Consider the following 61,799-nt stretch of genomic DNA (forward strand, 5'->3'; position numbering starts at 1 on the left):
CTCTATGTATTTCTTTTTTAACCAAGGTCAGAAGATTAATATTTAAGCTACTGTTGTACAAAGATGAGTCTTAGAACAGCATACATGAGCAGATTCACATTGAAATGAATAAGTGATTTGTTACATGCCGGGATGGCGAGGAAACTTATCGAGAGGAAAAACGAATGGTATGTTTAATCATATGTTATTCTTCGACATAATATTGACTCTGACTATGCTTACTGTTAAGCCTAGGATATATATTCGTGAAAATACAAATATTTTCTAGGGAGAAACGAGGTGATTTCGAACTTTTTTCATCTCTGGATGCCGCTCTATAAATTACTTCAATTTAATACTGCTCAATTATTTTTATCGATTATTTCATCACTTTACTTTGTTGCATGGACTTTGAAGGACATCTTCATCGAGTATATTATCTTTAATCCATTAATGAAAAACAAAATTGACACTAATAAAAAAAAAAAAACATCGTAATGTAACACTACGTCCCAAAATAATTCAGCCGAAACTGCGATGTAGTATTAGAACACTTTAAAGACCTGGGCCCGGTTTTACGAAAGTTGGTTAACGTTAACACAGTAGTTAAGTTTAACGCAGTGTTACAAGTAACTCCTAACCAAGTGATTAGCAAACATAATGGTTAAATTCTGTTTTTGGAAAACAATTTTTTCACAGCCGTTAGTTAATACTATCTTAACTGAGTTAACCACTTGTTAATCATTTCATTACTCACAATGCACATCAACTCTTATGTAAACAATAAGAATACAGGAGTAAATAAAAATCTTATTTGTGGGCGATAACTGATGGACTGTTCATGTATTGGTTACTTTCACAATACATGGCAGTGACTGTGAGTCATGGCTTATACTTGTATAAATGTATTCATTAGTTTATTCAATTTGAATAATCATAGATATATTTGAGCATTATATAATGATATCTACTAGGTTCATTGCATAGTTTATTAAAGTCGGAGTTTATAGGGAACCGGACATGTTAACTTCACAATTCTCTGAAATACTTGACAAACCAATACAAAATAATTTATACAACCCTCCCTAAAATGAGTTGTCCTGTACGGGCCGAATCTAAAATCCTAAGTTGCGTGATGGGGATAGGGGGGGGGGGGGGGCATTCTTTAAGAGTACAATGTGCGGGTTCATTTCAAGCTTACATATCAACTACCAATCACCGGTGCTATGATATGAAAAGAACGGGAATGGGGGTGTTAGAATCGACATGTAGACATAACAGTAAAGGCATATTGTGAGAAATAGGGGGATGGGTGCTACATGTCTTGAATATCAATGTAGGAATAAAACATATTGTTTTGTATGCTGTTTGATTCATATTGAACAACATTTATTGGAGGGGTTTAATAACGATGTTAGCCTATAAACAAATTCTTAATTTCTAAAAATATGTAACTTTCTTTTGTATATACTCTATTCATGAAGAAAATGATAAATCAATTTACCTTATGACGATCTGTTCACATATACATGTATAGTATTTCATAACTATATTCCTTTGATGGATTTATTTATTTTAATATTCTTTTTGTTTTTAACATAACACTTTACCCGCCACTCCATTTACACTAAGATAAATTAATCTGGAATATTAACAATGAGACACTATTCTTCCTAAGTTTGTGTTAACAACTATTCTGTATTAGTTTGAATTGAATCCTGTTCATATTAGATAAAATACACGTATGTTCGTTTCATGCTTATCTTCATTTAAATCAGTTTTTTTAACGATACAGGGGATTTTCAAAAGGTCAAGGCTAGTTCAGATGATAGTGTTTTAAAGCTGGTGCTTCAATGAATACCATGGCCTAAGCCAGTGTATACAAGTATATTTGAAAGCCAAAACTAGTTAAAATTGCATCTTAAGTATGGATCCTCTTGCAGGATTTCATAGAAGTGAATGCAATACGAGTTCTATTGACAACCCCACGCCCCCTCTTATTGAAAGTGTATATAGATACGTTCAAGATATTGCCTATGAGAAAAAGTGTAACACCGTCATCCAACTGTACTAGGTTGTTTTTTTTTTATTCATTACCTGTTCCCCTTAGCTAAAGTTCATGCGATTTGACGAATATATCAATTTATGACAACACAAACAACACACCATCATAGTGTACCTTCAGTACACACCTCAGAATGATTTTTGGTCTGAGGTGGATAAAAATAAAGTCGGGAGCATGTCTAACCACTGTGTTAAGACTTAACACAGGTACTGCAGGTGCATTAAAGTTAACACAACGTTGACACCGTGTTAACGCAAACTCGCATTTTGAAAAACAGTTAATCACATTGTTAACTTTAATACATAATTTAACAACGAGTTAACAATGTGTTCAAGTTAACCACCTTTCGAAAACCCGGCCCTGAACTATTAAACCATTGACTCATATTATCAAGTTTAAATCGTTTGCCATTAACGACACTTTAGTAGTTTTGTGAAGGTTGTAAATAAAATAACAAAGCTGATTTAGTATTCATTTAACAATTAGGAAGTGTGTGTTGGCCAGACCAGTTCATAGTTTGATTGTCAAGAAAAGAATCATAAAATGGATCACATTAGCCCAGTAGCTAAAAACTTCGTTACTAGCTTGAAAATACGGATGTAAATTTAATTGATGTTTTAAAATTTAGAAATTCATTTCAAAATTAAGGATTATCTCTCTCATGCATATCTCTTATACTTAGACGAATTTCACTCCACTTTTGTTGGCACGCTGTTTTTGGCTATAATAGATCTAAAACTTCATTGTTATTCGGATTTCAAACATTTCAGTTGAGCATCACATTGTTAAATTTTGTCGAAATGCGCATCTGGTGCATCAAAATTGGTACCGTATAAGTTTTACATTAAAGAGGTTCGCACCTGACATTTGGAGTAATGTAAAAAAAAATAGGAAGTGTATTTTTAATTTCGACGTTGAATGAGAATTAGGAAAGTGAAAAGAAAAAAAACTGGGGTCGCAATGTTTGTTATTGAGCTACAGTGTTCTAAACGTGACCTTTTTGCACTTAAAACTTATTCAATTAAACTTCATTTGTCTGTTGGTGTCAACACAATATAAGCAATAGTAATCACTCATTACAAGGAATAGATACATTATCATGTCAATATAGATAAAAAAAGTTGTATACAAGTAAAGGAAATAAACAATGACCTTTTTGCACTTAATTTACGAAATAATTCCTGATATCAAATTTGAGAGTTTAAAAAGACATATTAGGACTAATGTCAATTTCTAACATTTCACATAATTTTCAAGGTCTTGTGTTAAAATTTAAAATGAAACTTTAAAAAGTGGGGGTTCGAGACCAGATTTTTTAATTATAGGCGAAACTATTGAAATTTTATACAAAATTTCTAGTAAATTAATTTAAACTTTTTAAAAAAAATCGGTGTTTTATTTGGGAAAATACATCAACCAAATTAATAAATGATAACATTTAATCTAGTTCCAAGTTTCAACTACCTGTATCATAAATTATAAAACTGAAATACACGTATAAGAGTATAAAAAATAGAAGATATATCAGATGAACCAGAAACTGTAATATCACGCAGATTTAGAACTGTTTAATTAATCAATCCTCCCATCACAACAAATAAACCCTGCAAAAATCCTTTCAAAATGTGAATTGACACAATTGTTTTCAACTGGATAAGGTTCAGTAATGGATGTGTAATATGTTTGCACCAATGGCATCGGTATTGAACCAGTAAATACTTAGTTGTACCATCCTGCGCAGTTGTGCTAATAAGATCAGGAGCCAACTTCCTTAAGTCATAAAATCTAAAAAAAAAAAAAAAATAAATAAATAAAAAGATAAAAAAAGGTTTTGAAACCCTTCAATGTGAAGAATTTTATCCTCATAAAGAATAAATATTTAATATAATTGCTTGCACGGACTGAAGTTTAATGTGAATTTCCAGACATGAACAACTGACGAAGCACTGACCAGTGATTCGGTGAAGGGTAAATGTGCTCGTCCGGTATTAATCCTGAATGTATTATTGAGTTACCTGTACTCATCTATTTCATGAAAAATTTATACAAGCATAGGTGGTGGTAAAATCGGACACGTAACTAATGAGGGTAATTCCAGACGATATGAAGAGTCTGTTGTTGTTTTTTTAACCGACTATTGCAGTTTATAAATATTTTGAAATAACATATAAACTGATTGCTCTGAACACGTATTGGATGGAAATGTGAATGTTTAACATTTACAAGATCTTGTTTTTTTTTTTTTTTATTATTTCATCATGTACATATAACAGCTGTAATACCCACGTCTACATTCTATTTTTTTTTTTGGATAAAAAAAAGGTATGTCTGAAAATTTCCCATGAATTATTTTTACAGGCTGTGCGTTAGAAAGATGTAACGCCCGAGACTGTATCCCTTCTGCTGTTCAAGAAAACACTACAACCCTGCCAATATTCATTATGAAAAAAAGGTACAATGTAGTTTTATGTTGTTTATTCAGCACATGTATTAGCTATTTATAATTGAAATGCACCCTGTGTAAATTACACATTAAATTGGCTCAGGAAGCATCATTTCATTAATTAGGCACCCCAAAGCATACAAGGACTAAAGCCAAAATTGCATGATTTGGCCGTGCTAGTCTTTGAAAATAATTTATATTTATAAAATAAATCTTAGGCCATACTTTCATTAGAAATTGTACTATTAATTTCCATATGGAGTTTTGTGTAGAAAACAGCACGAACGTAATTATATGTATTGAAACCGGATGCGGTATAGTAAACATACCTAAATTTATTGGATCCACAACATGGATACTTGGTCAAATACCAAAAAAATATACAAAGCACTAATATGATCAACGACACGAACAATCAAATTGTCAAATTTTCGAGACGATTTGTCCATTCTTCAGGACAAGTGATAAGAATTACATAATGTGGCCAATATCAACAGAGAATAATAGCAAAAACTATATATATATATATATATATATGTATATATATATACATCTTGCACTACAACTACACTAATCTACAAACGTATTTAGAACACAGACTACATGTTTTTTGGTCTTCAGGCTTGCCAATCAATGTTAAAAATGGAGCAAATTAGGGCATGCCTTATTCGTCCAAAGAGCTGATCTAAAATGTACGAAGTGATAAAAATAGACTTAATCAATCCCAAGTGGAACGAGTTAACCCTATTCCAATGACAAGTAGTAAAGCTAATTCGTACCCAGAGATATTCTATTTTAAATATGCATTAAGAATAAATAATTTATAAAAGATAATAATAAGAACAGAAAAAAAAGAAAATAAACTATGTAAATGCATAAACACTATAAAAATGTAATTAGAAATGAACAAAATTTGAGAGAAGAATGTAAACAAAGTGGACCAACTCTAAACAAAAACAAAGAATAAGCAGCCTAAGAAATTGAATCAACATCAGACATTCCCGTACTGATCATGTCTAGGGTAGACGTGCAAAAACATAAAATCATGGAAACTAATGTATGGGTTTTACATGTAAGCAATCGGTTATGAAGGTCAAAGTAATTGAAAGGTTGGGGGGGGGGGGTGATTGTAAACATTATTGCAAAATATGTTCAAAAATGGTCATAGCACCACTGTTAGGGACATGATCAGAAGAGTAGGTCTAGATGAAGCTTAAAATCTAGTAAGGTCTTAGCCCGTATTTATTCTGGTGAAGTCAGTAGGTTTGTTTATACCATGTAGTTCAAATGACTTCAAGCTGCACATCCATACATTTTCCTTCTGCTTTCTTTCGCGCGTGTGACTTAAGGTCATGTGTAAGAATTATTTAGAAAAATGAAGCTTCATATCCTATTGCTTTGGGTGGAGTTCATTTATTAATATTACAAAACTAAAGACACTTTTCAAGTACCACAACATATATACTCCTGTACTTTCACTTTGCATGCTTACTTAAGATGTCAAGGGTCATATGATGTCATTTGACCAGATTATACAAGACGCAAATAGATGATCATAAATCGACAAGGCGCACAGCCAGCTGTATATAAACCAATAAAGATAAGATATGATGGAAATGTATAAGTTTCACAGAATCGAGTATTCACTGTCCAAATTGCATCATCCGCTTGCAAATAAATTAAAAATGGTTCGCAAGATGAAAACCTATCCTTGTACTTTGTTTATTTGTGTTTTTTCTCGAGTTCAGTGTATTGTTAAAAAATATTTCAAGATTTGGACAGTGCTTTCTAGATAAAGCCTTGTTAAAAGCTTTCAAATAATCTCATGACACAATACATTTATTTCCCTCTTACCGCCGTCCAGTTTTATTTTCGATATGCATGTAGACACGCTATCTAATTAATATTTAAACGCAGCACTGATGTAGAATATTGCTTCAAAATTAGATACTGGAAAGGGAAGTAACACGGCGGGAAAATTACAATATATTATGTTAATGTATAAATTATACATGTACGCAGGACGAACAATGTATTTTAACTAAGGAACATTTTCTTTAGTTTTAATCTTTTAACTCTCTCTATATACATTCTTTATTCACCAATCAAGGTTCCTTGGGAAAGGGGTGAGGGCATGTACACCAATGAAAACTTCTGCACTACACATATCTATGATTATATATGAAATACTGATTGCAGACAGGATTTAAATCAACAACATTATGCATGCAATAAAATAACATATCAGTTTCTGAGACAGCGGATAAGTGTAGTGTGAATACATATACAATTTTAATCAAATCAGTATAATTACAGTTTAATAAGTACAATATGCAAGTATAAAACACATATACATACAGGATCCAGTTGTTCTGAATGTTCTATGCTAATGCAGAGAGATTAGAATATAAAGATTAAATAAATGAAAACAATTAATTGTATAAAGTGTTCAGTAAAGAAGGTGTGGATTGTTGACTTGATTACAGGGGACACCAGGGACAAGGGACTGTTGATCTTGTACTCCCAGTAACCAAGACGGTTATATTTTAAAACTATCTTCAGAAACATTTTAAACTCTAGTTTGTATTCCAGCAGTGTACGTTTGTAACGACATAATAATAACGGAGCGGAGAAAATATTTGTTTACAATCAGATTGTTTAAATTCCAATCTTAAACTTCATGAATGAATGACAGTATCATTACACCCCCTCCCCCTTTTTCCTATCGTCGTCAGGGACAATTAGAAGGGAGCTGGTTTTAATCAGACTACACATATAAATATACATGCACTATCTACCCTTGATCTAGGCTAAAACGAAATAATTTCTTCAATGTGAATGTGTTAAACAAGCAAGTGAGTAGTATATGTATTACATATCTTCAAAAAATATTTCTTCGCCTTGGTATGAATACAACAACACACCAGTATCTATATATATTTTTTTTTGAAAATTTGATCTGATGGAAAGAAATATGCATTTAATTTCACAGAGATCGGCGTGGTGTTGAATTATCTGCATTACCTCGAACACATCATGCGGGGTAGTAATTAGTACAGCAAGTTCTTATATTTCTGACCTTAATAACAGATCGAACTCAGTGTGTAATTTGTAACTTACGATTCGCGGTGCAAATCATTCGCTGATCCAGGAATATAGTATCGGGTGCCAATCCCTGCAATGGGGGAGGGGGTAAACAAGGCTACAAACAAGCAGTATCTACTGAATAGATGTAGAATATATATAAAAAATATGATAGCTGACCTGTTTTTATATTCATATGAAGCAGAATTTATTCAAAAACTTCTACGTGAGAAGAATAAATCTTTCGTTGTGGCCTTCAATTCGACTTTTAAATGTATCGATGACGTTTTGTCTATTAACAATGATAGCTTTCATTCATATGTCGATTTAATATATCCCTGTGAGCTCGAAATAAAGGACACCACAGAGTCGTCCACTTCTGCTTCATACTTAGATGTTTTATTGAAAATAGACAACTCAACTGTATGACAAACGGGATGATTTTAGCTTCTCCATCGTCAACTTCCAATATTTATGTACCAATATTCCATTATCACATGCATACGGTGTTTATATATCTCAACTGATTCGATATGCAAGAGCTTGTTCTGCGTATAGTCATTTTTTAAATCGAGGTAAGCTACTTACAAACAAGGTGACAGGGATCAACATTTACGTTTGTCCGCTTGTCTGGTACCAGTGGAAAAACATTCCGGACAAGTGAGTATTGATGGGTAATTGTCCAATTGGACAAGTGATGGGCACTTGTCCAATTGGACAAGTGCTTTTTTATGTATAGAAGTCTCCAAACAACTTTGTGAAAAGTTTATCGGTAGTTGAGAGTCGGAAGTACATGTATAATGCATGGAAAATGAACTTCTATCGCTATGTAAACTAGCTGAGTCAAACTCAATCGGAATTGGTGTTCACTTATTTCATACTACTTTCAATCACCCATTGCAGAGAGCGTTACGCTACGCTCCACAATGTAGTGCGCCCTCTGGTGAGAGAATGCATCCATGGATCTTACAAAGTTATTGATTCAAGATGGGAAGTCTAGATAAAAGTTTGTTTTATGCGTTTGTTGTTTTTATCAAGAGAATAAGATAAAAAAAAAAAAGCAATCAAGCAGGTATAAAAATAGACTATATATTAAGTAAATTAAATACAGTTTTCAAGTTGAGGATATTATAATCTTTTTTAGAATTTTTTTCGGACAAGTGAAGTTGAAGTTCGAACAAGTACATATCTTTGTTTCTTGTCCGAATGGACAAGTAGGAAAAAAAGTTAATGTTGAGCCTTGGTTGATGGTACAGGGATTTCGACAGTCTCGATTGAAGTCAGCATTTCGCAAATTCTATTGTCGTTGTAACGATCTAGTTCGTCAGTACAACTCGTATTTGGGTCAAATGCTGTCTGACGTGTTTCATACCGATTGTTAAGCCGTTCTTGGCACACCGATGTTGACTGCGGATAACTCCGTTTACCTGATCAGGATATAGGACTCACGGCGGGTGTGACCGGTCAACAGGGAATGCTTACTCCTCATAGGCACCTGATCCCACCTCTGGTGTGTCTAGGAGTCCGTGTTTGCCCAACTATATATTTTGTATTGCTTATAGGAGTTATGAGATTGATCGCTGTTCGTTATCTTCACCTTACATGTATGTTTGTATAAAACACTGTTGAAGGATGATTGTCTATATCTGGACCCACGCTGGTCTTGCAATGAAACACAGATTAGGGAAGGGGATAACTTAATTTGGTAGTTTTAAAAACGATGAAAATGTCATGGAGTTATTAATTTTCAAATTGAGTGGGTTTCGGTAGGAGTTTGGACCCATACAGTATCTGCTCTTTCGATGAAACATACATACTGAGAGGGAGGGGGATATGTGTATCTTGTTCTACAATGAATATTTGTATTATATGACTGTGTATATACAAAAAAAATCCGTGAGAATACGTAACGACTCGAGTTTGGTTTCTTTTAGAAATTGTTTAAGGTGACAACTTGAAAATCAAAATTGCTTTCAACAAAATTTGTATATAGAATACAATCATCATACAAGCTACCAGAAAACCAGAAATGACACATACTCCTCCGCTTCTTGGGGAGGGGGTATATTTTTCCATTTTTAAGAAATATTCTTAATTCATCATTGAAAATAAAGATAAGTGGCTGCAGTGTGTAAAATAACTAGTTAACCAAATGATTGTCAATCTTTTCACTTCATATGACACCCCCACCTCTTCATTCTCAAATACTTTTTATCACTTGACCATGACCATGTAGAGATATTAAAATTTGAAGTACTCAGTCAATGCAAAGTAATTCAAAGTGAATTTCAATTAAGTTTCAATAAAACTATTTGTCATTTTGTTTTTTGTTTAATTGAAAACAATCATAGAAAACAAAATTAGATGCTTTTTCAGCAGTAATTTTCTTCATATTAAAACTTAACAGTTTACTAAAGTTTATATGCACAAATGTAGATGACAATTCACATCACTGAATTCAATTAGTGGATATCCTTTTTTGACCACTTTGTACAGTGTAGCAACCACCTGATGGAGGTAAATATTATTCACTGGAGTCAATATGGCTGTCATTTGTGGGTACTAAATGGAAAAAAGAAGAAAGTTGCCAGTAAGAAATATTTAAAACACAATACTGTAGGTATAAGTGTTCAAGTTTATATGTGCATTATAACATAAAAGCATTCAACTTTCACACCATACATCAATATCAAAACATGCTTCATAGGAATGCTCTCTTATTTATCATTTTGAAGAAATTAATATTGACTAGATGTAAATAATGCCAATATTTGTATACCCAGTGTCTGATTGGATTACTTAAAGTTTGTAAAAAATACATTTGTGGTCACTGCTCTAGAGATGTGGAAAATTGGAAATATCATGCTCTTTGCAAAGTACACATTCTTGTTGGTATCATGCACATGTGTAAATAGCATTATCTCATATTATAAATGCATATGCCGCAAGCACTCAATATATTAAAGAAGGGTCTTAAATACACATAACAAATGTGGGTAATCAGTATGCATTCAGACTCATTTATTTTTCTTCCATTTTTTCAAACTGTAAATAATGTAAGCGAAAATATCGCAAGTTTATTTTTTTCTAGTATGTTACTTGATAAAATTAAATGTGACTGTAAATCTAGAGCATCACAATCAATGTAGTTACACTTGCATTTGTACAACATATTACCACAGGTACCTGAAACACTGATATTACCCTCTCCCCCCCCCCCCCCATTTCCCCCCTTTTTTGAAAATATTTCTTGCAGCGATCAATCTGAAATGTGTTGATTCCCTGCTTAACTCATTTCTCTTTCGATTTAAGTACTGTAATCGTTTCACACCTGTTGTAAGTTTTAGAGATTGGCCTTGTTCGGGTATAAAAAATGAGCACATATACTGTAATAAATTATAGGCTGCTAATGTTATACATGCAATACGAAATTAAATATACAGTTTGACTTCATATGTACATGCCAAATATATCTAAACGTTTTTTTTTTACAATTATGCATATGAACTGTTAGTATTTAGTTTGTCATCATTATACATATCTGATTATTGTGAAACCAGATTGTATAACAACATGCTTGGCGAATCAATAAATAAATTAAATCATACCGGTAGAAGCTTACAAAAAGGGTGAACGGCTTACATGATTGAAAAGAATGATGAGATAGACAGGGAATCTACTTAATTCAGAGATAGTATAGCAAGAAAAAAATGAAAAGAAAGAGTGGGGGGGGGGTGTAAGTACATTTAATATCCATACTTTAGGTGCCATTGGATTGCATTGCCTAGATACATGTACCTGCCTGTATTCATGTGAATCATGTTTATATGAACAAACAACAACTGATACTATTTGAGCATTAGTTATCTAACATATAGGTCTATTTTGCGTGTGTGCACCTAATGTGCTACCATCGGCTACGTGTGACGTGTGCAGTATGTAAATAAAGAACATCAAACTACGTACATACTACATATAAAGTATTGAGTCAATGTATAAAACGCAGTAAATGTTGTCTACTTTCATTATTGATAACCTTGGCTTCGTGTATCTATACATCATTATTTCTATTAAAAGAATTTACCTTGAATTTTCTGATTTCAAAGTTGTACAACTGACATCTTCTGAACGTCGTCTTTGCCATGTGCCAAGTAAGCGCATTTTAGACGCTGATTCCATCCATACGACAAACTTCACCGGGGTATTTCTCATCATAATGCCTTGTGATGTGTTGTCAAATCAGGGAAGTTTCATTTAATTTAAGCGTAGAATAAAGGCAATATTCCGATAATTTTCTATATGATATTATAAATAGAGTATGTGTATGCGTATTGAAATATGGATTGATCAAGGCGGCGCAACTGTCATGACGTATCAGTTCATTATGATAGCATTATCATACCGAGTTCATTCGTTACCTTAAGTGTCCTGTCAGGTCCATGCATCGGTGGTTATTGTAATGTGTTTCATGATGTGTATTCTCTAGACTTGACCCCAATAAAGGTATATCTAGCCATGCTAGCAAAGGTTGTTAATTCATCCTCTCTAAATTCATTTTAAAATATTTTCATTATCGTGTTCCAAATTGCCATAAGGTAGTAATTTTGAGTTTTTTTTAGCTCACCTAAGCCAAAGGCTCAGCTAAGGTTTTCTGATTCAAATCTCCATGTTGTCCATACTCGTTGGTGTCGTCCTGATAGCATTTTCACATTTCCAACTTCTCCAGAACTGCTCGTCCAATTTCAACCAAACGTGACATAACTCATCCTTGGGTAAATGAGTTATCAGTTTCCTCAAAGAGGACATGAATGTAAAAATAGGGTGGGCTGTTTAAAAATCTTCTTCTCAAGAACCATAGAGTCATGAAAAGTTTACATGAAAGCTCCCTGACATAATGCATATTCAAGTTTCTTAAGTCTCTTGCAAGGTTATAGTCAAGGTCAAAGACCAATGACTGAAACGTTAAAGAACTTCATGTTTCATAAACACATCATATGCTATGGCTTATCATGATTTGTTTGATGATTATTTTATGGAAGGTGTTGTGACAACTACTGTATTTCATATTCTAGAAAATTCAAATGAAACATACTTTTTTGAAAAATGTAAAACCTTTGAAAATTACCTTAATAAGTACTACAATATATTTGAATTTGTCTTTTATTCTGTTTATTACACTTTGGTACCCTGTACAGCTACATCCATTATCATGTTTTATGGTAATAGATAGTGAACACATTCTTTGTGAGTTGAGTCTATAGTAACTGGCATGGTTCTAATTTAAGATATAAAGGTATGGCTGATTAAATAAAGTCAATTTATTACTGATCTGTAAGTATTTATATCGTGACAGTACATAATTTTCTATTAAAAATCAATGTTAATATCATGTTTTTGCAAAATTGTTGAAGGACATCGGAGACGATTTCAACATTTTGTTCTTTGCACGAAAATGTGTTCTTTAATTACTGTAAATTAGTTATTCAGAAAAAAATATCATAATGTAACAAAATATACAGATCGCCAAATTATTAATGTGGCGTGACGTATGAAAATAGGATGATAACTTACCTCCTCTGTTTTATGATATAAAAAACAGCTTCACGCAAAAGTGTATTGCGTATACTAACAACTGCGGGTTTCAGCTTCCAAAAATGTTCATTGTGTTGGCATTCCACTGTAATGTAGCAAGTCTGTTATTTCAATGTAGTTTTGTCCAAAGAGTTTAGTGTTCAGAAAGACTTTGGTTTGTAATCTATATCGAGAACACATAATTCGAATTTTTGTGAGAATCATTTTACGCGATTACAGGGATTGGTAAGAAACACTTTCATTATACACTTTGCCTTGGCAAATACAATTGGTATAAAAAATAAAGTCTTCGATAACCTCCATTTCGAACTCTTATCACGGCAAATATGAGAAAATACTGCAAAATGTTGACTATATACATATTCATATTATAATATATCCTTGATTATTATTATACTTTGGTACCCTGTACAGCTACATCCATTATCATGTTTTATGGTATTTCGCTTATAAGTGGAATTTAACAATGAAATAGTCGTATGAAGCTCTTATGATCAGATTGTTTCTCTAAATATATAAGTAAATTAAAGATGAATATATTTATCTTCATCTGAAACAGTGAGTAAGATCAGTCGGCAGGGGATGCTCATACACCCTACGCACCTAATACCATCTATGATATATACAGGGGTTGGCGTTTGCACAACTCTCTGTTATGTATTGCTTATAAGAGTTATGAGTGAGACCATTAAAGTGTTAAAGTGATTATTGCCTTTATCATTTGAGAGATTTCTGTATTTTTGCTGATACAGTATAAAAACTAGTGGCCGGGAATCGAAAGGAATTTACAATCGATTATCCAATTGAATCAGAGGTATCTTTTCAATTCATAATCGAACATAATTGAGATTATACCGAAAATTCAGGCCATCCATCTTCATTTAAATAAATAAATCAAACACTGTTGTTACCTAGTGTATTTGTTTAATAGCGTAAAATAAGTAACAACAACGCAATTATTTATTTGCACCTTTAATTTCTAACATAGTCAATTGTTTCTCATCTGAACCATCAACGTTTCGACTTTTGTTTTGGTCCGCTTTATCAATTGTTTGACCTTGGTATTTGTCAAGAATTGTAATGCTGAAAGAAATGAAAATTAATGTATGTAAGACATTCATAATACATTTCATATACTTCGTTTAGAAATAGAAAGAACACATGTATATTCAATAAAATTACTTTGAATTAAAAGCAAAGAAGATTGATCACGGGCGGAGGCAGTTTTATCTGGGAAGGTCTACCACGTAAACAACCACTGAATTTTGCTGCGCTCGCGAAGCTCACTGGCTGTTGTTTAAATTGTAGACCTTTAAATATGAACTGCCAATCCCTGTAGTTCCCGTATTTGTTGTTTGCTAGGCGGTCCCTCATTTTTCTCAAGAGATCATTGTTTTCCCAGCTATCTATTTTGTATTGCTTGTAGGAGTTATGGGATTGATCACTGTTCCCTGTCTTCATCTCTCATAAAGCTTGTTAAGAGTATTCGTTCTGTGATCCACATCACGCCTAAATTATTTATAACAAAACCCATATACAAGTTTTTTTTAATGTTTTAATAACCAGCCAGTCCACCTTTGTTTTACAATACATTTACAATTCTGTTTGGCATTACGTGTATTCCCTCATACATAGCTGTGATCCTTGGACGAATTTGGCTCCAGTTTTACTTGGCACTTTAGTTTTCCTTTCCGCTCTTACAAATTTATTGTCATTTCGAATTTCCTATATTTCGGCTTGAGCATCACTGAATATACACTATTTCTATTCAAATTTGGTACAGTATAAGTTTTACATGAAATAAAGAAACCAAATGTCTCTGAGGTATCTAACTCTATGCACGTTGAAGGCGGCGGTGTAAACATATTTTGTATACAATCTGTAGAATTGTCTGATAATTCGCATTTATATTAAACTTTGGTAAATTATTTTCACACCAAGTATGTGTTAGGCGGGCAGTGTGGGGTGTTACTTCATCTTAAACAAACGTAGTGTGTCTTGGATATTGAATCACTTTTCGTTCGCCCATGCTACCACTGTTTATCTGTCGATTCAAAACAGGTTTTAATTCTTTTTTAAGAATTGTATTCACATAATAATCAGTGTCAATGTTTTTGCCGACAGGAACAACATGAAGTTTGGACAAACCCTTATCTCCCATCGCACCCCATATCATGACTTTAGCACTTGACTTCACACAGTGCACGTCTGGAACCTGATCTGGCTGGGACCCGCGTGAAACATAGTCCCGTCGGTTCGGAACCTTAGCAAATATTTTGTACATTCATCACTAAAAATGTAATCGTCAGCTGTCTAATGCTTGTGATCACGAGCAAATTTCAATCTCTGTAGCCTTTGTATTTTTGTCAGCAGTTGATTTGTCAATCTTTCCCCATTTTTTTTTTTTTTAACTTTTCGCAAATAATTATAAAATGTTACATGACATCCAAATATCGTTTCTAGTTTTGTCTCATACATTAACCGAATTGTTCATCAAATTATTCTTTATTTTTTTGGGTTTGATAATTCCTCTAAATAGCCGAATGTAACTGTGGCATATATTGGATAATTTTTGGTTTCCATGTGGTACATTTATTTTGAAGAGTGTGTTTGTAATCAATGTATAAACATTATTTTGTAGTACAACTTCTGTTGCCTCTAAAATAAAGTCTTTAGAAAAACGTTTGTTCTTGATGTTTATCTATTCAATATTGCACAGCTCGAAGCCCTAGCGGGCAAGTAATATTAACATATAAATTAACAACATAAAACCTTACTACTATGACGCTGTCGTTTACCTTATCATGCAAGTGTCATAAGAAATCTAGATTATCAAGGACAAAGCTGTTGACTTCATTGTACAGAGGTTTTATATATAATGTCCAAAAAGTAGAGTGGGTATTTCTTACAATTGGGCGGAACTTCAAATCCTTGGGGCTAAGACAATTGATGTATTCACAAGGTGTATAGCGAGCTTTATTTCATGGGATTTGTGGTCTTTGGGTAAGCAGATTAAACAGCTTTCTTTAGAATCAAAATTTGTGATAATATTCTCTTCTTTTTTCAGTTAGTGATGACAGATATATTTGTATATTTTTTTTTTCTATTTCTGTGAAATCTTTTTGTTTTGACTTTTATTTATTTCCAAGTGGAACTCATATCTGATATTTTGGAATGATATAAATCTGAGTAAATTATTTTTCGAAACTTATTTCTCTTGTATCGTTGACTTCAAGAATCGATAGATAACAGGTTTACTTCACACCGTATTATCTTAAAACTTGTATTTAAGAGATTAAACATATATAGATCCAACAATAATGGTCTTGCATAGTGAAATATCTGTATATTAAAGAACACAATCATATAGGTCTTGATTTTTTGGTTGATATGTAATTTGGTTTTCGTTTCATTTGTTTACGAATTTTGTTTTCACCTTATTTTTTTAGGTAAATTAGTTTCCATTTTACCTCATCGATTATATTGTGCTCACTAGTGCATCTACAATGCTGAGGGGAAAAAAACTCTAAAATTCATAAACAGACTCCAACAACTTGATTATTTGATAGTTTAATGTTTTGTTTCCTTCATATGATACACTGAAATATACAAAAATAAAATAGCAGTGAATATAAAATAATTCAATCAATTAAAGTGTAGCTTTGCTTCCTGAATAATCATGGTGAATCGTTACATTTATGTGTGGTTTTGTGTGTGTGTGTGTGTGTGTGTGTGTGTGTGTGTGTGTGTGTGTGTGCTTCTAACGGTGGATAGCAGTATCAACTACTGCTTACTTATCAGATAAATCAAATATCCATCATCTCTCGGACGTCACTTCTATGTAACAGAGGCATATATATATATATATATATATATATATATATATATATATATATATATATATATATTAAAACATTGATATTATTGTTATATTAATGATGATTTGCGTGACAAACACACATATTGTGATTTGTTAATGTGATGATGTGATGAGAAAGCTTTACAGTCGTTTCGATTCAAAGATGTAATGAATTCAACACGAACATTATTTTCCTCCTGATTTGTTTTTCTTTATTTAGATTTCTGCATGGGAATTGGATATCCAAGATAGAGATTGATCCATTTCTTGCATTGACCAGTTTACAATTCCTGTAAGTATATTTCTAATGATGGTTAAATTCAATAATAATTGATGCTGAGTTCCAAATGGAGGCATGTCACAATACTCGTGCATTTTGAGTGCCAACATGACTTACTCGCACTATTTCTATTCCATTCAATTTATGCTGAAAAGGGAAAAGCCTCCGAAGTCCCCACCACATTGTATAAGTTATGAGATTGATCACTGTTCGTTATGTTCACCTTGCATAAGGAAGACGCCGGGTGAAAGTACCTGACTTTTGACGCAGTGAGTGTATCCATACGTAAGAAAGGTTGATCACGTGACGAACTTAGTGTTATATGAAACTGAATATCAGTTTTATCAGTATTGTCATATAAGGAAATGCATTGGCAAATGTAAATATCACTAACCGCTACTATCACTTTTACTACCACTACTTATAGTAATATCACTACTACATGTACCAACACTTCAAACAGTCTCACTAGCACTGTTATAAACAATGCCTTCAATGCCATCATTTTTAACACCCCCACATCCATAACAACGACTATAACCATTACTTTTGATAATTCCATTTACCGCTATTACTACACTTCTACTGAGATTTATACTTATAAATTAACAAGTTTAGTCAATAAACCCCCAAAACGTTCGATACATGGTTACTGTTTGCACCTTTAATATTTTTTCATGTGTGAGGCGAAGTCCATAAAAATATACTAGAATCTTATTTGATAAGTAGATATTGTAAAATTGATTAAAAACCTACTTTTGTTTTGGAAACAAACTACCCTCAAATTGCAAAAATGAAAATAAATGACAACTTCTGTATCACGATATAAAGTTAATGCGTTGTATATCAATGTTTGATTTTGATCTTCCAGAAGAAATATGTTTCGGCAACTGTTGAATACATAAAATAAACCTGTTCATGTCTTCAGTCTGTGATATTTGTGTTGAATCGACTTGATATGGACATCTCCAGAATGAAGCTAGGCAACGTCATACCAATCGCACATTCTCGCGCCTTTTCGAATACGTTTTGACGGATCTAAGCCAATTTTATCTTTTTTATTATGCATAACCATTTCAGATAATACGATATGGAGTAAAGCCCTTGTTTATCGAATCTTAATTTTAGTCTTGCAGAAAAAATGCATTTAGATGATTTTGAAATAGATAAAATGTAGCTCTCCGTTTCTTCAATCCATGAATTTAGTTTTGGATCAACCTTATGGGATTTTTCAGAGCGACGAAGATGTCCCTTCCGAGACCAACGATATGACGCATCGATGAATTTTTAGATAAGATATTTATGACATATTTTCAATGTTCTTCATTCCCCCCCGTGATTATAGTTCTCACTGTTGCGACTTTTCCTAATAATTTATCAATGGTTACTAAAACACTTGGATGAATACAATTTTTGTTTTATGTTTTTGGTTGAATATGTTTTGAGATAAGATAGATCTTGAAAGAAAGTGATAAATCGAAACATTTCCATTCTGTCAGACATCAACTGATCCGAACTGTTTTAGGAACTCTGAGCCTTATCACTTAAACAGTTCGCCAAAATTAGTTTGTATGTCAAATAAATCAGGCCAGTGTTTGAAATGTATCTTTTCTTAGGTTTGCCATACGTGTAGTGCCCATTTCCAATTATTATGTTTGACGATCAACAAGCGATATGTATTGATTCCTTTGCCGTTAAATTGTCGAACAGGACAGAAACTACAATTGTAAACACGTTCAAACTATTGAGTTTCAAATATTGAAATTATAAACGGTCCCTCATGTTGTCTTTGATCAACTATTTGATATTACGGATTAAGCCCGTTTCACACATTCACGAATGAGACTCCGGATTATCCCAGATTCTTGATCCGTGATTTTCCGGTACAATCCGCCATCACCGTGTACAAACCGTGTAGACATTAAACGTCGTCTGGGACAGTCCGGCTTGATCAAGCCAAACCGTGAAAAAATAAACATGTTTAATTTTTACCCCGGATTGTCCCGGTAGAAAATCCCCCGTATTGATCAAGGCAGTACCGGGTATCACCGTGTATCAACCGATAGGTCTTTGTATCAACCGAAAAGTCCGTTTAGCCACCGAAATAACCGTGTAAAATCAGGTATCATCCGTGTACGAAACTTTTCTGCTGAAGAACACGGATATTTACGGTATGTACACGGATTGTACCCGACAACTGCACGGACAGACACGATAAACGCAGGGAAGAAATACCGTGATAATCCGTGTGTCTCCGTGAAACAACTGTGGATGGACCGGGATAACCAGTGATCTTCCTCGCGTTCCGTGATCCTGTTAGCACCGACTGGAATTTTTCCCGGGATATACGGGTAACTACCGTCCATATCTGTAGACAAGCCAGCGTTATCCGTGTCTGCTTCGTGATAAGGCCGTGTTGACTCCGGCATTATGTCGGATCCTCCTGGATGACTAGAATTTTACATTTGACGTTGATCGGCTCCTGATCCGTGAATGTGTGAAAGTGATTTAACGATTGCATTCCTAAAATCATAATCTAATTTTCAATACCGAGATGTACCGTGTATGTTACGTAAAGAACAACTAATGTGGCGTTTTTAATTACCGTATATGATATAAATCAATGACACTCTAGTATCGCAAAATGTAAATCATGTAAATAAAAAAAATATTCGCCCAATCCATGTGCGCAACAAATCAAACACGCAATGAAAAGTGTGTTATCCATGGGATATTTTTCAATTCTGATTTCCCGCACTTGCGCGGGGTTTCCTTTGTTACTATTACATATTTTCTTACTTTTTGTATATATGTTTTCTTGTAGTATGTATATCAAAAACTCTGACATTTATTAACAACACCAGTACAAATGCATTCGATATTGGTCATAGTGTATGCTTCAGGCATCAGAATTAAGTATGAAAGCTGTTCAACATTTGCATCCAATCAATTACCATGCAACAGAAAGGCTTGGTCAGCAGTGGAGAAATATAGTTCTATTTTGATAATCGCCAACAATATAAAGCTGTAAAGATAATATAGAATTGATATTTGTGTGTGTTCTGTCTTCGAGTAAGATGACCATTGAAGGGAATGATGCAACTTACAATCCATGAACTTGAACTCGGCAATGCTTTATATCAACGTGATTGACTTGTTATATATTTTTTATGATCTTGTATTTCATAATAACATTATTAGCTGATGTTCAAGTAGAATTACATTTATATCATGCATAAACTAAAATTGATATAAATGTGGTTGGACAATTGAAATTCTTATTCGTTGTCAGCAATGAAAATTAGGATTACCAGAAATTGTGATCAACATTACATTGATACATTGATAGCAATAATTATGAACTGAGCGTTTGCGAATGATAACATCTGCATTTATTATTTATTATTGCAGACATATAGAAAATAATCCGTTTCATTGTGATTGCGCTCTGGAAGCCTTCTCAGAATATTTGCAAAGACATCTTACATATGATTCGTCAATCTCTAAAACGCCACAGTGCACCACTCCAAGTAAGCTGACTGGAACAAAACTAATCAACGTCTCATTTCAAGACATGGGCTGCAAAAACTCAAGTAAATGTGTTAATATATGAATGATTTGAAGCATTGGTATATTAATGTTATGTATAATGTTACTTGATGAAAGATAATCCATGAAAATAAAGTATGTTCTACAAATACCAATGTCCTATCCAGAAATATTAGCCGCATATCACACCAGTCTTCCACATCATCATTCTGTATATGATGTATTTTAGATAAGCATTCATTGTAGTTTTCTGCACACCACATACATACGTCTAATCATGATATACATACAAACACATATTTTCTCACATTACGAAATGCAGCGCACAAGTCACAGGGAAGATAAAACAACGTCTGTGCAAGATATTTGAGGATCATGGTCTCCATATCACTATAGATGCCAACAAGAAGGTGGTCAACTATTTAGACGTAACGTTGAACTTACATACAAGTAAAAATTCCCCGTATTTGAAACCCGGCAACATTCCGCGTTACGTACACTCCGGCAGCAACCACCCGCCTTCCATACTTAAAGTTATACCATCAGGCATCAATCACCGATTGTCATCAATTTCATCGGACAAACAGGAATTCGTCAAAGCCGCCGGCATATACCAAAACGCACTTGATGAAAGCGGCTATAAATACAAGCTAACATACGACGAATCAGCCAAAACTAAACAGAACAGCAGAAGAAATCGTTCCCGTAACATCACATGGTTTAACTTCCATATGATAGTAACGTAAAAACAAACTTGGGTAAACAGTTTCTCAAAATTATAGATGAGTGTTTCCCGATAGGCCATGTTCTACGCCCGATTATCAACAGAAATACTATTAAAATGTCATACAGTTGTATGCCATCCATGCAAAATGTAATTGACTCGCATAACGCTTCAATCAAACAAGTGCGCCAGACCGGAGATACATGTAACAGGTGTAATTGCCGAAACAAAGATCAATGCCCGCTCAACGGTGAATGTCGCGCCCACGGAATTGTGTATTTAGCTAGAGTCAGAGCCGATAATGGACAAGAAGAGAGCTACGTGGGACTAGCAGACACCGAGTTCAAATTAAAATACGCCAACCACACTCATTCATTCCGTAATTCCACGAAACAGAATACCACCGAGCTCAGCAAATTCATATGGACATTGAAAGACAAAAATATTGACTACAAAATCAAGTGGGAAATTTTAGGAAAAACATCATCATACTCAAACATTTCAAAAAAGTGCAACCTTTGTATTCTAGAGAAATTCTTTATAATATGTCATCCCGAAAAATCTTCATTGAATAAGCGTTCAGAACTTGTCAGCACTTGCCGTCATTCCCATAAATTTATATTTACTCAATCCTGTGTGTAATCATGCTTAGCAACTATCCAGTATGTTTCTGTGTAACATATTCTCAGCCATGCGGATGTTTTTCGTTAGATGTCATTTTTCTCCCGACGAGTGAGGGGAAACCATCCCCTTACGAAACAACCTGTAGAGAAATAAATGTTATGTGATTGAACTCCATCTGATCATCAATTTATATATATATATATATATATATTTATATATATATATATATATATATATATATATATATATATATATATATATATATTTATAATAGTTACTTTTCGCAATGATCGGTAAAAGTATAGGTAAAAAATAAAAATGAAACACGAAGACGTTTAGTAAAGCTTTAGCGCTTTCATTTCAAATCTTCAAAAGCTTTACGTTTAGTAACATAGCGTCGTTACGTCACAACAGTCGCTATGTTACTAAATGTAAAGCTTCTGAAGATTTGAAGTGTTTCATTTTTATTTTTTGCCTATATATATATATATATATATATATATATATATATATATATTCATACATGCGTACATTCATCTATACATCCATCCATACAGACTTCTGGAGTTTCCGTGCACACGAATTGTGATTTTTCGTTAGATAAGTTGATTCTATATTCATATGAAGCAGAATTTGTAGAAAAATCTTCTACCTCTGAACGAAAATAATTGTTGTGGCCTTCTATACGATATTCAGATATATCGGCGACGTTTCATGAAAGGCGAAGCTAACGAACAATGGATAATCTCATCTCATATATATTAAGAATGTTATTTTTCATTCAGATGTCGATTCGTTATATCCCTGTGAAGTCTAAGTAAAAACAGTGCAGAGCCACCCAATTATACTTTATTATTAAATATCTTATTGGAAATAAAAAAAATAATAACAACAAACTGACAGCTTTATGATAAACGGCATGGTTTCAGCTTCTCCTTTATCAAATTTCGATTCCAATAAGACAATGTTCTATTATCATTTGTATATGGTGTTTTTTTCTGTCAACTGATTCATAACGCAAGATCTGATTCTACTTATGGTCAGTTTTTAAATCTAAGCAGGCCATGGCAACCAGGATGATGGCCAGGACGTTTTGCAAATTCTACAATTTAGTTTTCCAATACAACCTATAATTGGTTCAAATGCTGTCTGACGAAATTTATATCAATTGTTAGGCCGTTCTCTTGGCACAGTATAATTTTGATTCCGGTTAAGTCCGTTTATTTGATCAAGAGGTGCGGCTCACGGGAAGTGTAATCGGTCGACAGGGGGTGCTTACTGGTCCTGGGCACCCGATCCCACTTCTGGTATATCCAGGAGTGCGTGTTTGACCCACTGTAACTCAGTAACTCATATTGATGATAGGACTTATGAGATTGATCACTGTTCGTTATATTCACCTTTCATACATAGATACACACAAACATGTAAACCTATATATTCACATTATATAACAATACAACATATCTTTTTCAACACTCACGTTTGTGATTCTACCGTTAACAATTATGTTACGGACAGTTTTTTTTAAGGACGCAGCACATTGTTTTTTAAATTTCATTGTATTTTACTCGGCATATTCGACTTCTCCGAGTTTCCTCAAGCAGTAAAAAATACGCGAATCCCTATGTTAAATCGTATGCTTGAAATTGTATTTGTGATATTGGGTGTTTAAGGGATGATTCCTTAAGTAGCTGTACACCAAAAGTGCAGTTTCACGATTTTATATTCTACAGTAAACTATTTTATCCATACTAATGAATTGACTTGATTTCGTAATCAATGTACACATTGGTTCATTTAATACAAATTAGACAAGCTCATGTTTGATCTTTGTCTCAATGAGACATAGAAAAAAATGACATTATGACCAAAAACGATATTATCTAAATTATAATACCCGCGAGCAGAGTTAACATTAGACAGTAATGATGAAGATGTGACAACAAATTTCAAGTATTACGGTGCATCAACTCATAGCCATTATGTATCAGTAGCGCATACCCTATACCACTTATATGTTTCATATTTCAGTTACATATATTCTACACCAGTTGCATATATTCGACACCCGTTACATATATTTTGTGTAAGTTACATAACGTCTATATCAGATACATATCAGTTTGAGTAACATTAACTAAAATATGGTTGATAACTTGCAGATCATAACATCAGGGATGTAAAGACCTCAAACCAGATTGTTCCTATCTGTAAGTTGTATTTTTGTGATTTCAAATCAACGCAAATGAAAATTCGTTCCCACGAAATTAATTTCGTTTCCGCGAAATTAAATTCGTTCCCACGAAATAAATTTATTTCGTGAGAAAGAATTTCATATCATGGGAACGGTATTAATTTCTTGGTAACACTTTTTGAAAATAAATCCTTCCACCAGCCACCATAGAAATGTGAACTAATTTGCCCAAATTAATGATCCACATATTCAGTTAAGATATGTTTTGATAATTGCTTTTCAGATCTTATGTGTTCTCAAAATGATTCGTAAAAAAGTTAAACTTGTGATATACTGATCACTAGATATCCATTTAGTAGTTATCTCATCGGACTTAGTTTCTGTAAAAATACTTTTCATAGTTTGCCTTGTAAAACTTCTAAGGTTGTTTTTATTATTGAGTGTGTAGCTTAATCAAAATGAGGGAAAATAAGAATTCATTTAATAAAAGAATACCGGGTACATGTTTTAAATAAATAAGTGTGGTAACCAATTTGTTTACAAGCACTTTAATTCGACAGACCACTCCATCTTCTCCATGAAGGTAAGACATTTTGAAAATGAATTACCATAACACAAATGGTCCAATATTAAGTACCCATTTTCGTAGACAACGAGATCAATGGATCGGTACTCTAGGTCATGGATTTCAATATGGAACCAATGATAATGTTTATGATGTGGAAAATTTGACTAATCCACACGGAGATGACATGAATGTGACGGGACTCTTTCCTGGTTCTGAAAGATGGAAGCACAGCCATGAACAACATTCATATACAGGATCAAGTATAAATTATGTCAGAGTTAGGTCCATATCATATTCACTCAAAAATTCACTCTGTTGCACTTCATGTCTTACACACGTTAATTCCAAAAGACACAACTAGTCTATATTTGAATTGTTCAACACAACAAAATATACTGAATCCTAGGAATGTGGGCATTGCTAATCACAGGTTATTTAAGCCCCCATGATCATGGGTGATATCCCTTCCAAATCATACCGCAAGCTCAAATTCAGAAACAAAGGAATAGATCAACATAAGCAACATCCTCCTTACATCTCTGTATTCCAACTTATTTCAAGTTAAAGTCTACACCAGAGATTTAGTACAAATATAGTACTGCTGTTGCATACAACCATTTTTTTTTAATTATAGACAAACTTTACAGTGTCTAGATATAGATCATCGTGTTCTTCATATTCCAACGATAATCCAGCTGAACATAACATTACTGGTGATGTTGATATAATTGAAAATAAGGACCTCAAATAACTTATTCTGAAAGGTCGTAAATACGGAGAACTTCGGTCTTCCAATTGGCGACATAACGTCATTCATATCATGAAATATGGCGATTATTATGCCAAACGATGGGCTAAACATGAAGATTGTTTGATACATTGTCAGAATGGATTAAAAGGATAAGTGGGATATTAAAATACCACATTAAACATATGAAAACAAAGGCACGTAGATTATATTCTTCTGTGTTTTGTAAACCGGAAGTGATAACAGAATTAAATAGGCTACAGGAGGAATATGTTTCATTCCAGATAGCAAAGCTTGAAACAACAATGTCTTTGTCCGTAAGACTCATTATTACGACTGTATTTTAAACAAAATTGTCATTAGTTCCACTTTTGGCAATCGTACTTATACTCCAACTGCCCTTTCAAAAGACGACATTCTTAAAATTTATGTTTCAGTTTTTAATAATAAATTTGATATCCCAGTTAAAGGATTAGATGCATATTACTTACCGTAGCAATACTGGATTCTAAAACTTCATAAAAAACTAACACACAGTGATGCATACCTCGACCCAGTAAATGTTCTGACAAGTTCTATATTTGCTCCTCACGAACATATCAACAACTGTGAATGAGAAACTCCAAACGTACTGTGCGACTATATATGACAGAAGGGATGTAAATCAAATGTTGTTCGTAGAAAAGTATGGATACTCTTTTATAATCTTGAAATCGTGAAACTTTTTCTCAAATCAACAACATCAAAATGTAGGACTTTTTAACACTTCACACAAAAAGTTCACACCATAAATTAACGACTATAGTTTTTGACATCATGGACAGTTGTTTCTTCAACAACAGTGGAATAGGCAATATTTCTCTCTAGTGATCAGTCATCCAAAAAATACTTAGTTAAAAGTTTATTGTTATTTCGATTTTCCAAATTTTTCGGCTTAAGCATAACTGAAGATGAATTATTTGTCGAAATGCACATCTGGTGCATCAAAATTGGTACCGTATAAGCCATACATGATACAGTTCCTCTTGACAATATGTCCGTGGTCGTTGTGATCAGGCTTTCCAACAGGTTGTTTGAATTCCCATGGGGACGCATTGAGCTCTGTTGTTAGCTGGCATGTTTTATATTCCTACGAAGCAGCATTATTTTAAAAGCTTCTGCATAGACACAAAACAATATCTTACTATGACCTTCAATTCGACATTTAAATATATCGACGACGTGGTGTCTATTAACCATAATAATGTCATTGATATGTCGAGTCGACAATTCACATTTCACTCGAAATTAAAAGACACCACAAATTCGTCCACTTCTGCTTCATACTTAGATGTCTTATCGAAAGTAGATATTAACAGCAAACTATCAACTCAACTTTATGACAAACAGGATGATTTCAGCTTCTTCGTCATTAACGTCCTATGTTTTTTGTAGCAATATTCAATTATCAAATATGCATGATGTTTTTATTTCTCAACTGATACGCAAGAGTTTTTCTGACTATGGTCAGTTTTTTAAATCAAAACATACTACTGAAAAAAAGCAATTTGAGTGCGCTTGGGTTCCAACTGTCTCGTTTAAAGTGAGCACTTAGCAAATGTTTTGTTCGCTACAACGACACCGCCAATCCCAGGGTTAAATACTATCGGACGCATTTCAAACTGATTGTTTGGCCGTTCTTGGCACAATGATTTTGAATACGGAAAATCTCGTTTATCTGATCAATATAAATGACCCACAGCGGATGCTACCGGTCGACAGGGAATGTTCACTTCCCAAGGCACCCGATCCCACCTCTGGTGTTTCCAGGGGTCCGTGCTTGCCGGACTATTTAATTGTATTACCTATAGGAGTTATGAGATTGAGCATTGTTTTTATCTTCACATTCCGTACAATACACTAGATATGTTTGATAAATAACACGATGTCAATGTAGCTAAATATCGAGTAAAAGGACAAAACAGATCTGTACATTTCTTAATGAGAGCTCATTGTATTATCAATTACAGAATAATGAGTACAATCGAAATGTTTAAAAAGGCAATGTTTGGGATGACTAATCAGTAGATATGAATGTTTATGAGGTTGATAGACAGTAAACCGTCTTTAATTTCGCATGAACAATGTGATATGAAATGCTAAAAATTCGTACGTGTTGATGTTGTTTTCGTAAAAAGTACTGTATTTTCAATGAACTGAAAAGTGACTGAATGCTTACTTATTTATCACTGATTACATACTTTTCAGTCACCTTTCAGTTGTCATTTTGCAACCATTCCGTTAACATACTGACACGAACATTTCAGTGACAATTCCAAGGGGATGCGGGTTATAATAGGTGGTATCTACCCTTTGCTTGTGACGGTAAAAACTGTGGACCCGTGTCACAGCAGCTGGGACATGGGAAACATCCCTCCTTGCTCAAAGGTCGTAAGGCCTATATTTTGAAGTTATTCACCGGTAACGGTGAGGTGTCTATATTGGTGAACAATTATCGATGGTATCCAATAAACAATATTCAATAAATCAATTTGAGTTCCAATTCATTTGAGTCTCAGTCAATATATTATCAGTGAATATTCAGTCATATTTCAATCATGTTTCAATAACCATTCTGTCGCATTTCAGTACGAATTCAGTCAAGTTTCATTGGACATTCAGTCTAATTTCAATGACCTTTAAATCAACTTATAAAGATTATTCGGTCAAACTTCAGTGACAATTCAGTAAACTTTAAATAATATTTCAATTAGGTGTATTTCATATTGAAAAACGTATACGGTACCAATTTTGATGAACCAGATGTGCATTTCGACAAATAATGTCTCTTCAGTGATGCTCAACCGAAATGTTTGAAATCCGAAATAACAATAAAGTTTTAGAGCTATTATAGCGAAAATCAGAGTGTCAAACAGTGGAGTCAAATTCGTCTAAGGATTAGAGCTATGCATGAGGGGGATGATCCTTAATTTTGAAATGAATTTCTAAATTTTATAACAGCAATTAAATATACATCCGTATTTCCAAGCTAGTAACGAAGTACCTAGCTACTGGGCTGTAGATACCCTCGGGGACTAACAGTCCACCAGCAGAGGCCTCGACCCAGATATACCAATGACCATTAAGCCATATATTTTACGCATTTCACATTGTATGGACAGAGTCTATTATTTTCTCTTTCACTAATTCTTCAGTTGTGTTTCATTGATGTGCGGTTTATTTTATTGAGCATTTTGTTCTCCGCTAGCTGTATACAATCATCATCAAGATATATTTCTAAGAATTTTTAATTCACTTCCTTCTGCAAATTGTTATGGTTTCAAATTTGTAAACCCCCCCCCCCCCCTCTTAGAATAAACCCCTGATTTACACCACTTTCCGTTTAAATCAAATCCCTGCATACCCAAATTAGTATTTTTTTTCTTATTTCATTTATCTACAGTACATTAGGTAGCGACATGGTCCGTTTTGCCCAATTCTATATGTTGTATTGCTTATAGGAGTTATGAAATTGATCATTCACTCTTCGTTATCTTCACCTTTCATGTATCGTAAAAATGTATACATTGTTTCTTCAGTATCTGTCGGGTTTGCCCTAGCTTTGTTTGCTACCATTTTCATTAGTATAGGAGTGCAAAGATTGAGGTAAGATATTTTTTCTCTACGTGAATTTAAAACTGAGACGACATCTAATGCAGAAAATGTCTACATTATCAGCAAGCTTTCTTACTCAAATGTTCACCTTCCAATAAAATCAACAGAGTCAACATTTTGCGGAAAAATGTAGAACAATTACCAGGCGTTCCACAAACAGGCGAGAATTACGAAATCGAAATGCACCACCCTGAAAGATCTATCTACTTAGATCCGGATTATCAGACCATAGAAGAAGTTAACGACAGATATGAACATCTCAGAGATTCTAACAGAGGATCTTATGTACAGCCGAATGATGTGGTCATATGTGCTATGATTACAGATGACGACGACAATGATAAACGCCATTCTTATCTAGAAATCTTAGAAAATCCCGACAACTCATCATTTACAGAAAACGAATGTGTTAACGTTGCTGAGTTAACATCGAGCACATCCGATAACAAAACAACCGAGCGGGAGAGCGATCGGGCGTCAGATATTAGCCGTGAAGTGTCTGACATCAATGAACAGGAAACAACAACTTTCACCGATGATAACAACTCAAAGTAATTTTGCCATTTTGAAATTCAAATTGTAGCAATCAAAAGCACTGTTAACACAATGTCATCTGTATCAGTATTCCACACAGCAAACGAAGAAACAGACTTGTTACTAGAAATACTAACCTGAAAGTTTGAGATAGAGCTTTTCAAGCTGTTAAGGTAAAGCGTTTACATGATTCACATTTATGATACGAATGCTGTTAAAGATCATAACACCGCTATCCTTTATCAGATCAAATCGTACAATTAGATCATCTAGTTGTCAATTGGAATGTCCATAGTTACGGATTGTTTTTATATTATCGTGAGGTAGAATTTACTCCAAAACTTCTACACACAAAGAAAAAAAATGTTGTAGCTTTCAACTCGACATTTACGACGTTTTGTTTATCAACAATAAGCATATTCATCAATATACTGCTACATTCTATTATAACTTACACTTGATGTTTATGTTTGGAGAAATTCCATACGAAATAGCTCTGTCTGCGTGTGATCAGGCTTAATGTTAAATTGAATCAGAATACTGAAAAACAACTTGATGGCGCAGGGTTTTCAACGCAACAGTCGGAAGTCGGAATTTTGAAAATTCAGAAGTACTTGGATGTATTTTTGAGATTAGCAGCAAATTGAACATATTGGTAATGAAACTTGTATGCATGTTTCCCCTAGGGACACTTTCAATGCGAGATGTTTCAAATGTTAGAATTAAATTATATTTGTATATGTGTAACAACAACTTTTAGATGATGCCTTTATAGCTACATATTGTAAAGTGATAACATCGCATGCATAACTTTATTCATACTTCCTTTGGTGTTGTTGTTGACTTATATTGTTAAATGAAGTGTGTCAAAAGATGAATATCTTCATTACAATACAGTCCATGTAACAGTGTTTTGTACAGTGATGAACTTGATTATGATGATATGTTTAATTATGTGTACGGTCAGACTACTTTTACATGTATGTAATGTTGTTTATTCTATGTTTAATATTTTGTCAACTGATATTCATATATATAGTTATTGTATTATAATCCGGTTATATGTCATGATACTTTTAACACTATTGGGCGAAAATGTACTGAAACCGCCATCTTTGCTGATGAATTCTGATAAATGATGGCATCGTGCTTTTTTGGCTGATATGTCCAGTAGTGTGATGAATTCCAATAAATGATAGTATCGTCATTTGGGGCTGATATGTCCAGCAGTGTGATGAATTCTGATAAATTATGGTATCGTGATTTGGGGCTGATATGTCCAGTAGTGTGATGTATTTCTCTTTTAAATTGTGTTTAGTTATATTGTTCGGATTATTTTCTGTCACAAGAAAGTAAATACCATTTATCATGGAAAATGAGAAACTTTTTGAGTGAATATGCATTATCATGTATGGTGTAAATAACATTGTTGTTTAATCTCTAATGATCCATATTTTCTAATAAATCATCAAGGTGACACAATTGTTCTTATTTGAAATGTACTCAAAGTGCATGCGTTTCTACCTTTAACACCCTGGTGTATGGAAACCCTCTTTGCATTAATCCGTTTAGTTTCAATAGAGTTTTCATATGAGTTTAGGTTCTTTTCGTTACATAATATCTATAAATACTGTTCCCTGTTGTGACTTCAATCATAGTGCGACGAGGAAGATATGGGTTTTTTTTTTAGTAATTCGTGTGATGGTTATGCTTCATGGGAAACTATTTGCTAATCTTATCTGAAATATCTTCTAATTTGGCTTTATTTGTAGCATAAAGAGGTGAAGATAGCGAACATTGATATATATCATAATTTGTAATATGAATAAAACATTCAGATTGGGGCAGACACGGACCCCTAAGGTGGAGTCAAGAGGAGTAATAATTCCCTCTCAACGTTTAAACACACACATAACCGTATTTCTCAAGAAGGTAAATGGTGTAGTCTGCAGTAAAATCAGTGTGTAAAGAAAGATCTCAATTGGTATGCAGTATAGAACACAGCAGTTTACCTCTGGTAAGTCCAGGGATCGGTGTCTACCCTGATTGTAATGATGTATTCACTTTACGAACTTTGATATTGATCAATGTTCGTTATCTTCACCTTTTAAGCTACAAATGAATCATAGGTAACAAGCATGTTGCATTGATAGATTAGATTTTTATACCATAACGACCAGAAAATTAACAAGCAAACACACTTTTGCAATAAAGTCAGACGAGATAGAATTTAAGGATACTGCTCCTATGTACTGAAATGTGAAGATTGCGAAGAATGCTCAATCACATAGCTCCTATAAACAATACAAAATAAATAGCAAACACGTACCCCTAGACGCACCAGAGATGGGATCAGGTGCCTAGGAGGAGTAAGCAACATATATCATTCAAGGCATACCAATGTGGTTTGCATTCGAAAACTGGACACTTATGAAAGTTATGTAATCCCTAGCATGCATATATCTTCAAGATAAACGTGTTGAAAAAAGGGGATGCATCCATTCACCGTACAGAAACATATCTGAATTAGAAACTATTAAAAAGTAATCAATCTTTTTTATTAAATCCATCAGCACATACTCTTTTAACATGGACAAGTATGTTATCTGAGCTGAACGAAAAACACTTCTTTTACTAATACGTTCTGTTAACATTATTTTAGGACTTTATCATACCCATCGTAAGTATCTCATATTTCGGCAGCAACACTCCATTATCACCTGCATGAAAGATGAACATATAGTGTTTATGTATCTTAATTGGTTCGCACCGTATGTGCATGACCAATTCTTAGATAGATGTAGGCTATTGAAAAAGTGTTCATATTGATAGATCTACATGGTCGTTATAATGATGTTACGTGTTAGTGTATTATGTGAATGATGAATTATTATGTCTTAGATCACTCTTCTTTATGCTTAATTAATATTACGCTCCTGTTAAATCGTTCGGTTCAACCAAGTAGTTTAAGATCAGCAATGTGAAAATTCACTCATGGTTATAACGACCTGGTTTGTCAATACAACTTGTCAGTGGGTCAAATGCTGTATGCTGTCTCCAACATACCATTTGGTAGGCCATTGTTTGTACCTTTTAAAGTTCGTATACATGATCGATATATGACGCTAACAAACTGTATAATTAGTACAGGGGATGTACTTACTACCCTTATGCACATAATCGTATATTCTGTATGTTCAGGAACCGGTTTTTGCCCACTTCCCAGTGTTGTATTATTATATCTTATCCGCCAATACAGCCTATTATTGAGCGTTCTTGGCAGACTGATTTTCTACGGATAAGTATGTTTACCTGATCAAGATATAGGGGTATCGGTGGATGTGACCGGTCGACATGGGATACGAACGCTCTATTTTACATTGCTTATATCAGTTATGAGGTTTTTCACCTTTCATTATCATCACCTTTCACACAAATACTATGTTAATATGAATCCGTTTTGATGCTGTTGGTTTTGGAAACGTTTTGCAATTTCAACTTATCTTTCACAGTAATTAAGTTTTATTCCACGGAAGAATGATGCACAATTTAATTTCCGCGGCACATCTAATGCTACGAGTATAGGTCATATTTTCAGGGGGAAACGGTTGGATGTGTAGTCTATGAAAATATGTTTATTTTAATCTTGCATCACTCGATTTAATTTAAACGGCAGAAAACAAAATGTTTGACAGTGTACTAATTGATATAAATTGTTGGCAATATTATAGGGAAATATTCAAAACAGCAACACTGAAGTTAAATATCACTTATAGATATTTCAATATCGGATCTTTAATTATCATTATCAATCCTCAAAGGTGGAAAAAAAATTCCGATTTTATAAATAGTACAGCATTCGTTTTAATATATAACATTTTACTCATCGTTCTTGGAATCATTAGATATCACGCCGTAACTAAGAACGCTGGAGTAGGGAAAATGGCGGTGATCCGAATGTTATTCTACCGTTGGGGTGCAAAATAATACATTTCTGGGAACTATATGAACAATCCATGCGCATCCCATGGTGCACATCCACAAGAAGACGGGTTGGGTTTATTTGGAGAGTATGTCAGATATCAGAGACTCTCTGAAGTATCTGAAATTAAACACCGGACATCACGGCAGCCAACAGAGAGGATGTTGGATTGCAAGTCCGTTTGGGCGATTTAGGTACATTAATCACCAAACTACATTACAATGAAATTCAATCCATTGGTTTTTAGTGAAAGATACAAACCTAAAGATGAACCCCGATATGTCTGTTACCAACATTTGTACACTATGTACGCTTTTATTTGGCAGTCCAAGAATTTATAGAAATATATGGGTACATGTGTAGTATATTATCGGATTTAAATATGATGATACACAGAGAGTGCATATCATTTCAACTTAGTGGATTTGACAAAGGAATGATGATAATTAGATAAAACATGTGACTTTTGTCCGGGGAGAGGAGTGTTATATAAAATGTTATGAAAACACATTTCATTAATAATTGATATACCACATAATGGTTTTGTTAAAAAAAATAAGTCTTGTCGCAATTTATTATCGACATACACGAGAAGAAAAACATCTCGCTGTGGCCTTCAATTCGACATTTAGATATATCGATGACAACAATCATAGCTTTCATTCATATGTCGATTCGATATATCCCTATGAGCTCGATATAAAGGACACCACAGAGTCGTCCATTTGTGCTTCATAGTTAGATATTTTATTGAAAGTACACATTAACGGCAAACTGACAACTCAACTATATGACAAACGGGATGGTTTCAGCTTCTCCATCGTCAACTTCCAATATTTATATCCCACTATTCCATCATTACATACATATGATGTTTATATATCTCAAATGATTCGATATGCAAGAGCTTGTTCTGCGTACAGTCAGTTTTTAAATCGAGGTAAGCTACTGACAAACAAGTTGATGGTACAGGGGTTTCAACATTCTCGTTAGAAGTCAGCATTTCGCAAATCCTATGGATCCAGTTCGTCAATACAACCTCGCATTGGGTTAAAAGTCTGACGTGTTTCATACAGATTGTTAAGCCGTTCTTGACACATTGATTTTGACTGCGGATAACTCCGTTTACCTGATCAGGGTATAAGGTTCACAGCAGGTGTGACCGATCAACAGGGGATGCTTACTCCTCCTAGGCAACTGATCCCACCTCTGGTGTGTTCAGGGATCCGTGTTAGTCCAGCTATCTATTTTGTATTACTTATAGGAGTTATGAGATTGATCACTGAACAAAACATGGAAATTGTTAGGTGCATTCTCATAGTAAAATTGGAATACAGATGAATGTTTAAAAATAGTATCATGTACACCTATGTGAGTTCTTTTCATGCAATTAAGTGTATATACAGATATACATATGTTTTGGTCCCCTGAATATTTAGAAACCCTGTTACACACTTTCAGAGGACCATTATATAGTATATACGTATTAAGGAGACCAGTATATGATATTTGCACATTATGGGAACCAGTCTATAATATATACGCATTAAGTGAACCAGTATCTGATATATACACATTAGGGAAACGATATGTAATACACATGCGTCAGGGTCAGAAACCTGTTGGATACATGTACTGGTTCTGGCTAGGTAGAGGGCTAACCCGTAGAACACTGGATTTTCGTTCCAGGGATTTGATCTTTAACAGAGACATGTATATTTATACTTGACCTGATAAATTTGTCATTTGAAAATATGTATTGCAGGAATTTAATTATTAGTATTTTACTGATTTAATTAAAACCAAGAACTGTATATTGATTTATCAATCCTAAGTTCATTTTTTTTCAAATTCCTAAATTATGAAAACCCAGGGTAACAAAAGATGACTGCGTCCATGTTGCCTGTGACTCAACATGATAGAGTTGTAAGAGAAAATTATTATTTTGAAATCGCAAAACTTTTTCTAAATCAATAACATCAAACCCTATGACTGTTTCAACACTTTATACAACCATTCCTAACAAGATATTAAATAGTAGACTTTTTGACATCATATATAGTTGCCTCTTCAACAAAAATGGAAAACGGAACTATTCATATCTAACAATCAGTCATCCTAAACATTACTTCGTTAAACACCATTCTGATTCCTCGCACATATACTCTGAAGTTGAAATAAAATATATGCTAGAGTTTCTCATGGAGAAAATCTGATTAAAATCAGACTTCTTAAATCCGCTGCGTATATTCTACGTAAGAATATCTGATATAACCCGATCGGGGTCATGTTCATGAGAACTTTATGTTATTTAACAATATTGATAATTAGAATGATAATACAACCTTTATTTATTCAGGATTGCATATTTAGCGATAACGCTAGTTTTCAATATGGTCCTGCATATACCATACAAACAGAGATATATTAGTAAAATATGCACAGATTAAAAGAAATAGAATACATATCAACTTATGAAATAATTCTGAATGTAAGATAAATAGGAACAAAATGAAGCTGAAAAAGTATTATGATGATATCTAAGATATTTTCTCTTAAAACACAACACTTGTTTTCTTGGAAATCTTGTTCATAGGTGATTCTGTATGACTTTTCCAAGACAAAGTTTCATCGATAATAATACCAAGTAATTTCGACCCCATGACACACTTTAAGACATGGTTATTTACCAATGAAGTAATTTTTTGATATTTTCTGCGCATATTCAATAAGCATCATTTGGTTTTAGACAGGTTTAAAGATAAACCACGGCATTTTTATTCATAAGCTTAAACCATCAAGTTCACTTTCTTAAATATGCTAGTGAAAACCCGATCAAAATCGGTGCTATAATTCCCAAGATAATCAAATCTATACACCTGCGAAAACGATCGATACCATTCGATGTGCAACTTCTGGTTTAAATGCAATCGAAGTAAATGACGTCACGAGTGTAATTTGTAATTTATTAATGTATGCCATATAAATATCAACAAAACACGGATTATTTGAAATACATAACATTGAATATATGGGATATATATGTGAAACGCTAATGATTTATTGATATTATGCAGGTATGTTGATTCGATTCATTGACAACTTTGTTTCCTGGGTAATACATTCCATTTAGCGTGTCGATTGGATTTCCCTCTGTCACATACTGAAAAAAAACCCTGCAAAAATAGCAAACTACGCCGCATAGTTTTGAATACTTTTTATACACCGTGTACAAGGTCATACACTAATATACACGGAAATTACTGATAGCACTGATTGTTATTTTAAAAAAAGAAAGAAAACTGCATATCATCAGTGCAAAACGTAAAACACGGGCTAGATGGTTTCGTGTTTAAATTTTTAATGTTTAATATTAATTTCTTACGGGAATTGATAGGATTATATTAGTATTTCTGATAAAGTATGGATGTTTTACCGTCACCATCACCAGTTAGACCAATGTTGAAACCCTGGGGGTAGTGTGTTACTTCTCCATTTTTAGCTCTTTTGAGCCGAAGGCTCAAAGAGCTAATGCTATGGCCATTTGTGCGGTGTGCGGTGTGCGTAAACTTTTTAGAAAAAGGGCTATGACTTAAGAACCCCTTGGCCAATTTTTTTTCAAATTTGTTACAGCGTATCATTGGCCCAAGAGCTTTCATACATACTAAATAGAGGGATGTGACCCTTTAACAAGGGAAGATAATCAGGAAAATACAAACAAAAGTAGTGGTTGCTAAAAAATCTTCTTCTCAAGAACCACTGGGCAGATTATCACCAAACGTACACATAAGGATGAGGATATGTTGTAGATTAAAAATTGTTCAAGGCATTACCCTGGGGCAAAGGGCGTGGTCTCAAGGTCACTTCAAAGTTGACCTAAATTTATATTTTCTTAAATCTTTGATATTTTAGTCATTATAAGGACTAGGATCATCAAATTTTGACAGTTGATGCATCTTAGGACCTTGTGTCAAGTTGTCTCAAAAGTAGGTCACGGTGACCTACTATTTGAATTTTGCAGGTATTTATTTTAAAATTAATTTTGATGCATATCTTGGACACTTTGAAGCCTATGATCATCAAAACTTGTCAGTTGGTGAATCATGGGACCTTGAAATGCTTCAACTAAAAAATAGGTCACCGTGATCTACTTTCTGAGTTTTATGGCTTATCATTTATAGATATATTTTAAGTTGTTATTTCAAATACCGAGAGGTTTAGAATCATCAAATCTTGTAAGTTGATGCATCTTGAGGCCTTGAAACATATTTATTAAAAAGGTAGGTCACAGTGACCTACTTTTTTGAATTTTGCAGATATTCAAATTTCACATTTTCAATTTTAGATGCATATTTTGGGCACTGTAAAACCTAGGATCATCAAACTTTGTAAGTTGATGTGTCTTCAGCTTTCGGTTTGTGTCGAACAAAAAGTAGGTCACCTTGACCTATTTTTGGTATTTGACAGCTAAATTACCATATTTCAGACACTATTTGACCTACAATCATCAACCTTTGTCAGCTGATGTATCTTGAGTCTTCGGAGTGTATCGACCAAAAAGTAGGTCACTGTGACCTACTTTTGGCATTTGACAGTTATATTTATATATCTCTGTCACTAATTGACCTACAATCATCAAACTTTGACAGTTGATGCATCTTGAGTCTACGGAGTGTGTCGACCAAAAAGTAGGTCACCTTGACCTACTTTTGGAATTGGACAGCTATATTTATATAATTCAGATATTATTTGACCTACAGTCATCAAACTTTGTCAGTTGTTTTGTCTTGTATGTTTGAAGGGTGTTGACGAAAAAGTAGGTCACCTTGACCTACTTTTGGAATGTGACGGTTATATTTATATATTTCAGATACTATTTGACCTATAATCATCAAACTTTGTCAATTGATGGGTCTTGCATGTTCGGAGTTCGCTGACCAAAATGTAGGTCACCATGACCTACAATTGGAATTTGACAGCTATATTTCAATATTCATATACTAATTGGCTTAAAATCATCAAACTTTGTCAGTTGATATTTCTTGGGTTCTCAAAATATGTAAACCAAAACGTAGGTCACATTGACCTACTTTTTTGAATTATTAGGATTTAACTAAAGATTTAGAATACAAAGAGGCTAAGGAGAGAAATGATGGGGTTGTACAATTTATCAGAAGAGCGATTATAGGCCCTTGGGCATCTTGTCTATTAAGGTATATCCATGATCTATTTATAACAGTCATGCAATGACGCCATATGGGAGCGCATGCTTGTCATGTTGTTATGATACAAAATATTTCATGTAAATTACGAAAAAAGCTAGTAGCTACCTCTATCTATGTATTTGTATCTATTTGAAAATTATATATCTATGTGTTTTTATCTATTTGTAAATTGTTCCGTTTACGTGCATAAATGGAACAAGACCTGTCAAAACCCGCACACTGTATTTTGTAACATATTGCTTTCTGTTGATGTAGTTTTTAACTCCCATTGCTATATGTATTAGTTTGAATGCTGATCTTGACTACCTCTAGTATGTTATGGGTCTCTGAGTCCCTTATCAATGGTTTTGTATTCTTTATAAGAGTTATGCCATTGATCACTGATCGCTATATTCGCCTTTTTCATTATTAGACATTGCTCTGTTTACTAATTAAGATATAGGACTCATGACTGTGTCGCCCTTCAACAAGATATACTGACTCCTGATAGGGTGAATCCATTTTTGTGCGTCTAGGGATATAGTTCCTACGTTCATCTAGTATGATTACTTCCCCTCTTTCATATCTGGACTATTAAGACGTTTCACTGAGGCGAACATACTAAGTGAAGAAAGATACTGATGTGGTCAATACGACACCAGTAAGTGCACTCTAGTCTCCTTCCTCTCACATGTGTCCGGGTTGGATTAAGTCCGCAAAATACTTTGTTTGTCGTATGAGGGCGGTCATTCGGATGAAACTGCAAAAAACGAAACTTCACTTCACAGCACGTGTGGCACAATTCAAACAACCCTGTTTAAAGGCAGTGTGTGCCGAGTAGCGACCTAGATTGTACAGTGCTTTGTCGGTGTTATAGAGCCAGAATTCCACCATAGTGAGACCCCCCGGAAGACTGGCTCTAGAGGAAGCCTTCCTCCCTGGGGAGTTAGACACAATTAAGGTTTGCCTACATAAATGCTAGTACCATACCAGACAACGTTTATTAAAGGTTTCAAGCCTGTTTCTAACATAACAAAGTGTATTACTTATCATGAAAATACTGCATTTCTCTTCTAATTCATGATGACGTGAATAAAAAAGAGTGCAACAAATTTTCCTCTCCATTAAAAAGCTGTACAATTTTATACATGAAGATGTTTCCCCTTCATTTGCACCTAATACCGTCCTTAATATACATAACTTTTTAAAAGAAACAAGGGTTCAGTATGTTGATTTTTTTTTCAAAATAAGAAATGCAATCTATTTCTTTTTTTCATTTCCAAGGTCATGAGATGGTGTCGATAATCCCTATGTTTTCAACTCACTTTTGCCAAATGCTCAATAATGTGAGTATTTCTGATCAAAACTTAATGTCGTTAACTCATTTGAGCTGAAAGCTCAAGTTAGCTTTTCTTTTCGTCATGTGTCCTTCATTTCTCTGTCTGTAAACTTGATACATTGCTTTTTTATTTCTTCTCCAGAACCACATGGCCAGAGAAGTCCAGATTTACATGAAAACTTTCTGATATTGTGCATATTCAAGTTTGTTTTATCCATGGTCTTTGGGGTACAGTGGAGCATTAATGCGAAATGAACGTTTTATATGAACACATATAGGATAAGATCTTTATTAATCTTATTCTCAAGAACCACTAGACAAGACAAGTTCAAATTTACAGCTGTCTGACATAGTGCAGGTTTGTGTTTGTAAAAATCATGTCCCAAAGGCTAATTATTTCCATTTGTATTTGGGTATATAGAATGAGGTAGTGTAATTTATATATCGGCCTGAGTTTAAGGTATTTAATGTATAATGACCATATCTCATGTCTAATAAATGGATGGTGGACTATTTGTAATCATGGTATCATTTTGAAGGGTTCATCAAATACAAATAATACACCATAGAAAGTTTCAAAATTCTGTTTACTGCTTGATTTATTTCATCTAGAATTTTTAAGATTGAAGTATATGGGCAAATCATGTTTTATTACAATATTTTAAAATCAAATTTTATTTCCATACTAATTTTTTGGTAGAAAGTTGCATACACTTTTTTCTATGAAAATATGAAATAAAATTAATCATTGACCACACACATTTTTAGAAAATTAGATTGTTCTTATTTATACAAAGGGCAGACAACTCTTCCAAAAAGTAGTAAGTGCAACAAGACCAGCTTCTAATCATTTACCAGTCATGTTAATTTCATCTGTTTCCCTTTCATCATTATTTAAAGAATGACTTTAATTCTGGGGCAAGTTATACGAGTATATCCCGAAGCGGATTATAAAAAAGCGTAAACTGACCCAAACCAGGTTATACTCGTATAACTTGCCCCAGAATTAAAGAAATTCCTTATAATTCAATGCAAGAGACAAAGATGCTAACCTTCGTTTATCAAAATGTACATAAACTCGGGAAAATACAAGTCAACCAAGCTGCGCAATGATTTATTTAGCAACAGTGGCACGAAGCGTACGTCTAGCTGCGAAGCCAAATATCGCCATCTTTAATCTTAGTTCTACGGAGCCTAGCCATTTATCAACGTATTGTACCGAAAGTGAAGTTAATCATGATGGAAAATATGTGTAGACTATCCATGTAATGTGTATTTCGCTGCACTTTAGAGATAAAGATCAACTTTGAAGTCCCTCATCTCCGACAGATTGAAAAAATACGGGGAATTGCATTGTTTAGGCCTACCCAAAATAAATCTTCAAATATCAGAAAATGCAATAATTTACGGCTTTCAACTCTGTCAAAACTTCTACTAAACGAAAACTTACCCTTGTATGCAATGTTGTCGCTAATAGTAAATTCGACACAAGAAAATATGTAAGCAAGTAACAAATAGCGATCCACAGGTCAATGTATCTGAAGTCATGTGATAAAATGTGACGTATGTATGTTTGTTTGCTTTGTTGAAAGGCGGATCAAGGCATGAAACAACCCACCTCCGTCCTTTTCCCCAGTGAGAGATGTATTTCAAAATGAACAGGGTAATGGTTACTTGGCAAATACTTGATTCGAATATAATATCTCTGTTTTAATCTATTAATAGTATTATTCGACCATACATACAAAGAAAGATGTTTTACAAAAGTGATTTGCGTACAAGAATGGGCCTAGATGCTAATATTGACAACGACAAAACAACATGTGTATCAAACCGAAGTATCTTATTATGTACGTTGACTTTCTATTCCATAGAAGGCTGAAAACAGTGCTGTGCTGTACATTTAGAGAGAGAGAAAAGAAAATAGTTCCGACATCTGGTTGTCAAGGGGGTGTGTCCCCATACCAAACCTGGTTATACAAAAGTAACTTGCGTTCCTCAATTGGAATTTGACGAATCAGAGACAAGGATACAATTAGAATTAAATTATTTAACAATAAACCTTTATGTTGATCTAAATCCTTCAAAATTGTTCATTATCCTTTCATTATACATGGAATATCTTAATACAGAAAATACCAAATAAATCAATATCACCGGCTAATTGACAAAAACGCATTTACAATCCCATCTTCATCTTCATTTTCACCTCACAATCGTGCGTATACTCCAACTGTCCTATCAAAAGACGAAATTCTTCAAAATCATGCTACAGTTTTTTGTTCATGCTTTATGTTTTATGCTACAGTTTTAGACACACTAACTATTCCAGTCAATGTATCGAATGGATATACGTTACCGTACCTATACTCGATCCCTAAACTACATTAAAAAACATTTCTGAGCCCCTATATTTGTTCCTCACGAAAATATTAACAGCTGTGAAGGACAGACTTTAAACATACTGTGCAGCAACATATGCTATAAATAGTGTAAATCAAATGTGAATTCCAAAAAAGATCTTAAGAAAGAACTTTAGTGAACTTGAAATTACAAAAAAAATAATAATAAATAAACGACATCAAAAGTATAACTTTTCAACACTTCACACTACCATTCCTCGTGATAAATTTAAGACTAGAATTTTTATCATCATAGTCATTTGCTTCTTCAACAAAAATGGAAAACCCAAATATCATAATCCATTGATCAGCCGTCCAAAATATACTTTGTTAAACGCCATTGTGATTCGACACACAAGTACTCTGAAGTTGAAATGAAAAAAAATATACTGATGTTTCTCATGGACAATATGTTGGTGATCTTTGGTGATCAGGTCTTCCAACAGTCATGTTCCTCGTTAACAAGGCACCTCGTCCCACATCTGCTATGTCCAAGGGTCCGTGTTTGCCCAACTCTCTATTTTGCGTTGCTTATTTGAATCATAAAATCGAACACTGTTCGTTATTCTCACCTTTCATATGAATCTCATAACTCCTATAAGCAATACAAAATAGATAGATGGGCACACACGCACCCCTCGACACGCCAGATGTGGGATCAGGTGCTTAGGATGAGTAAGCATACCCTGTCGAACAGTCACACCATATATCCTGATCAGGTAAACGCAGGTAAATATACATCTGTATTTCAAGCTAATAACTAATTCCTTAGCTACTGGGCTGTAAAAACCTTAACTACTATAAAGCATACAAAACTGTAAGTTAAACATAAGTTGAATAAAGACGAACCTTTGAATATACTAAAGTTATCTTCACCTTTCATTAAGTGCAGAGTGGGAGTAAGTATCTCCTGTTGACCAGATATATCCGCTGTTAGCCCCATATCTCGATTATGTATACGGACGTTGTATTGTTTAGAGAGTGATATATTAATTGGTATGAGATACGCCAGACAGCATTAAATCCAATGCCACGCTTTATTAACAAAGGAGATCGTTATAACTACTATATGATTTTCAAAGTGCTGGCTATTGAAATCCACATGAGACACTCCAGCTTTTATTTGATAGCAGCGCCATAGTAGTTATGAGCAAATCAGGGTGATGATTAATAAAATACTTTTTACTCACATATAGTAATATCAATTAATGACAATAAACAGACCATGTCATTAAAAAAGATAAATATTAACTTGAAGTTAGGTTGTTTAAGCCCTTGTAACATCAATCTATTTGTCAGTAGCCTATCTCTATTTAAGAATTGAACATACACATACGAAGATGCTGCGTATCGAACCACATAAGATACATGAATGCTATATGTTCACTTTTCATACAGGTGATCATGGAATGTTGCTACGAAAATATGGAATAATAATAATAATAATAATAATAATAATAATGATAATTGGGTTTATATAGCGCCTTATCCAGCGTATGCTGCTCAAAGCGCTTTACAATAATCAATGTACATTATTACCCCGGCAGGCCTTATATCAATCTAGAACTTTCTCAGCCCCCTAGGAAGCATACAGTGCAAGCTGCCATTTCAAGCGCTCGAACACTAACATTCTAACAATATATTTCACTGTCTATCGCCAGGTACCCCTTTTACACTTGGGTGGAGTAAGGAAATTCATGTAAAGTGCCTTTCTTAAGGACACAACGTCAGCCTTGCCACGGCCAGGACTCGAAATAATGACCTTTTGGTCGTGAGTCTGACGGCCTAACCACTAGGCCACAGACGCCACAAAAGAATACTAAATATGAACATGGTGAAATCATAAATTGTACTGTGAGTGTTCACGATACCTATTTTTTGAATTTACATGACAGAAAAGAATCACAATAATGTAGCTAAATAAATAAATTACAACGGACATTGTACTGAGAATGACGTTTTCCTAATAGTTGCTGAAAATGACTGCTAACGTGCTTTTGATGCTGATATGTTATTATAATCCATAATATCCAGTTGTTGATACTGACCATTTGTGTTCGTACTGCTAATTAGCGATATTCCCTTTGGTTTGTATTTTGGGTTCTAATAGTTACTGACAAGTGCTAAGGGGAGGGCAAATAAATGTCGCGGTTGTTAGTGGCCCTCCAGATGGTGTGAAGATGTCCAGTAGGCTAAATACACATATTAAACAATCATTTTCAAAATAGCTTCTTGTTTCATTCTTTCTTGATACGTATATCATTTTTCTTATGGTGACAATTACAATGATACCAAACGCTATGTATGCCGATGAAAGGACCTGGTTTTGAAAATTTTCATTTTAATTCCCTTCCTTAATGTCCTTAATTCCCTTCATATTTTTAAATTCAGCCATTATAAACACCAACAACAATTTTCAGTAAAACATGACACTCTCGGTACATATTCTGTACACTAGTTTTACAGTACCATGCACATTACTATGATTAAAATCCAGTAGCTAAATATATAAGCATAATAAGCTCAATTGCCAAAATATTAAACATAAAATAAATGACACTATTACATTGACATAAAGCTTTTCTGATTGTAAACATAATCAAATACATCATCATAATCAAGTTCATCACTGTACAAACATCGTTATATGGACTGTAATGGAATCAAGACATCCATCCTTTGACCCACTTCAATTAACAATATAGGTCAACACTGAAGGAAATCTGAATGAATCTATACATGTGGGACTATCACTTTAGAATATGCAGCTATAAACGATCCATCCAAAAGTTTTGGTTACACGAATGAAAATATTACTCATTTCAAAATTTGAACCATCTCGGATTGAATGTGTCCCCATAGACAACATTTATAAAAGTTTGAATGTTAAGATGTTCAATTTGCTGCAAACCTCAAAAATACAAAACCGAAGTAACTCCCATCGAGTTTGTGACTTTAAATGATGCTGCTGTGTTGAATACCCTGTAAAATCAAGTTGCTTTTCCGTAATCCGACTCAATTTAAAATCTAATCTGATCATACACAGAAATAGGTATTCTGTATGGAATCACTTGAAAGACATAAACATCATATAGGCGATAATGGAATATTGCAACATAAATATGGGTATTCAATGATGGAGCTGAAGTCATCTTCTCTGTCATGAAGTCGAGTTCTAGGGTTGCCATTAACATGTATGTCCAATAAAATGTTTAGGTATGAAGCGGATGCGATATTTTCAATTTTAAGTTCATTGGTATATATGGAATCGAAATATTAATGAAAATTATTATTGTTAACAGATAAAACGTCGTTGATACATGTGAATGTCGGGTTGAAAGTCACAGCAAAATCTCTTTTTGATGTAGATACTTTTGAATACATCCCACCTCATAAAAACTCAAAACAGGTCAGTTAACAAAGGACCATAATATATCAACAGGCTGGTCGAAGATCTGATCATCTAACCTAAGAAAAACAGTGTTACCAAAGAAGTTCTAACAGTACTCATACTAGAAATATGAATTATGTAAACGCATATCCCGACCAACTTCAAGAGTTGTATAGCAAACTAGGTCGCTTTTTCTGGTTACAAGTATGTTCAATCGTTTGCTGTGTCGAACACTGGCATATATGTCACTCCATTTGCATTGTTTTGACTGCTACAATTTGTGTTTCAACAATGTAATATTACTTAGAGTTGTCATCATCATTGATAGTTGCTGTCTTTTGTTGATTGATATCGGACATCTCACAGATAGCCTCTGACGTACTATCTCTATCCCACTCAGTTGTCGACCCGTCATCGTATGTTTTGGAGGGTGATTCAATAACGTTAACGCATTCGTTTTCTGTAAATGATGAGTTTTCTGGATATTCCAAGACATCTAAATAAGAATGATTTTCTCTATTTTCTTCCTCATCTGTATTAATAGCACCTATAACCACATCATTGGGCTGTACATAAGATTGTCTGTTAAGACCCTCCATTCCACTCTCATCATCAATATCCTTGATATCATCTCGGAGATGTTGATATCTGTCGTTGATTTCTTCCATGGTATGATAATCCGGATCTAGGTAGATAGATTCTTCGGGGTAGTGCATTACGAATTCGTAATTCTCTTCTCTTTGTTCAATGTTTGGTACTTGCTCTGTATTTCCCCGTAAAATGTTGATTCTGTTGATTTTATTGGAAGGTGAAAATTAGATGCATATTTAAATGCTGTGAACAAATTTAAAAATTCATTTCAAACTTAAGGATTATATCCCGCATGCATATCTCGTATCCTTAGACGAATTTGACTCCAGTGTTTGTCACTTTGTGTTTCCCTAAAATAGCTCTTAGAAGTTTATTATTTCGGATTTCGAAAATTTCGGTTGAGCATCACTGAAGAGTAATTGTTTGCCGAAATACCCATCTGGTGCATTAAAATTGGTACCGTATAAATTTTACATTAAGAAAACTTGTTGATAATGTAGACATTTATAAAGACATTTTATGCAATGGTTGTCATCTCAGTTTTAAATCAATGTAGAAAAATAAAGTATCTTACCTCAACTTTTGCACTCCAACACTAATGGAAATGGTGGCAACCAAAGCTAGGACAAACCCGACAGATACTGCATAAATAATGGAAACATTTATAACTAGATGTTGTTTACGATGCATCTTTTGATGAATGTAAGTGAGAATAAACGGTTGTTAAAGAAAAAAATCCTCAAATTGATAATTGTGATAATCAGGGATCTGACGTATAGAAAATATGGTGTAAATCAAATACTGATTCTTGCAAAATAAAACCAAAGAACGTTTCGTGAATTTCAAAGAAGGAGATGATGAAGATACATTCAGAAAAATATCTGGATTATCATCTGTATGTAGCTAAAAGAGAACTTATTACTAAATAAAATAAACCGTACTTCACTAAAGCACAACTGAACAATTAGTGAAAGACACAAGAATATACTCTAAAATATACACATTATGGTCACTAAAAGAAACGAATTACTCAGTGTTTACGGCTTAATGGTCACTAATACATGGCAATCTCCTAATTGAAATTCCACTACAACTTGACTGAACTGTCAATGGAACTTTACTGAATAGTCACTGAAACTTGCCTGAAATTTGATGAATATTCCATGAACTTATACTGAATTACCATTGAAACGTAATTTGACTGAATACACACTGAAATTTGCCTGAACAGTTGCTAAAAGTTGACTGGACTTTTCAATGAAACTCGAACGAATGGTCACTGAAACGTGGCTGAATATTCACTCGAAGTTTACTGAACGATCACGGAAAGGAAAGCAAATGGCCACTGAAATTTGACTGAAATGTTCCTGTCATTCAGTGAACTGATTTGTAACAAATGATATTTAAAATGTGACTGAAAAGTACTTCGCCAGTGGTGATTGAGTTATAATTCGGATATCATTCAGTCATATTTCGGTCGTCTTTCACTGCAAGGAAGAGTAAGATTTAACAATGTGCTTTTTTTTCCTAAAACGCGTAACAAATTATGACTTTTTAGTATTTACACCACATTCCTCATGCCAAACTAGCTACGTTTTCTTTTATATCATAGAAAACCGTTTTAATCAATAAATGTAGAACTCGTAAATATTCATATCTTGCGATAAGTTATCCAAAGTATTCATTTCTTACATCCTATTCTGATTCCACGCACTATTCTGAAATTGATCATACAATAAACGCACAATAATGAATAAAAACGTTCAGATTCACTGTAGCTTTTAACTCGACATTTAACAACATTGAGGGCGTGTTATATATTAGCATTTGGTTGGGTGCATACATATATTTGATATAACCCAGATTGCACATCTACAAAATAGTTGGAGGATTTCCCATGCATAATGTTAACGGCAAACTAACAACTCAACTCCATGGTAAACAGTGGGAGTTCAGCTTATCCATCGCCTAGTATCTACCTACTAGCAGCTGTCTCACCCTAGACAACATAGATTTATCAGGGCTGATACACTACTAGGTATATGATATTAATAGAATCCTTCATTAGTAAGAATGTGAGATAGGGAAATTCTACCGCGGGAACAAGATTCGCAGTCTTGGACGAGGCTTTACCGAGTCCTAGACAGTGAATCTTGTTCCAGAGGTGGAATTCCCCTATCCCACACGAGTGAATAAGGAAGGGTTATTTTTCTCACATTTTAAGTATAGTTTAGTGCATAAAATTAGGAGCTTTCAGAAAATTCTAGATTATCAAAATCCTCATTTGAACTTCGATGCAAAAACTAATTAGATAGGCAGAAAAAGCATACCCGACAATGGTTTACACTGTAAGTGTAAACTAAAAAAACCAAGGTTGTCCACCAGAAAGCTATACTACATTAAAATTTAAAGATAACAATGCAAAATATTTTTACTTCACTGTGTAGCATAAATCTTCACCGTGTAACATAAATCATAGAAAATATATGACGTCACAATCAAATGACGTCGCAGCAGTGTGAGACATAAAAACCTCACATGGCTGTCTCACATGGGTAAAGTTGATCTCACACTGGTGATAATGTGAGAAAATGATATCCCATTTTACTCGAATGAAAGTTATGTACACGTTTATGTGCGTACGTCTCCTGGTTGATTTTAATATGCGACTATCGTATGATGAAAGGCAAATGTAATGAGCAGTGATTAATTCCATACCTCCTACAAGCAATGTAAAATAGAGAGTTGGGCAAACACGGTAAGCCAAGACAGGCTACTGATAAACATAATAACAGTACAGGGGTTTCAGCTGATTTGATGAAAATCAACATTTCGCAAATTACTTAGGGTCAAATGCTGTCTGGCGTGTGTCATATCTATTTTTAGACACTAATTTTAACTACGGATAAATATGTTGGTCAAAATATATAGCTCACTGCGGGTGTAACAGGTCGACAGGGAATGCTTACTCCTCCTAGACATCTGATCCCACCTCCGGTATATCCGTATTTGCCTAACTCTCTATTCTGTATTACTTACAGGCGTTTTGTGATTGTTCGTTATCTTGAACTTGCCCATTTATCTGATTTGCAAATACAACTCGTCATTAAGTCTAATGCTGTACGGATATTTCACATTAATCGTTAAACTAATTCCACTGCTGCTGTTTTCAGGTTTACGTGTTTAGCATACTTTTGATATTATATTCTTTGTAAGATTTATAAGAATTGCCAGATTTTGCTTACTTAACTTTTTCATTAATTTTTTAAAGCGTTGCATAAAATTAAAGGTTCAATTATGTAAGGTATTTTCTCTACCGAGATTATTTTCAAAAGAAACAACTACATGCATTTGAACAGGCTGATGTTTTATACTGCATGTAACAGAAGCCAAGGTTTCTCAAATTTAATCATTGTAAATTGATGTGTTACGTCAATATATTTTTCGTTATTACATCCACTTCCACCACAATATCACTACTATCCCCCCAAATACACTGTCACGACTTATATATCTACTACCACTACCACAATATCACTACTATCACCCCGATTACACCTAGTGTCACAGTTTATATATATATATATATATATATATATATATATATATATATATATATATATATACTACCACTACCACAATATCACTACAATCATCCTGAATACACCTAGGGTCACAACTTCTATACCTACTGCTACTACCACAATATCACTACTACCACCCCGAATACACCTACTGTCACAACTTCTATATCTACTAATAATACCAGAATATCACTACTATCACCTTGAATACACCTATTGCCTCAACTTCTATATCTACTACCACTACCACAATACCACTACTATCACTCCGAAAACACCTAGTGTTACAACTTATAGATATACTACCACTACCACAATAGCACTACAGCCACCACGAATACACCTAGTATCACAACGTCTATATATACTACTACTACCACAATATCATTACTATCACCCCGAATACACCTACTGTCACAACTTCCATATATACTACCACTACCACAATGTCACTACTATGACCTCGAATACACCTAGTGTCACACCGTCTATATATACTACCACTACCACAATATTACCACTATCACCCCGAATACACCTAGTGTCACAACTTCTATATCTACTACCACTACCACAATGTTACCACTACCACAATGTTACCACTATCACCCCGAATACACCTAGTGTCACAACTTCTATATCTACTACCACTACCACAATGTTACCACTACCACAATGTTACCACTATCACCCTGAATACACCTAGTGTCACACCGTCTATATCTACTACTGCTACCACAATAATCAAAATAACAACAACTACTACCAGTACATTTTCAGCATTCCGCCAATATCCTTTTCACTAGTTTTATTACCAACCGCTACCATCATTTATATTACCACTACCTCTACTTTTACCACTGTGATTGGGCCTATTTGTAATTTTCATAATTAATAATTTGTTCAAATTGGTTGCTGCATCTGATGCAACTTTACCGATTATAATAGGAAGACATGGTTTTATCTAGAGTGATAAAATCTAACAATAGTCCATGCTTTTTTTCATTTGCATATGTATATCTAAATATTTACATATACATATGATCATATATGGATTTATGATTGATCAAGAGTCTATGTAATCCTTGTGTATCATATGAAATATTTCAAATGCAGCATGCATCTGAATTTACATCAAATATCCATTATGAATGACCATGTAACAGTTGATAGTATGGGAACATTTCATTAGCATCAAAATCAAGTTTTAATTACTTGCCTAAATGCTCTAAAGCAGTAGTCGCACATTATTAACATATTGAGTTATGCAGATTATGAGTTTAACACCGGACAGTGGCAGAAGTGGGTAGTGAAATATATAGTGATTTTGCTGTGCTCTATATCAAATATTACTTCACCTTAAACAAGGTAACTATCTTCGGTTAGGAGTTCATATTGCGATTTCTGAGTTTTGTAGTATACCAGTACACTCATTATTATTATTATTATTATTATTATTATCAACATTATTATTGTTATCACCATCATCATCATCATCATCATCATTATTATTTCCAGTATTGTTATTATTTTCATTCAAATCACAAAACCGTAACTTACGGATGACAACAGTCCTTTCGCTTCTTATGTTTTGATCTGAAACTGATAGAAAATATTTCTGAGTTAATGTTAAATATTACTCAAACTCATATGTAACTGATACAATATGCATGGAACGGATGTACAATATACCTAAATGACACAGAATATATGTAACTGATATGAAATATATGTAACTGAATTTGCTCTGGACCAACCCAATTTAGATGTTAATTTAGTAATTTAGATCACAATCTCATTGTTTTATGTTTAATTGAGACAAATATTTAATTTACTACTATATGTGACTAGTCATGTTATTTTGGTTGAAAATGAGATTTTCGCTTTAAAATGACACTCATCTAAGCCTAAGTGCGCATTGGAATTTGTTTGGTCTTATATTGCATAGTTCTAGAGATATGTTTTCACGAATATGATGAATTATGTTGGAGAATTTCATTCATTTAGACGGAACATTTCTAATCATGTACACAATTTGAAATCAATTCTAAACAATGCTATGCTATTTATTAAGAACACATTTTGTCAACATTGTCTATAAAAATACCATACAGACATTATGTCAACTATTAGTTACCATAGGAATTATTTCCACTAGAATAATGTAACCATAGCAACCATTGAAATTATATAACTATAAATAAAACAAAATCCTTAATTTTAAGAAAAAGTAAAATTATCTATAGGTAGAAAAATATTAACTACATGTAGTGGTATGTTGCACAATATTTCAACTCAATAGATAATAACTACCAATATCTATGCAGGCAAACCCCATACATCATATTATCAAGGTTATACATTATCTATATATAATACGGTGAAATATGGCGACCTACTATTATAATATATGTAGATATTTCTCTCTTATAATTTAATAATTATTCTTACTTGCTTCTAAAGCTAGCATGCTAAATTTGTATTTTAAATTATCTCAGCATGCTATATTTAAAAACAAACGAGCTATAACTATGTTGGGATGCCAGAACAAATGTCTCCGAACACCTCCCCATGTCAGAAATGATTTTGATGCCATATCAGGATTCTAAACTCAACCTAGAAACTAAATTTTGTTGAAATCCGACGGACTTGATTTTTTGGCCGCCATTTTCTACAATGGCGGCCATTTTGAAACATCTGAAAATAGATTGGAAGGAAATACTGATGCTAGAGATGAACTTTGGACCCTTCATTTACCCCAGAACCCAAATGTTGTAGATATTTTTACACTTTCAAATATGTCGGTATATGGTGGTCATTTTGAAAATGGCGGCTCAACAAAAATTGATGGTGGAAATGGACTAGGGGTCACCAAATTATCCTAGAAATATAATTTAATTGAAATCCGACAACCTTGAGTTTTTGACGTTTTTCGGCCGCAATTTTGAAACGGCGGCCATTTTGAAAATTTGAAAAGTTGATTGCACCCCTCCTAATGACCCTCTATCACCTCACAAAGTTTGAAGTGGATCTGTCGAAGCACTTTCACAAAATCGGTCGGACAAATTTCTCACTAAAGAAGAGCAATAATAAGAATAAGAAGAAGAAAATAATATTAAGAATAATAAGAAACGGAGCAAAAACTATATGTCTCCGACACTTTGTGTTCGGAGACATAATAAGAAACGGAGCAAAAACAGTATGTCTCCGACACTTTGCGTTCGGAGACATAATAAGAATAATAACATACCAAAGTCTGAAATTCTTAAAATATACCGGGTATCAATATTTTATTGTCACTATGATCATTTAATCATGATTAGCATTATAATGCACAAGTTAACTTTGTGCAACTTTGACTAGTCAATGTTGTCAATTTATAACTCAATTCATTCAATGCAATTTAATTACATTATTCATTGCAATTAATAGACTAATCAATATTTCACAGACGTACTAATTTGTTTGAAAAAAACATGAATAAAACTGATACATGTACTTTTTTAAAAGTATATAGTATGTATTGGAACTTTTGATATTGTATGCAAATTAGAAGTATGGGAATGCAGTGACATAAACATCCAAAGTAACATCCAGTGCTAAAATGAAGTGTTATAAGCTATAATACTTTTTTTTCTCCTGAAATGATAAATCCTAATAAATTACTGTTGTAAATCAAATTACGTTTAGCACCGAAAAAAATAAATTTATAAGAATTTGGCAAAATGTTCTGTTTTTAGGCAAAATTATTTCCATAGACTTGATTAGAATTCATGTTGATTTCTCTATCGAATTAAATCTTTTTTTTCATCTTTCTATCATGAGACACTAATTGATATTCAAGAATGTAAAATTGCCAAATTCCTATGCGCAAATGAAAAAAGCTCCGACAATTCTTTGGTGTTTTAAAAAGAGAGTGACCCCACTTTCTGACCATGTCTGTTAACGTTCCGTCGAGATTGTTTCACTCATATTGAGACATCATCAGCTGTAGGTGAAGTACCATAAATTTAGACCTATGCTCAGGACCGTAGCAGTGAACGTTTTTAACGTACCGGTGCCAGCCGCGACAGTTTTGAGGCCATATCCAAAAGACCCGTGATTTTCACATCTAAATGCCAAGCGTTTCGAGGAATAATCACTACCTATATTAGAGTCTTAGGTTTTACGTGACCTTGACATGAGTGCAGCTCGAACTCGCGACCCCCCCCCCCCAGTTACAATACCTTTAGCCTGCTGCGACTGGTCCTGAGCATAATATGACTAGTGAACCTAGTGTATATTTCTAAACAGTTTAAATGTGATGGAATGCTGCATGTAAGGGTACAACTTGGATAATCCACAAAATCAAAGGATGGTGTAATAAATGTTGTACTTGACATGCGATTTATTTACATGTATCTACTAGATTCCGTGTTCGTATAACTCCCTCCCTCTTAGCACACAAAGCAGTCGGTATACATTGAATATTAGCACAGGAATTGATATTGAAATTATATTCATGATCTATCATTTCTACAGGTAATGCAAATTTTCACCGTCGGATACCCACGGCAGATGTCATCTTCTACTCATCAAGTGATGAGTAGAAGACGAGATAAGCCAGGAGTATCCGACGATGGCAATGTCATGAATTTTCATGATCAGTGGTGATCACTCTGCATTTTAGCACTGTTAAACAAATGTAATGGATGTATAGATGCATGGATGCATGGCGTATGTATGTATGTATGTACCCATGCATTCATATACATACATGCATGCATGCATACATGCATACATACATGCATACATACATACATACATTCATACATGCATACATACACACATACATACATACATACATACGTACGTACATACATACATACATACATACATACATACATACATACATACATACATACATAAATACATGCATGCATACATGCATACATACATACATACATAATGAATCATACATTAAATGCTGCTGTAGAAAACGGTTGTGATATGTGAATATTATTCCTGGATAGGAAATTGGTATACTTAGGACATATTCGATTCTCATATATGAATATACTGTGGTCTTAATAGGTTTTCAGAAAAGTAACACAATATAATGAAGTCCGTAACAATGTTTCTGAGAGTGCGGTAAATCCGAAACTAGACCTATTCTCATAAATTATAGAAAACGCCATAGATAGAATATAACAAAATAAATATAAAAAATTTCAAAATGGTTAAAATGTTGAAACCTTTTAGAAATTACTGTTTGACATAACTGACATAGTAACATACGTACCTGAGTTTATGCAGTTCATGTCTTCAAATGGGATGTCAATCAGTTTCGTACCTTTCAGAACACTAGGTATGCTACACTCTGGGGTTTTAAAGATTGGCGATTCATGTGTAAGATTGCTTTGCAAAAATACCGTGAAGGCTTCCAAAGAGCAACCACAATGAAACGGATTATCTCCTATATACCTGCAAACAGAAATCCAAGTAGATTATATTTTTGATAAATGTAGATGTTACCATTCGCCAACTAGAAATGTTGATAGAAATTTCAGTCATTCCTAATTTTCATTCCCTACAACAAAGAATAATTCAAATAATCCAACCACTTTGACAGTAATGCTTGTATCTGCAACATATATACTTGCTCATCAGCTAATTATATTCTACAATACAGTATCCGAAAAAAATATCAAATGCTGTGATAAGTACACGAGTAAATCATTCCTCAGTTCAAGTTATCGTTATATAAATCCCTACATAGATTGTAAGCTGGTCAATCCAGGCACTGTACCATTCCCTTTAATGGTTATCTTACTCGAAGACATATCACTAAAGAAAGAGGAACACAAACATGAAGACCTATTCTATATTATATTTACAATTTAATACTTTTCAGCTTTATATTGTTAGCGATTGTCAGAATAACATTGTACAAGAACGGTCGATATCCTCATAGATCAGGATTTCCCAACTGTTGATCATGACTCCCAGTAATGGATCGGATGTATTTCTTATTAAATGGTTTATTTTTTTTCTATTTCAATTCGATGCCTGAAACTTACACTTTGGGCAGATACATACCGAATGACATTTCAATTGATATTCTGAGTTTTTGATATCTATATAAATAGGGCATGAACCAGCAAATCTGCCTACAGAAGTTTAAAAATAATAAGTATTTGGTGTTGTTGTAATTGTCGCAATAAGTTTGGATAAAAGGAATTATCATTTCAGAAAAGCATACACATTATGTTTATTTGACCCTGGCCATTTTTTCCCCAGCAAAACGACCAATAGCAACGCCATTTCTCAAAACGTCTCAGTATATACAATACTTTGGAATACTTATCAATCAATACCAAAACCAGCAATACAAACCACAGTAAATATCAGAAACGTTTAACCCCAACAGACTGCACCGATAATAAAATATCAGTAGCCGTGATCATCAGAACTTATCAGCACCAAAATCACAATTGTAGTAATCATCAGCATATCTCAGCAAAAGTCATATCATCTGTCCCCCCCCCCCCCAAATAGTAGTGTTGAACATGTAGACGGAGTAAACCGTAGTCAAATATCAATATGTAAAGAACGGACTCCGAGAGACGTCAGATATAATTCAATATCATGATATCTTGTAGTAGTTAATAAGATCTTTGTAATGACAGCCGAGTGTTAAAACTTTAAGGGGAAATGTTGAGTTTTTTTTTTAGTATTCCCCTTAAACTAACAATGAAATGCAAAATATATGCATTGAATATGAATATGACGTCAATGTGATACAAACTAAATCCAATATACATCATGCAGAATGCAATGAAATTCTTTTGGATTTTGTGTAGACAATAAGGAAATTGATAAATCTTAGAATAAATATAAAAAATATAATAAGATAAGATCTATAAAGATATATGAAAACCACAACGTTATTACACTTTATCATACACACACCCACTCTCTCACTTAAAAATATAACACACAATAATGTATAATCACTGATAATACATTATTTGTCAAATGTGCATCTGGTGCATCAAAATTGGTACCATATACGGTTTTTTTTTGCACCACATCAATTTTGACGTTTATAATATTTACTGTGACGGCTTAGTATGTTCCTGTATGTAATTTTGCGTTACGTTGCTAAATGAAGACCGATAACAGAGTCGAAATATTTCTAAAAAATGTTTAAAGTGGTTTTCTGTATTCTATTTCCAAAATATATATAAGCACGAAAACCCAATAACACCCTACTTTCTTAAAGTGTCGCTTCTGAGAAGATACAAGGCCAATAAAGAAATTTATAAAAGCCCCGAAAAGGCCACGACACTGTTGGCTATTTAAAACTCAAATTTTCGACGCAACCCTCGTCTTTATCAAAAGACATATATTACATAAACAAATGACACACACTACTTGTCGTTTTTTTGGTGTGTGTTATTTGTTTATGTAATATATGTCTCTTGTAAATTTGAGTTTTAAATAACCAACCGTGGGGTGGCCTTTTCAGTGCTTATATATATATATATATATATATATATATATATATATATATATCTTATACGATACCAATTTTGATGCACCAGATGCGCATTTCGACAAATACTGTCTCTTCAGTAATGCTCAACCGAAATCTTTGAAATCCGAAATAACTATGAAGATTTAGAGCTAAATATAGCCAAAAACAGCGTGTCAAAAAAGTGGAGCCAAATTCGTCCAAGGATAAGAGATATGCATGAGGGAGATAATCCTTAATTTTGAAATGAATTTCTAAATTTTGTAACAGCAATTAAATATATATCCGTATTTTCAAGCTAGTAACGAAGTACTTAGCTACTGGGCTGTAGAGACCCTCGGGGTCTAACATTCCACCAGCAGAGGCCTCGACCCAGGGATTATAATGTAAAACTTATACGGTATCAATTTTGATGCACCAGATGCGTATATATATAATATATATATTATTACTTGATGATATCAAATCATTCTCCATTTTAAATGTATAGTATGCACGAAGGTGATTTTCGTATTATATTGTGACCTTGAAATCGTCCCTAATCTGAATGACTGATGCGTTTAAAAATTCCCTCATATACATAAATTATCCCATACTATAGAAACAGCGGCAAAGTTCAGGTTCATCTGCTATAAAAAAAACAATATGAATTTTTCTGCGATATAATCTAGATATATTTATGAGTTTGAAAAGTGCGGAGACAAATTTCTGTCTTGTATATTAACGGTATGATAAATATAAGAATGTGGACAACCCCGGTAATTCGCTGATGATTGTTGATATATTGTTAAATTACAGCATGGTTGGTTTGAGTATGCATTTGTTCCCAAAAATGTTCATGCTAAAGATTTTTATTTTTTTTCTGAGTATATCAATCAAATTTCAGCTGGTTACCCGCATGAACCTGAATTTGTGTTCACAAGTAGGCTATCTTGCTGTTTTCCAAAAATAAAGTGTTATGTGATATTTAAGTGACGTCACGGGAAATTACCATGACGGAAATTTACGGTAGCTCAGTCACATTCAACATATAGGTAGTCTCGTTTCGGTGTTTAACCGTAACAAGTGTAATGATACATGTGAATTTGAGGTGCAATTTCACCCCATGATTATTCTACATTTGACTATGGAAGCCCTTAACCTAGTTGCGTGCAAGTGGTAAAAACGATTTGACATTTTACCATTTTATAAACTCAGATGTGCCAGTGTTATTCAGAGACGGGGAAAAGAAAAAACGCTTCATTGGTATTCTAAAGCCAAAACTTAATGGTCTTTTATAATTGCCTATGGTTTTGCCGTACCTTTTCCAGATCATTGCTGTACACTATCCATGACGTCACAGTATCCTTGGACAAATTTGGCTCCACTTTTTTTGGCACGCTGTTTTTGGCTATATTTAGCTCCACAACTTCATAGTTATTTCGGATTTCAAACATTTCGGTTGAGCATCACTGAAGAGACATTATTTGTCGAAATGCGCATCTGGTGCATCAAAATTGGTACCGTATAAGTTTTACATTATGACCCCTGGGTCGAGGCCTCTGCTGGTGGACTGTTAGTCCTCGAGGGTCTCTACAGCCCAGTAGCTAAGTACTTCGTTACTAGTTTGAAAATACGGATGTATATTTAATTGCTGTTATAAAATTTAGAAATTCATTTCAAAATTAAGGATTATCTCCCTGATGCATAGCTCTTATCCTTGGACGAATTTGGCTCCACTTTTTTGGCACGCTGTTTTTGGCTATATTTAGCTCCACAGCTTCATAGTTATTTCGGATTTCAAAGATTTCGGTTGAGCATCACTGAAGAGACATTATTTGTCGAAATGCGCATCTGGTGTATCAAAATTGGTACCGTATAAGTTTTACAGTATAGACATTTAACGTCCCGCTTACTTTGACGTCATAATCGTTGTTACTATGATACTGCTATGTATATATTTAGTAAAGCTTCTGAAGATGTAATGGAAGCGCTAAAGCTTTACAGAGGGTTGCTGTGTTTTCTTTCCATATTTTTTAAATGTATACATATATTCCTTATGAAACATATCTATTTCGTTTACAAAACTCGGAAGGATAAATTGTGTTTACTTTTCCTTTGATGTGTTAATGATAGTATTTAATATTCATCTTGCCGTTTTCATTGATATCAATAATACTAGTAGTCTTTGTCATGATTCCTAACAACATTTACTTCTTAAATAACAATCCAAATTTTCTGACAATATTTCCCCACAATATTTACTAAATATTCCCTCCAAAGTATCATAAAACCGAGTAAATCAGTCGTCTAGCACTATATCAACTCCTTCAATAAATTACTCATAATACTGTTGAGGTATGATCATTATTGTCAATATACTTACAGGAATTGTAAGCTGGTCAATCCAAGGAAAGGGTCATTCTCTATATTGGTTATCCGATTTTGGTGCAAAAAACTAAATGAAGAAAATAATAAGTTTGAAGATAATTTTCGTGCTAACTTTATATCTGATGTAGGTCTCAGCTGCAGTATGTCAGTCATACTCAGAAAAGGATCGGATCCTAGATATTGAAACGACTGTAAAGCTCTTTGATCTCAGAAACAGAACAAGTTGTACTTCTTATCACACAGATTACCCTTTATATATCAATATCATCAGTGCTTTTAAAGTTACATATGTGTGTTTTTGTTACATAAAAGTGACGACCAAGATATGGTGGATATTTGATTTATCTGATAAGTAAGCAAAAGTTGACATTGAAGTACAGAAACACAACAATTTCTGGAGTTATCATGGCTATTCAGGACGGAAAGCTGCACTTTAATTCATCGAATTATTTTGTTATTCAATGTTAATATACATAATACAACATAAACAGACGAAAGAAAAACAAAGTTTACATGGACCAGGAATCCAAGTCAATATAATCGTCTTTACAAAATCGCCGACAAATGTGTTGCTATAACGGTGTTTGAATTGTGTTATTTTATTATTTGTATTAATCAGAATAACTTTGTCAAATTCAACCAAACTTGGAACAAAACTTGGAACAAATATCCTTGATTGAAGGGGGTTTTTGTTTGTTAAAATAAAATACCATACCTCCAAGAGATGATCACAAAAACTTATAAATACGTTGGAGTCATTATGACCATTGGGCCAGGGAAGTTGAAATTGCATGGAACTTTCCTGGCATAGTGTATGTTTAATTTTTTTGAAATCATGACCCCGGTGGTACGGTTGGAACATTAATGGAGGATAAAAAAGTATATGTTATTATAAAAGAACAATATTTAATCGTATCTCTCTCAAGACAACGTGGCCATAAGAAAGGAAAATATATTTTTTTAATATAGAATATATGAGGTAAAATCAGGTTCTTGGGGGGGAGTAAACATTCAAAACGTGAACCTTGTATCTTGATCAGGTAAACGGAGTCATATGTAGTCAAAATCAATGTGCCAAGAATGGTCTTGCAATTTGTATAAAACATGTGAGGCCGCATTTGACCCAATGATAAGCTAAAGTGGTAACCTAGATCGTTATAACAATCATGATTTACGAAATGTGGACTTTAAACGAGACTGTTGAAACCCCATCACTATCAACTTGGTTATCGGTAGCTTGTTTCGATCTAAAAACTAACAATATGCAGAAGACGCTTTTGCGTATCGAGGCAGTTTAAATATGTAAACATATTCAGGTAATAATGGAAAACTGCTACGTAGATATGTGAAGTAGACTATGGAGAAGTTGAAATCATTCCGTCTGTAATACAGTTGAGTTATCAATTTGCCGTTAATATTTACTTCCAAAAAATATGTAAGAATGAAGCAAAAATGGTCGATTCCGTGGTGACTTCTATTTCGAGTTAACTGTGATATATCGAATCGACATACGCATGAGA

At 33.8% G+C, this 61,799-nt stretch overlaps 1 protein-coding gene across 1 annotated transcript; it reads right to left on the minus strand.

Moving 5' to 3' along the window:
• Positions 1-43,894: 43,894 nt before the first annotated feature.
• LOC125662279 (uncharacterized) lies at positions 43,895-60,340 on the minus strand. Its single transcript, XM_048894447.2, has 5 exons — positions 60,275-60,340; positions 55,675-55,856; positions 51,954-51,995; positions 47,384-47,450; positions 43,895-47,007 (listed from the first exon to the last, which is right to left on the minus strand). Exons 2-5 carry the CDS (start codon positions 55,691-55,693, stop codon positions 46,518-46,520), a joined length of 618 nt encoding a protein of 205 aa, XP_048750404.2. The 5' UTR covers positions 55,694-55,856; positions 60,275-60,340; the 3' UTR covers positions 43,895-46,517.
• Positions 60,341-61,799: the final 1,459 nt, after the last annotated feature.

Source organism: Ostrea edulis, chromosome 8 (assembly GCF_947568905.1).
Source record: "Ostrea edulis chromosome 8, xbOstEdul1.1, whole genome shotgun sequence".
Taxonomy (NCBI): domain Eukaryota; kingdom Metazoa; phylum Mollusca; class Bivalvia; order Ostreida; family Ostreidae; genus Ostrea; species Ostrea edulis.

Excerpts from the sequence above, each read along its gene's own strand:
- LOC125662279 (XM_048894447.2), bottom strand. Across the intron at positions 47,451-51,953 it reads CGAAAGGACTGTTGTCATCC|TATCTGTCGGGTTTGTCCTA; the intron begins GTAAGTTACGGT and ends TTATTTATGCAG. Across the intron at positions 47,008-47,383 it reads GTTGGAGTGCAAAAGTTGAG|AATCAACATTTTACGGGGAA; the intron begins GTAAGATACTTT and ends TAAAATCAACAG.